Here is a 72,089-nt window from a genome sequence, read left to right on the forward strand (position 1 = left end):
ATTTCTTACACAGGAACAGGAAACAGATAGGTTGGGGCAGAACAGATTATAAAAATCCCTTCTCTTCCCTTCTCTTCTCTTCTCCACCAACATTGAAGCATGTGATCACCTTTGCTGTTCAGGGCTCAGGCCATGTGGTCCTGTCCACCATTAAAACCATCTTTCCAAGCAGCTTCCATGTCTCCAGTGTCTTTTTCCCCACTTGGAGCCGAACCCAGAAGGACATTTCTCCCAACACAAGTAAATGGGGACATTAGGACAGGGACGGTGGCACACTGGTGCGCTTATGCAGACCCCCTTTACCTCGGGAATGGGGTGAGGTCCACGGTAGACAGTTTAAACTGTGGAGGTTTGACAATGTAGCAATGAAGTCAGGAAGAGCATTCCAGGTGTTGATCACTCTGTTGCTGAAGTCATATTTTCTGCAATCGAGTTTGGAGCGGTTTACATTGAGTTTCTCATACATTTCGTAAAATCTATTGACAACACTGTTGAGATCAAGGGAGAGACACAAAACTCCTTAGGTTTCAGTGAACATTTAAAATTAGCCAGGAACTTTTAAAATGTACTGAACGCAAACATGATTTAAGTAAAATGTTCTTTCTATTTCCTTAAACCAGCCCTAGGTGGCAACAACACATCATATCTGATTACCCTAATTCAATTTAAGTGCCTTTGAAAAGTTGGAATCGTAAAGAACATTTCATGTAAACATATGTGATTTGGGGCCCTGGGACAAGCCACAATTCCAGAAGCTTCTATTAGTTTTTGGTAGAGTTGCTTGGTAAGCAGTGAAAAGAGGTTCACATTTCACAACTCTGTACAATTCCTGTACATTTATCATACAACAAGGTCAAGTCAATACAATATAATACAATACAATAGTAGAGTTGGAAGGGACCTTGGAGGTCTTCTAGTCCAACCCCCTGCCTAAGTCACTCCTCTAAGAGTCTACATTTCTCAGAGAGAGGTGGGTACCTGAGAATTATACCTATGCTCAAAAGCTTCAAGGGCTACCTAGTCTACCTAGGGTTCTTGATGGGGTTTTTGAAATTTATTTTACACTTTTTGTATGCCATCCCAATCATCATAAGCAAAGTCAGAAAGCATAACAGAAAGAACATAGCATTTTATTACATTGATTGATTGACTGATAGATTATTTGATTGTTAATTGATTGATTGATTGATTATGTGCCATCAGGATCCAGAGAAATAGATTTTTTTCCATGACAACCTGTTCCCAACTTAGCCTTTCTGGTCTTCCAAACACTGTAAAGGTAGCCCTCGACTTACAATAGTTCATTTGGTGACCTTTCAAAGTTACAACGGCACTGAAAAAAGCGGCACGGCCATTTTTCATGCTTACAACTGTTGCAGCATCCCTGTGGTCACATGATCAGAATTTTGATGCTTGGCAAGTGACTCATATTTTCGCAGTGTCCCAGGGTCATGTGATCACCTCTTGCGACCTTCTGACAAGCAAAGTCAATGGGGAAGCCAGATTCACTTAACAAGCGGGTCACTAACTTAACAACTGCAGTGATTCACTTAACAAATGTTTCAATAAAGTTTGTAAAATGGAACAAAACTCGCTTAACAAATGTTTCACTTAGCAACAGAAAATTTAGGCTCCACTGTGGTTGTAAGTCGAGAACTACCTGTATTCAGTGCTATTGTAACTGACTCTATCCACCTTAATGGTGGTTGACCTCTTCTTCCCTTTTGGTCTGGTTTTGCCATCCTTAAAGCCTCCTCCAGAGAGCTAGGCCTTTGCATAATATGCCTAGAATAATTTGAGTTTGGTAATTTTTACCTTGATTGAAAACTCTGGGTTAATTAGTTCAAAATCTCTTCATTTGTTTTCTTGGCTATTCGTGGTATTCTTAAGTCTTTTTCCAACACTAAATTTCCAAAGCATTAATATACTTTCTATCCTGATTTTTGATTTGATTGCTTATTAGTATCCTATGACTATCACTAAGTGTTGTATCTTATGATTCTTGATGAATGTATTTTATTTTTTCTTCATGTACACTGAGAGCATATGCACCAAAGACAACTTCCTTGTGGGTCCAATCACGCCAAAAAAGAATTCTATTCTATTCTATTTTTCAAAGTAATTTTTGCTTTCATGGAGTATCACAGAGAGTAATACCACTATTTGCATTTTTCTGAATTTTGAAGTACAGACACATCAGGGCATCTGAAAATCTTTTCCAAGGCCTTCTTGGCTATACTACGGTATCAAGCATTATTCTACAGTGTATGTCCTGACTGCTTGTTCATTTACTATGGATAGTTGATCCTAAAAAGCAGAAGTTAGCTACCAAGTGCATATCTTCATTGCCAGTTCTAAGGCAGGTTGTTGTACCATTGCCATTAGTTTGGTCTTCTTTGTATTTAATTTTAGATCCAATTTTTTCACTGTTCTTCTTGGCTTTCATTACTAGGGCTTGCAAATCCTTTTCAGTTGTCAGAGTAATGTCAATCAGTACAGAGCAGTGTTTCATCCTCCAGTTTTAAAAATGCACTCTTCTTCTTCCAGTCTAGTTCCCTTAATATTGTACATGTTAAGTCTATGACCCCTTTTTTGCCAACCCAAAGCAAGTCTGTTTTGTCATTTTCATACCTATACGCCATATAGGTTTTGGGTGAAGACAATGGTTTTCTGCTATTCGCATTTTTCTAAATATATGCCGCAACAACTGAGCATCTTTCTGTAATCCATCATACACATACTGACTTTTTTTCGTTATTCTTTGTCTTTGTCTTTCTCAATTATCCGGCATGCAAATTGCAAAACCTATACACCATTTAGGTTTTGCAAGAAGACAATGAGATTTTCTAGTATTCACTTTTTTTTTCTGAATATATGCCACAGCTTGATGTGATCCACACAATTGAAGGTCTTCCTGTAATCAATATACACACACTGACTTCCCCCTCCCCCATTATTCTTTGTCTTTGCTTTTCTCAATTATTCAGCATGCAACATCAATAACCATCACCTCCCTGGCCTTTAGGTCTGAAGACATCATTCTGGCAGCATGCAGAGGTGGTCTGGCAATAGTGGGGAGCACTTACAATGGTTGTGTTGAGCTGATATAGAATGCCTTGATTTTCTTTTTTGAATTAACACTCTTTAATTTTCGTATATTGGGATTTAACATGTTTTTGTTAGATTGTGTTTCCCTGCTGTGAACTACCTAAAATCACTTAGATGGAATGGGTGTCTGTAAAAATCAAATTAATCATCATCATCATCATCTTGTGGGACTTTTGAATACAGATGGATAATCATTTGGAACACAACCTGCCAGATATCACAGTTGTCGAGGGCCGAAGCGTACAATTTATTGATAATTGCTGTATCAGGAGACACCAGAGTCGGAAGAAAAAGAACTGGGAAAAAATCATGAAATATCGCCACCTGGCCATCGAAACTAAGTGATTACGGATGAAACATGGGGCAGTGACACCCGTTGTCATTGGGGCACTTGGTACCATGTCCAAGAATTTTACAAAATACATCAAGAAATTGCAGCTTCCTATAATAACACCAGCAGAACTGCAAAAAAAAAACCTGCACTACTTGGAACATCGTACATTTTAAGAAAATACTTGGTTGATACCTAGGATGCTGGCAGCAACCCATATCAACCATCAGTGCCAATCAATGATATTTTTAAATGTTCAGTTGACTGAGTTCCATGTTTAATGAATAAAAGTTTATTATAATATTGTTTTGTATTCTGATGTCTTTTCTAATGCCATTTTGAATGTCTGGCATCTCTTTTTCCATACAGAGTTCTAATCTGAATTGGATGAAGCTAAGCATTATTTTTCTGGTATGTGAATTTAAGGATAGTGTAAAATAATTTGCACACTTTTTTAGGTCTCTTTTTTCATATTGGAATGAGGATTGATCTATTCCAGTCTGTTGACCACTGTGTTATTCTCCAAATTAACTGGTTAATTCGCATTAGATGGTTAGATCTGATTCTGATTCTTCTTCTGTTGCTTGTCATGATTCTGTGGGGTTTATATTTCTGCGAATTATAGGTTTCTTTCATTACTACAGAGGATCAAATCCATGACCATTTTTAAAGAATCTTTTTCCCCTGGGGAACTTCTGAGAATTTATCTCCACAGAAAATTCTCTGTCCATAAATCTGGTGGAAATTTGAAGTCATTTATGTTCAACTCAGGCTACAAAAAACAGATACCAGGCAGACAATTCCTTTGTTTGTGAATTCAAAAGATCTATGTACACATTTGAGTGAGCATAAAATTTTGAATTAACTCTAATTGACAAAATTTTAATGCAATTAGGAAATAATTGTATTTAAGTTATGTTTACTCCTCTCCTGTGCATTCTTTCTACATAAGGTACTGAATGAAGTAATCATACATTTACCCAAAGGGCACAATTTAACTAAAGTTAAACACTTGTCTCATTGATTTCACTGGTAGAGAGTTAATAATATATTTAATTTTCTCACAGAAATCAATGGGACTTAAATATGTTAAACACTGCCTGTTTTATGTCAACATTTCCTTACAGTTCAATTTAAATACAATGGATTTTTTAGCAACTGTTTCTGTCATAAATCTACTTGTTGCTTAACCAATTGCATCGCTTTTAAATAAAACATTTGCTGCTTTGGGATTTTAAAACAAGCTTGATAATTTTTTTTTAAATGTCAGAGTGAGAATAGACTTTGTGAAACAGAAGATGTAGCAATAAATGATAGGTTAAAGAGTGTAAATTGTATTTAAGTGATTTCAATGCAAATATGTGAGGAATGTAGTGATTTTACGTTTACAAGGGTTTTTTATTTTAGTCTAAATTAGTTTGGAGGGGCAATGAAAAAAGGGCTAAAAATTCAGATCTAATTCGATGCTTGCAATGAATTCTGGAAGTTGAAGTCCAGACACGTTGCCCAGGTTGAGAAAAATTGCAGTAGAGCAATAAATAAACACAGATGCACAGAAACACATATTGATTTCCTCCCTCCAATTTAGTATGTTTCCCCGTTCTGTTGTTTCACATCTTTTTTTTCTAAACCAGCTTGTTACTTTTGTTTGGAGGGCATATGGAAGATTCCTTCTTATAATGGCTACATGCCCCAAAGGTTGCGTAATTTGCAGTCCACGAGCAGCTTCTGGCAATCGCTCTTCAGTGACTTGAAAAGCTCCTATTTGATAGTCTCCGCCAGTAGCTGAGCATAGTGACAGCAACTAAAATTTATAATGCAGCCTGAGAGTTGTGTTTTAGCTGTTTGTCTGCTTCCCATCCTCATCTGTAGAAGGCTAAGAGATTATTATCAACTTCCTTTCAAGAATAAAGAAGCATGGAAGTAGAAAATAGAGCAGACTAGCTTGTGATATACTGCTGACAGAATTAAATTAAATTAACACAGCAAGGAGAAAAGGGAAGAAGACCTCGAAAACATGTTTCTACTATGTACAAAGAGGGCTGGGGGCAGGGTAAGACAAGATAAGAATAAAAAAAGAATAAATGAACAGATTGTTTACATTTAGTTTTAGCACGTTAAGATGCACCGAGTTATTAAAAGGGCCCAGTGTTCTATAGAATCAGAATGAGGCCTGAATAATTTGATCTAAACCTCATCTATCTATTCTGTGATAGTAATATTCTGCTGTCTCTAGATAGATCTTTTGAAAAATACATGATTCATTGATTATATAATGATAACCACCTACCTGTAGCAACCCTTAGCTGTCCATCAGCAGTCCCTTATCAGCTCCTGGATAGACTGTTAGAATTTACAAGACTTCAGATCATAGATGAGTGTTCAGTCCCCATTCTCTTGGATAGGAATCCCATATAACTTGACTTCATGCCTCCAATATACATGGGTGGGCACACATTAACCTGGTCTATTCCAGTATTTGAGGAGCTGCCACCAAGGAGAGGGGGGTCAACTTATTTTCCGAAGTATCAGAGAGCAGAACAAGAAACAATGAAAACTAATCAAGGAAAGAAGCAGCCTGGAATTAAGGAGAAACTTCATAACAGTGAGAACAATTAATCAGTGGAACAACTTGCTTCCAGAAGTTGTAAATGCGCCAACACTGGAAGTTTTTAAGAAGAGACTGGACAGCCATTTGTCTGAAGTAATGTAGGGTCTCCTGCTTGAGCAGGGTGGAACTAGAAGACCACCAAGGTCTCTTCCAGCTCTATTCTCTATTGTATTTAGGAGAAGATGAGACATGATATGAAAATGGGAGACATTGCCATCAGTCACTTTCATAGATCATTCAAAATGTACATCACGGATCCTTGGACTTCTCTGCATGGGTAACAACTCTTTAACTGGGTCCTTCCCAGGCAATTAATTGAGCCAGAAAGATTCCAGAGAACATTGGGGATTTCTCTGACAATTTGGCAGGTTGTTTTGTATCATGCCTGGCTGATCTTTAAAACTCTATGGAGGCCAGAATTCTGGGTGAGTTTGTTACTGCAAAGCCTTTTCCAAGTTTCCCACCCAAAGCAGCTTTTTCGATTTCCTGGGTAGCTGAGGGACATTAAGCACCTGTAGGCATTTATAGTAATGGGAGGGGGGGTCATCAGAAATAGATGCAACTGCACATTGGTAAGAACCAATGTTTGGTAATTGTGGCAAAGAATCAGCTCTTCTCCCAGTAGACTATGCCTACAGATTTCTGCCTGGTAACCCTATATAAAATGCTCTACACCCTTTTAAAAAAGAATAAATGCAACAAAGTCCCTGCAAGCTTCCCAGATGAATTTGCAATTTTCTTAAAAGATAAAGTTGCTTATATTCACCCTGTTGGATACAACTATGGCAAGCAAGGAATCCAGGTATCAAAAATGATAGGAAATGATTATAGTTCTCTGCAGTGTGAATTTTGTCACCTGCAGATTAGACAATGCACCACCTAGTTCCTTCAGACTATGGCTAGATCCAGGAGATACTCAGTGCTTTCTTGAGAGGAAACCTAATGCTACTAGGTTGTCTCTTGAAAATGTCTTACTTGAATCATCAGTCTTCAACAACTTCTGCTTGTTCTCCAACCTTCCTTTTTCAAGATTATTCAGAAGGTGATAAAAAGTCAGCCACAAGGAATATCTGAGTTGCGTATGGAGGTAGTCAGGGACTAGATGTGGCAAAATCTCATTCCATTTGATGGGATTTAATCTAGCTGAGATTAAATCCCATTAAATAGAATTGTTGTTGCTTATGAGACTTAAGTCATCCCTGAGAGGTTCAAAAACTCTTATTTGAAGGCAGCCCATGCTTTGATCACAGTTTATTTGTACCACTATATTAATATGTTGTACATGTGTTTGCCTTTAGAAATAACTTCAAAGCTCCAGGTGCTACAGAACATAGTACTTAGGCTGTTGGCAGGTCAACCTTGCCACTGTAGGATATTGCCAACATTAATGTCACTGCATTAGGTTTTGGCTTTGGTTCAAATCAAGAACGCTGGTGAATACCTGTAAAGCCCCATACGGCATATCACCAGAATACATCAGGTATCTTCTTACCAGAATTAATTGGCACATCTGATTGGATATTTAGAAAGGGACTACAGAGAGTCCCTTCTGCATTAGATAAACATGGGGTGCGGATCTGATGGCAGGAATTCAGGAATAGTACATGGACATTCTAGAAAATGCCCCTCCTAGACATATGCTTAGCCCTTTCACTTCTGCATTTCTCAACACGGTACAGCCTGTTTTACTCCATTGTACTTTAAGCCTTAATTGGCTGTGGGCACCCATCTTCAGTTGTATTTGTCTCCTTTTTTAAAAAAAAGCTGGTTGTTTTTATATCTGCCTTGCTGTTCACTGCCCTAAGTCTCAAGGAATGGTAGCATTCTACAAATATTGCAAAAAAAATAATTATGTTGCTAGGCCACCTCTCCTTCCTTCTATCTTTGGATAAAAATATATTGTGTATTACTTGCTCTCAATAACTTCATTTCATCTTTTCTCTATTCCATTTTTCAAATTGTTTAAACAGAAGTGGGCATTAGTATTGACTTTTGTCCAGTGACGTGCGGTGAGGTTTATGACTGGTGAGGCACTGACACAGTGCTGAGTTTCAAATATTTTTAGACTTGTGGACTTCAACTCCCAGAATTCCACAGCCAGGCATGCTCAGTTCCAATTCAAAGCGACAGCATTTGTTTTTCTCCTTTGCTCCTTCTTTCTTTTTCTTTTTCTTCTCCTTCCCCTCCTTCCTCCCTCTCTCCCTTTCTCCCCCTCTCTCAAACACACACACACACATACACACACACACACACACAGAGAGAGAGAGAGAGAGAGAGAGAGAGAGAAGTTGGATTGGACTATCTCTCCTACCCCTTCCCTCTCTCACTCACTCTCAAACAAACCCCCCCATACACAAAAGTTGGATTGGATATCTTTTCCAGTGGCTTGAAAGCAGCTCCTCTGCCATCCCCCCCCCATTCCCCTGTTGCCTTTCCCAAACACCTCCACCATTGCAAATGCAGCCTGCTGTCTGGGTGGGAAATGCCTGGAACACAATAAAGCCCACCCACCACCTCCTGCTGGCAGGCTGGAGTGAGAGGAGAGGCAGAGAAGCCGGAGGGGAGCCGATCCGAGCCTTCCAAAAGAAAGAGGCTGGGGGGAAGTGTGTGTACTACAGCATGGCTCTTTGCCTGGCTTCCTGCCTCCTCCTGTGGTCTCCTCAGTGCTCACTTGTGCTCTCCCTCCCCAAGTGTAGTTTGATTGCAGGTGGAGCCACTTGCCTTTTCAAACTTGTAATCAGTGAAGCTGGGCTAGATTTTTATATAGTTTTATCCAGCTGTGTGTGTGAGAGAGAGAAATGAATGGGGGCCTGGGGAGGAAGTCACTACACTTGGGGAGGGAGAGCACCAGTGAGGTTAAGCAGAGTCATCCACGGTGAGGCAGCAACTAGCTCAGCTTTTTCCTTTTACTTTTTTTTTCATGATGAGAGTGGTGAGGCTATGCCTCACTTGCCTCACTTGACTGCACGTCACTGCTTTTGTCTGACAGGGCTGAATCCAGTTAATTGACACATAAGAGTCCATAAACTTCTGGTAAGTAACTTCTGGTAAGAAACTTACTGTAGAAAAGCTAGGAATCTATTAAATAGGAACTCACTCTGGAAACTGCACAGCAATACACCAAGAGTGAGCCCTATTTATTGTGAAATGAAAATTCATAATTTGGTGTGTTTTTTTCTCCTACCAAGCTATTGTATGCAGTCAGTTAAACAGCCTTCCATGTTCAGTAGGAGCCCAATTTCTCTCTGTTTCTTACTTGAACAACAGATAGCTTTGTTCCTCTAACTGGATAAGAACTAACTATTAGATAAATATAAGCAGTGCAGAAGATATGGAGAGACCTGGCCCATAGAATCAGCAAGAGCCGGATATGATTGAATGGGTAACATCATCATCATTAGATAAATACACACCTATGAACAGGCTATGGTTGATTTTTAATAGTTTAGAAATGGTTTCTGATTCCAATTTTTTTATAATAATAGCAACAGAATTATTCTTCTCTAGCCTAAATTGTAGTGGCAAAAGTGTTTAGAATATACAGATAGAAGCATAGACTTTCTTGAATACATCTCAAACTTCAATCTTGATAGTACTTTTATAGATAAGTTCAAGGATCACTTCCATTTTGCTTTCAGTGATGGATTTCATGATTTTTTTTTAAAGGTGGAAATCTGGTCACATTAATTCTGGTAAGATGAGATCTGATATATTAGAATTCCTCTCAAAGGAAATTCCAATTGTAATTATTGTAATTATTGTTGTAATTATTGTCAAAGATTACTGAAAAATTCTGTAGAAATACTTCAACAAGTATAATGGAATTCTTTATTGGCCAAGTGTGATTGAACACACAAGGAATTTGTCTTCAGTGCATAAGCTCTCAGTGTACATAAAAGCTATAAGTGATAAATCATGATCATAGTCATCATAAAACGACATTCATCATAAATCATAAGATATGATCGACTCTGAATTTGTTGTAAATAGATATATATTGCATTTTTATATGGCTTTGAATGAACACTTTGATTCCACAAACAATAATCGATTTACATGAGTATTAAGTAAGTCTGTATTAAAAACAAAAACAAACAAGGCTGTGGGGATACTGTTTATCTCCTTCGGTAAACAACAATCTCTGCTTATCTAAAACTGTATCTAGAAATTATGTTATTGGGAACAGTATGAGATTAACACCTAAATTTGGGAGAACTCAATTTTTATTAAAGGTACGATTTATTGCAAATACTGACTCATACAACAGTGGAGATTCTATGTAAGGATATGCTGGATTATCTCAGAGGTCAGAGTAGCCTCAAAAGATTTTCCTGGTGTTGCTCATCTTAGCAGTTCTTGGGATTTATCCAGCTGCACTATGCAGCATAATTGTTTTGTAACTTTTAGCACAATCTTTAAATACAAACAAGACATTCTTCACTTATCTACATAGCCGCCTGGAGTTTTCCCATCAGGATTTTTTTTTCCAATTTTCCAGTTGACCCCATTTCTGCATTCCTTTGCTTGCAACTTAATGACCTCAATCTTGCCAAATCTTTGGTAAATGTTCTCATTCCTTCTTCATTCATGCTTCAGCGGGCTTAATAAATTTAGAATTGATGGTAATAAGGATCAATAAATTCCTGTAGAATAAACCAGACAGCAAGCCAAACACTATTCACCATTGGACAGGTGAATCACAAGGCCAGAGAACATCCCCAGAGATGTAGAATAATTTTTCCTTAAATCAATGACTCTACTCTTTATTTAATAAATAAATGAAGAGAAACGTTAGGCTGCAAGTGGGTGGTGTGAAGTAAATATTTTAACGGCTGGTTGAATTTTTCAATGTTGATGATGATTGTAAAGTGTAAAATCTTCCAGGCTTTTGCTCTTCAATGTGGCTTATAAATACTTCAGTAAAATAGATTGAATTCACACCATCTGGCTTCTGACGTGAGAATTTGTATTGATGTAAAAAACGGGGGAACAGAAGAGGAACAACCAAAGGGTTCTTTCATCTAGACTCGAATCAAAGAAATGGGTAGCTGGTTTTCATGACGTCCCTTGGCACTCTTCTAAAAGGTTCCCCCCACCCACCCATTTTTTTTCCACAGAGGCTGCTTATTCCCGTAGAAGTCAAGATCGAAACAGATCATCCCTCCGTGCGTCTGGCCATCTCCTGGCTGGATCCCTTAAAATAACAACGCTGTGTGTGAGGAGGCTGCAACGAGAGGGGCAAGCAGCCTTTGCACCCTCCCATCTGCCTGACAGGCTCGCCTCAGGTGAGGTGGGGGGGGGGGGAAGCAGAAGCCCGAATACTCCTCCATGAACGGCTGAAAGCGCTACCCCCCCCCCCAACCTCCGCCCCGACGTCGCTGGCGGCGGGAACAGCCAGTTTCTATAGCGACGACACTGATCCGGGCTCCTCTCCTCCCGGTAGTAACAAAACCAGGGAGCCCCGCCGCTCTGCCCGACATTCCCCGTGGCTGCTGCGGCAGAGCTGGGTTGAGCGAGCCAGAAGGAAACGCGCCGTCTCCGGCACAAACCCCCGCCAAGCAAACAAGCAAGGTAGGGCGCGCGGCGCACAGGGCTGCGCCTTCGCCCGCGTCCCGCTCGCCGGGTTGCAGGGAGAGAAACGGCGCTCGAGGAGGTAGAGGAGGCTCTCGCTCTCCTCCAGGGCACAGCGGGCTCCAGCAGCCTCCGACTCCGAGCCTCCCTCTCCTCGAGCCGCTGAGGGTGGTTATGGAGAGGAGGGAGGGAAGGCGGGCGCCACAGGCGAAGTGGCGTGAAGTGAGGCGAAAACAGATAAAGAAAGCCACAGCCTCAGAAGTGAGGAAAGTTTGGCTGCTCCGGTTGCGGCTCAGCAGCAGCCAAAAGTGCGCAGGTCTGCAGGGCTTCGGGAGGTGGGGGAGGGTTTGATGGACCCTCTCAGGAGGCTCCCCTTGCTTTGCATCGATGGAAGCGGGTCGAAATCCTAGCGGTCGTTTTGATCGATTGTTCTGGTCTGAAATCCGATTCATTAATAAAGGGGAATGTTTGTAGCTCAGGGTTGAAATGAGTGGGGGTGCTCTCTGAGCTTGCTTGTTTTCTTGCAGACGTTTCATTACCCAACTAGGTAACAGCATCACTGCTACTGAGGAGTGCTGTTTGCTGTAAGCACTCCTTATTAGCACTGATGATATTACCTAATTTGGGTCATCTCTCACCCATTGCAATGAAACTGCTGTTTGTGGAGATGATCCAAACGAGGTAACATCATCAAAGCCTGCAGGAAATGTTGAAAAAGATGGAAATTACTGCTCTTCCACAGTGCACTTGTAATATACTTCACTGAAAATGAGGGTCATTTTCTAGCTTGATCAGAGAACAGGCTCATTCACTTAGCAATGAGTATAAAGATAACTTCACAAGGAACTGATGCTTGTATCCGTTCCATTTACTCTTCCCCATTACATGTAAGAGGCACAACATTTCTTGGTTCTCTTGAATACATGTTTAATGTCTGCATTTTAAAATGTGTGCGGTAAATGGTAATGTAAAGGAATAGTGTAGATCCTTTTTAGAATATCTGCCTAATGTTTTGATCATATGTATGGTATATTGTGTTTAATAATGGATTATGATTGGAAAACGATTTAAACAATATTGGATATTATTTTTCTGATGGGTCCTCAAATTAACTTTGAATTTTTAATGTGAAACCTTCTATTTACATTTAGTTATTATTCTAAGAGCACACGTTTCTTTAATATTGTTTAATATGCTGGCAAACTAAGATGGAAGCACTTTGCTACTTCAAAGTAAAATAGTTTAATTCCGTGACAAAGAGAATAACAAAAGAGTAATTTATGAGCTTGTACATGCTTGCAATACCAATACTTTGAATTGTATTTAACAAAACTGTTAATGTTAACTGTTAGCTTTGCTACTGTTTATTCCTATGAACAAGTAGCATTTGGTGGAAACCCAGAATAATTGTTCTGATCAGGTATTTTTAATTTACGAGGTACTTCATTGTTTGCAATCTTTACAAAAGGAAAAGAATGTTCTGACTCCAAATAATTGCATGAAAATTTTCAAGCATAGCCTTTATTGTCATTGTACAAAATAAATACAACAAAATTGGATAATGGTAAAAAAGAAGAGGGTAATAATCAAAAGGATTACAAATTACAAAGATCAATCATTTTTAAAATGAGCAGTTTAATCAGATTTAAGTGTGCTAACAATTTCCTGGCAGAATTTATATCTAACAATGGTTATAGATAATTTTTTTAAGTATTTAACTATTTCTAGTATAGTACAAAAGTGTTGTTACAGATAAACATTTAATTTACCACGTTTCTGTTTATTACAACTCCTGAACCCATTATTCTTTAGCAAAGTAGCATAGGCATGAAAAAATAGATGATAGGCAGACAGGCAACCAAACAAATAGATGATATAGGGGAGAGAGACAAGGAGATCAGAGGTAAGGGGCTGCTGTGTTCAGTAGAATTGCTTCATATGTGGACTTGGATAGCAACCCAAGATATTATGGGCACTTTTAGATGTAGTATTTGCATCACTCCAAGATCAATGGTACCCTCGTGATCACATGCCACAGTCTCTGTTAGGTGGAAGAACCGATTAATTTTCAGCTTTGCTTGATACAAAAGGAATACAAGTAGTCCTCAACCTACTGAGTTTACTTAGTGACCATTCAAAGTTACAATGGCACTGAAAAAAGTAACTTATCACCATTTTTCACACTTACGACCATTGCAGCATCCCCATGGTCATGTGGTTTATATTTGGATACTTGACAACTGACTCACATTGATGACGATTGCAGTGTCCCAGGGTCATGTGATCACCTTTTTTCTGACAAGCAAAGTCAACCAGACTCACTTAACAATCGTGTTACTAATTTAACAACTGCAACGATTCACATAACAAATATGGCAAGAAAAATTGTAAAATGGAGGAGAAACTCACCTAACAAATTTCTCCCTTAGCCACATAAATTGTGGGCTCAATTGTGGTCGCAGATTGAGGACTAACTGTATGTACCAATGCAGAATCACAAATAAAGTGCCAAAACTTTGAAGCAGGCAATTTCCCGCCATGCTATATGTCAAGTACCGACTCCTGTCTTTCCTTTTCTCTGTGGCTAAGCCATCTAATGTCACGGGCTAATTTTGCACAAGATTTAAAAAATGCAAGTGGGAAATGTCATGGCATCTTACTTTCATGTCAATCTTTTTTTATTATAATTGCTGAGGAAGAAAGCATAAAGTGAATGAGTGAAGGTGCAGTGATAGGTTTCCTCCCCCCCAGTTTTTTAATTACCTTGTCAGATAACACTGGTTGGAGCATCCAGAATTCTCTGTATTTCTAAGATGACAGTGGTGATTATGACATTAATGCATTCATAAATTGATTTTAAGAGTTTGAAAATAATGGTTCTGTGGGAACGGCCTTTTGCTTCAATGACTGTTTAGTTCAAGGAGGTGTATGCTACTCTAGACTATTTTTATTGTAAAGAATTTATATCAGAGATACAAAAATAAATTTAATATTGCAGTATCTTTCCATGAAATGTATAGTAAAAATGAATGCTAAAATATTGAGAACAGTGAATTCCCAAATGTTTAGACTAAATGTTGAAATAGTGGGGGGGAAAGCAGAATAAAGCACTCTTGACAGTACTAGATTTACGCATTGGCATATACACCACGTCAAACAATATTTTTCATTCACTGCTTCTTTTTGTATTTACTTCTACTGTATTTCCTTTTGCTGGTGTATATTCTTATATTATAATGTGATACCTTTTTATCTGTGAAACTGACAGAAACCTAAGTTAGTAGCCTAGTACAAAAAAAAATTTCCCCTACTGAAAATTTCAAATATATTATCTGGCAGCAAGAGGTGATATTTCTGTGTAAAGAAGCCATGGATCTCACAGTGTGTATGGCCCACATAAGGAAAGCATGAAAAGTTAAAACATATTTAACTTTAAAATCCAAAAATAAAATCCACACCTTTCCTAAAACATTAATAATCAAGCTTTATTAAAACACAGAAGTTTGTATTGATAAATTATGTTATTCTCTCCCTTTTAATGTAATGTCACACATGTAAAACTATGTAATAAAAGTGAACAATCTATGAGTATATACATACTCACATAAGGTAAAGATAAAGGTTCCCCTCGCACATATGTGCTAGTCGTTCCCAACTCTAGGGAGCAGTGCTCATCTCCATTTCTAAACTGAAGAGCCAGCACTGTCCGAAGACGTCTCCGTGGTTATGTGGCCGGCATGACTAAAGGCCAAAGGCGCACGGAGCACTGTTACCTTCCTACCAAAGTGGTCCCTATTTTTCTACTTGCATTTTTACATATTTTCAAACTGCTAGGTTGGCAGAAACTGGGACAAGTAACGGGAGCTCACTCCGTTACACGGCACTAGGGATTCAAACCACCGAACTGCCGACCTTTCTGATCGACAATCTCAGCGTCCTAGTCACTGAGCCACCATACCCACATACCCGTGCATAATTGCTATCCTTGCCATATGAAACTTTTGTTGCTTAAAATGTGCTTTTCTTTCGGGTGGGGTGGGGGATAAAATGCACATTGTAATCTCTTTGAAGACAGAAGCAAAAGAGTCAGTATATTTAGCATCCTTTGAAAGGCCATTCTATGTCCTCTTGATCGAACTATACCAACCATTAGGATGAAGTGAAGGAAGCCTAGAAGCCAGGAAGGAAAATACAGTATTTTACGTGCATACTCTTGAAGATTTGGGTCCCTGCCAAAAAGCAACTTCAAACACATGTAGGCACTTGCCAATGGCCCCTAGAGCCTGTGGTTTTACTGTTGCTATGGAACTCTGTTGGGACCTGGTTGTAAGCTTTTCAGGGAAATCTCCTGTGGCCCTCGCAGACATTCTGAAGTGTATCTACTTCTGCCTATTTATCTAGTTAATCACGCAGCGTTAACAAGCTATTGACATACACCTGCATCTTAAGGTGTGCTTTCCCCAATTAGTCCTCAAGTGTTGCTATCTTAAAACATTCAGCTGTTTGGATTTCATCGCTAATCACTTGTTCCTTGCTAAAACACCAGTGGCATGTCCTATTTTGATGATGGGCTCATATTTCAGAACATCACAGAAAGGTGGGGTTTTTGCACAGAATGATACCTTCTTGTTGTTTAAATAATGTCATCAAAGTGTTCTATTTATGGGCAATACATATGAACATGGAGTAAAGTGAACTCCTCTAGGTGCATTCCCTTGTGCAAAGTGATCGGTGTGTTTTATTCCTACTCCGGCGGTGAGGGTTACAAGAGGGACAAGTGCTGGTAGTCTTCTGCTTACAACAGTTCATTTAGTGACAGTTCAAAATTACAACAGCACTGAAAAAAGTGAGTTACAACCGTTTTTCACAGTTACGACCTTTGAAGCATCCCCAAGGTCACTTGAGGCTTGGTTCATATTTATTACCATTGCTGCGTCCCAAGGTCATGTGATCCCCTTTTGCAACCTCCTAACAAAGTCAATGGGGAAGCCAGGTTCACTTAACAACCAGGTTACTAACATCAACTGCAGTGATTCATCTAACTGTGACCAGAAAAGTCTTAAAATGGGACAAAGCTCACTTAAGAAATGTCTCAATGAACAACAGAAATTTTGGGATCAATTGTGGTCATAAGTCAAGGACTATTTGTATAATGCCAGAATTGGGATTGAGCAAGAAAGAGAGTGGGGAAAAAAGAAAATTGAGCAAGGAAGGGAGAAAGGAATAGGAAGAGAGAATATGCAAGAGGGGATAACAAGAAAAAGAGATAATTGGTGGATCACCTCTAGAGTAAGTGAGGGCTTCCCAGTAACATAGATGTCTCAATTGCCATATGATTCAGTTCTGAAAGGTGAGTGAGGGTCTTCTTGGAAAGGCAGAAAAGGTGAAAAATTCTCCCATCCACTTTGTAGTGATATTGACTAAGCCTGTGTGTCTAGTACTATCAAATCTCATCTTTTCCATCCTCATTCCGAACCAATGGTTAGAAAGAACATCTCTGCTTGATCTTTTATTTATAACCAGCAGAAAATTTACCCATTGTTTTTCTTAACTTGTCTCACATGAATATTATAAGGGCAGCCCCACTTGTTGGTCTTTTTCTAAGGGAGATTAGAGCATGGCTGTCAGGATAGAACAAATTATGAAAGCAGACTAGCAGGTGTTTTGAACACTAAGACTATGTATTTAATTTCTGTCCTGCAAGTATTATACAAAGAGTGATGAAGATTTTTCCATACATGGTATTTAACAGAGAAAACATTAGTACTACACTGCTGTTTTATAGAGCTTTTGCAGATCAAGGCAGCAAAAATCCAGATGCCTGGACGATGAAAGAGAGATACAAAAAAACTCTTCCCTGTTTCGTTCCATCCAGCAATAACTAGGATTTCTCGAGACCAAATAAGGTATCTTTACTGTTTATCCATAATGTCCTCCTACTTGAGCAGCCAAACCAATTTTCTTTTGATTTGGCTTTCATGAAATTCAATACACAACTTCTATTTTGCAATTTGGGTACAAATGGCCCACTAGCTTAAAAAGAGGTAAGAAACGAGAGCAGGCAGGGGGGCTCAATGGAAACACCATTCCGGTATGGTTGCAGCTGCTCCCAGCTGCCACCGCGACACCCTTACCAGGGCGTACCACCCGGAAACCACCACTAGTTCTGGAGCTAAACATCATCCTTACAGTTTTAGATGGGCTTTAAATCTAGAGGAATGACATCTTGACAGGTAGACATTAACCCTCCTCAAGCCATCACTTGTTTGTAGAATGGCCAGAGAAAATCCACATAGCATGTAGTGAACATTTTGCCTCCTTTCTCTATGTAGACAGGATGACAGGATTTTTCTCACTGTAGGAACTTTCATAGCTTATGGCAGTGATGGCTAACATTTTTGGTGCCGAGTGCTGAAAGCCTGTGTGCAAATGTGTGTTAGCATGTGTGCTAATGTGTGCGTGCGTACACCCACCCATAATGCAATATGTGCATGCCCCCATGCATGCTCATGCAACCCCCTTGCGCCCCGTGCATGCTTATGTGACCACCACACACGCCCTCCTCCCATATGTGTGTGCAAGCCCTGCGCATGCGCCCCACTCCTGTGCATGCACACACGTCTCCCACATGTGCACCAACTCCTGCGCATGCACGGCAGAGACCCCAGAACCAGCTGGCCGCCAGGAGGCGCATATGCATGCGTGACGGAACTGAGCTGAGGCAACAGCTTACATGCCTGCAGAGAGGGCTCTGCATGCCACCTGTGGCATAGGTTCGCCAACACGGGCTTATGGGGTAAGACATCAACTGGATTGTTGCATTTCCCTATTGGTTGTCTGAAGAAAGAACTGTTTCTTGCCAAATCTCAACAACTTAACAGGAATGAAGATAATCATGCAGCCAGCTTCATATACAACCAGCTTCATTCCCCAGGGAGTGGGGAATGGAAACAGCACCATATAAATGCCCAGAGAATGCAGTTTAGATCCTGTGAAGATGGATAAAAGCTCTGTGGGAAAATCCATTTCAAGTTGCAAAGATTTCTTTGAATGGGATGACTAACGCACTACTGTATGTGAAATGTCCTTGCAATGCATGGGATTTGCAGCAATATCTGCAAAAGGGATACATTTATGAAATGCGTTCCATATTGGAGCTACAAAACTAACCAAAAAAGGTTAGATAACAAAAAGTTACGGAAACACTAGCTCTTTGCTACCACCTTGTGGTTGTGATGATTTTTGCTACCTTTTGTCATTTCAAACCCCTGCCATAAGGTAGTCTTTGACTTACCATGTCCTGTTATGGGGATAAGTCAGTTGTAAAGTAGGCTATCAAATAACCCACCCAATTTTAAAGCCTTTTTTCCCCCCAGCGCCTGTTAAGAGAAGCACCATGGTCATTAAGTGAACCCATTGTTTGCTACTCATCTTTGCCAGAAACCAGAAGTAAATGCTGCTTTTCAGCAATAACAGTGTAATCACAATCACATGTTTGTGGAACTCTGCAAACAGCCATTAATGTGGGCCAGTTGCCAAGTGCCTGGAATGATGACGGGAGGGGTAAAGCCATAGAAACTTTGGAACTGGTTCATAAATACTTTTTTTTTCCGAGGTGGGGGTGTTCCATTGTAACTTTGAATGGTTGCTGAGTGAATGATTGTAAGTCAGGGATGGCCTGTAGTCTGTCCTTTTGCTTCAGGCCTCAAGTATGGGACAGATATTTGTGTATGCATAGGTAATTAGTTGTTCATTGAGAAAGCTGATATTTGTCACAAAACTGCTGGATAGCCCAATCTTTTATTGTATCATTCAAAGCAACAGATTGGCAAGTAGAAGTCCAAGTAGCACATTATACTTTGTGCAAGCAAAAAGCCATTTTGCAAGCTTCTGCGGGAAACATTTTACAGTCCAATAATCCAACTGATCGTGTCTGCAGCTGTCTATGTTTACATGAACTATGCAGGGTTTTTCTTTTGTAGGCATATCTCTGAAGAGGTGATATAGGTTAATACCATTTCCCCCCAAAATAAGACCTGTCCTGAAAATAAGCCCTAGCATGTTTTATGTGTGCGCCTAATATAAAACCCTACCCCTCCCAAAATAAATCCTATTTAAGAGCCTGCGCAGCTGCCCTTTCTGTCTGATTGTTCACCATGCCACAAGGCAAGGCAGGAGGGTGGAGCTGCCCCACGCACATCACACCGGTTTACCTCAGGGCCCCTGCATCCAGGCCATTCATGCCCCGATTGTGGCAGCGGCACTAACAGCCATGTGCAGGAGGCCACTTCTTCTTATCGGTTGCTTGCAGCCACAATGGAGTAGGAGGTCAAGTGGTGTGCTGATGTTGCTGCTGTGACCGCAAGGCGAGGCAAGTGTCGGGGCGTGGATGGCTTGGCTGGGGGGGGGGCTCTGAAGTAAGCTGGTTCAGGATGCATGGGGCAGCTCCAACCCTCCACCTTACCTTGTGGCCGCGGCACCAACACATCACTCGGACTCCTGCTCCGTTACGGCCACAAGCAAGCAGAAGAAGTGGGATGGTGGCCACACGGGTTCCTGCTGGAGGGGGCTGCCAGAGTTGCTGCTGTGAGGCGAGGCAGGCGTGGGTAGCCTGGCTGCGGGGGGCCCTGAGATAAGCCGGTACAGGCAAGCAGAAGAAGTCAGCCTCCCATATATAGGGAAAACATTGACACACCCCTGAAAATAAGCCCTCGTGCTTATTTTGGGGCCCAAAAGAAAATAAGACCCAGTCTTATTTTCAGGGAAACACTGAAAATCTGCCTTTGAGAGTACCACCATCATTTCTCAATACCTATTTAATAATAGTATAAAGAAAATGTAAATGTAATTGGCAAATTACTTTTCCCAGCATTGTAATTTCATATCAAGAAAATCTAAGTTTAAAAAAGTGTCTAACACAGGACCCTTGCCAAAATTAAAGATTTATAAGGTATTCTTGAGGACTTATTGTAATATGCTATGTTTTGTCAGAATCTGCATGATTGTTTTGTAAAGCAAGCCTAAATTTAGAGGCAAATTGCCTATATATAGTCTAAACACAATTTGCGTATACTTCATAAGTATACGCAAATAGTACTTAGGCTATATATAGGCAATTTGTCTGTAAATTTAGGCTTGCTTTACAAAACAACCACGTACTTAAAAAGTTATTGTGCCTGAATGAATGTGAATCACTAAAATACTATTATTAAAAAGCTACTAGAAAAGGACTAGATTTCCTACGGATTTTCATCTAGTGTTTAATGTTATTCATGCATTTTTTCAGAAAATAAACTATTACGGGTTCTGATGTAGACTTTTATATATGCATCATTATAAAAAGTATTTATGGAGAAGAAATGGTATAAAAGGAAGAAGGGTGTAGAATTTCACAGATAAATCAGTTTAATACAAACTATATCAATTTGGGAGAAATGCAGTTTCAGACTAAAATTTGCACAGGTATCTGTCTGTGTATTTAATATTATTCAGTTAGTTTTACTTTTATGATATTTCAATGTGGACATACAATTTCACACAATGTGATATGCTGATATATCATAGTATATGTGCATAAATATACATATAGTCGGAAGAAAATACATATATGATCATAAAATAAAGATCTAAAGTAGAAAAACTGTTTAATAGTATTTTCACCACTTTGTTTTCCTCCCTACATTATTCATCTCAGTGCTGGATTAATTAGCAAGAAGACAATTAATATTTGAATGTATATTCATGGGAGAGAAAGGGATTACAAGAGAGTAAGAGGTACATATGGGAGAGTACCCATCAAAAGAAATATGCCAATACTGTCCGTTTATGCCATGATGGCAAACGCATGGCATGCGTGCCACAGGTGGCATGCGGAGCGCACTCTGCGGGCACACAAGCCACTGCCCAGTGTAGCTGCACCACGCATGTGTGCGTGCCTCCCACCATCCAGCTGATTTTTTGGGTCTGCTGTGCATGTGGAAGACACATGCACATGCATTGGGGGGTGGGGGATGCAGCTGGGACCCCCACGCTCCATTTTTGGCACTGGGAGGCTTCAGGGAGGGCTTCGGGAGCCTGGGGGAGGCCATTTTTGCCTCCCAGAGGCTTGAGGAATCCCTTCGGAGCCCAGGTAGGGCGAAAAATGGAACTTCCAGAAGTTCCATAAGTGTTTTCGGCCTCCAGAGGGCCTCATTTTTCGACCTCCCTAGGCTCCGGAGGCTTTCCTCGAGCCTCTGGGAGGATGAAAATGGCCTCCCCCAGGGGCCCTCCCTGAAGCCTCCTGGTGCCAAAAACAGAGCGTGTTTCCGGAGTTCAGAAATGGGCATGTTTTCGACCTCTGGAGGGGCTCCAGAGCCCAGGGGAGGCCATTTTCACCCTCCCGGAGGCTTGAGGAAAACCTCCAGAGCTTGGAGAGGGTGAAAACTCCACACACGGGGTGGGGTGGGGGGTCACACACACATGCACAAGGGGAGGTCGCATGCATGCACGTGTGCGGGAGTCGCACACGCATGAGCAAGTGGGCGGGGCATGTTGCATTATGGATGTGGGGTATGCGCTCACGCTATTGCGCACGCGCACATAATTTCAGCATGCGGTTACAAAAAGGTTCGCCATGATTGGCCTAGAGCACTCATGACTGTGAGCCAGAAGCCATTTAGAAAGCAATACAAAGCCTTTCGTGTGAAACTGATTAAGGTCTTCTGAACTTTAGATATGCAGGGCAGTACAGGGTGCTAATCAACTAAGGAGATAGGCCTGAGCTTGTGAACTTGTGATTGATACTTTTTAGGGACTTGCTATCCTTCAGAGAAAAACAGCTCAGGAAGAGATAGCTGGTTTGGGCAATCTCTCCATTCTGTGAGTGCAAAAAGAAGAGTTGGGAATATGGGTCAGACACGGGACAAAACGTACTAATTGACTGTAATGGAAAACACATGACTGAGAGAGAAATATTGAGACGGTTTTAAATGCAGGAATTCGTTACAAAGTTATTTTTTCTACACTGTTGTAATTAAACTATTACCGTCTGAGGCAGTCACTAAACAAGGACTACCTATACATCCAAACCTCTTGAAGGAATGTGAAATTGCCATCCTATTTGACAATTGGTGGTCAGGGTTAGTGATAGAGGAAGGAAAGAGGGCAAATTTATTCTTTTCTTCAAAAACAGGGAAAAAGGAGACCAAGTGAACTATGGTGTAGTTAGTTTTCATTCAGACTGTCTATAGCAGGAAGAACTTTACAATATATTGTTAAGTGGTCAGCTTGGGAATAACTAGAGAAAAAACTGTTTTGCTTGGCAAAAGCTAGCATGGATTTATCAAGAATAAATCGCGATAAACTAACCTGATGAACAGGAATGGAGTGGATGTACTGTACCCTGATTTTCAGAAAAGCATTTGACAAACTCTCCCCCATTTTCTCCCTAGTAGAGAAAATGAAATGGATACAGAACTGGCAGAACAATTATACTCGACAAGAATCCATCAGTGCCTCCCCTGAAGTCAAGTGGCATCTTCCATGACTCCGTTCTAAGGCTTGTATTGTTCAACATGTTAAAAAAATATGATTACAAGAATTAAGGTAAAGGTAAAGGTTCCCCTCGCACGTATGTGCTAGTCGTTCTCAAGTCTAGGGGGCTGTGCTTATCTCCGTTTCAAAGCCGAAGAGCCAGCGCTATCCGAAGACGTCTCCGTGGTCATGTGGCCGGCATGACTAAATGCCAAAGGCGCATGGAACGCTGTTACCTTCCCACCAAAGGTGGTTCCTATTTTTCTACTTGCATTTTTACATGCTTTCGAACTGCTGGGTTGGCAGAAGCTGGGGCAAGTAATGGGAGTATAAAATAGAACAGGGAGCTTGCTCTATTACACGGCGCTAGGGCTTTGAACCACCGAACTGCCAACCTTTCTGATCAACAAGCTCAGCATCTTAACCACTGAGCCACTGTGTCCCTATACACACTGCATGTACTGTACTGTACTATAAATACCTGTAATTACAAGAATCACAAATGAAATAAATGGGAGGGGAATGTGGATCATTATTTTTGAAGATAGGTCAAGATTCAGGAGAACCTACGGATATTGGATGGAAGCCATCAAGATGAATTTCAAAAGGGACAAATGCAAAGTCTTAGATTTGTATAGGAAAATTCAATGGCATGAATACAGAACAAAGAATCATACCGAGCAGCAGTACATGTAAAAAAGGAACCGAATGTTTTGAGGAGCATGAATCAATGCTTTACTGCAGCTGCGGAGAAAGCAATGAAATTGCATTGACAAGAACAGGGTCTTCTCTATTCTGTATTGGTCAGATTGCACCAGTGGTGGGTTTCAAATTTTTTTAGAACCTATTCCGTAGATGTGGCCTATTTTGTGGGCGTGGCTTAGCGGTCATGTGACCAGGTGGGAGTGACCAACTTGTAAATGTGGTGAAACTCAATTAACAATGCTCTTGCTTAGGAACCAAAATTTTGGTCTCAATTGTGATCATAAGTTCTCTTCCTTTTTCTTTCTTTCTTTTTCTTTCTTCCTTCCTTCTTCCTTTCTTTCTTGTGTCTCTCTCTCCCTCTTTCTTTCCTTCCTTCCTTTCTTTCCTTCCTTCCTTTCTTTCTTTCCTTCCTTCCTTCCTTTCTTGTGTCTCTCTCTCCCTCTTCCTTTCTTCCTTCCTTCTTCTTTCTTTCTTGTGTCTCTCTCCCCCACTTTCTTTCTTTCTTCATTCCTTCTTGTGCCTCTCTTTCCCTCTTTCTTTCTTTCCTTCCTTTCTCTTCCTCTGTCTTCTTTCTTTCTTTCTTTCTTTCGTCTCTCTCCCCCACTTATTTCCTCCCTCCTCCCTTCCTTCCCTCCATCCTTCTTGTGTCTCTCTCTCCAACGTTCTTTCTTTCTCTTTCCTTCTTTTTCTTTCTCTCTTTCTCTTTCTATCTTTGTCTCTCTCTCTCTTTCTCTCTCTCTCCCTTCCTTCCCTTCTCTCTTACTCTTTCTTTCTCACTCTCCCCCCCCCCCACACACACACACATACCTTCCAGTTGGTGAAAATTTCTGTTTTGCCAGCTGGGAGGCTGGCAAAGAAGCCTCGTTTTGCCTGCCGCCCGTGTCACTTCACTTGCTGCAACTCGGACAATGGGGAGGTGGGAGTAGCACTGTCCGGGTTTGAGGAACGGATGTTCCTTCTGCTCAGCTTACGCACATGAAAGACCCCCGCAGTTCCACATCCACAGCTGATCCCTTCTTGGCCAAAAGGGCGCCTTTTCGGTCCCAGCTGGGCGTCTGGAAGAGAGTGGCCGAAGTGGCTTCTCTCTCCTCCTCCTGCAGCCGAAGGAAAAGCCCCGGGGAGACGGGCTCCGCGCGCTGCAGCCCGGCAGAGCAGCGTGTGGAGCCCGTCTCCCTGGGGCTTTTCCTTCGGCTGGTAGGAGGAGGAGAGAGACAGACTCCGCGCGCTGCTCTGCAAGGCTGTCGCAGCCGATCTTCCGCTGACCCCTAAAGAAGAGGATCCAAGCAGGGGTGGTGGTAGCTCCGAGCCTTCTCGCCTTCAGTCAGAGCTGATTCTGCACCTTCTACGTTGTCCTGGGCATGCGCCCACCAGCTTGCCTGTCTTGTCTTACACAAGTTGGCCAGCTGAAGCCTCCCGCCTTTCCTGAGCAGCTGGCAGCTGCAAGAGGCGCGAAGGGGAGGCAGGTGGGGTTTGCAACCCGAAGGCTGGCATTTTGTCTCTGCAGCATGAACCAGCTTGGGTGCGACCGGAGAAGCTTCCTCAGTGGAGCTCCTGAAAGGGACGCAGGCTGCCACCGCTCCACTGAAGACATTTCTGAGAAGAGAAACTTCTCCGGTCGCGCCCGAGCTGGTGGAGCGCAGGCAAGCGCCGTCCCGTGAAAGGGGCGGGGCAGGAAACTTACTTCCGGGTTCATTGGCCAACCGGATCGCGCGATCCGGTGCGATCCGGCTGAAACCCACCACTGGATTGCACCTAGAATATTGCATCTATGTGGGAAGAGCATTGTCAGATTGTGGCATGTCCACAAGAAAGTAATGAAGATAACATGATGACTGGAGGGGGGGGGGAGCTGTGACAGACAATTGGAGGCATTGATTGTGTTTAGCATTCAGAAAAGTAGACTACAGGAAGACCTAATACCTGTTTTCAAGTACATAAAAAGCTGTCAGATCCAAATAGCAATAGCACTTAGATTTATATACCACTTCACACAGCTTTATAGCCCTCTCTAAGCAGTTTTACAGAGCCACATATCCCCCCCCCCAACAATCTGGGTCGTCATTTTACCCACCTCGGAAGGATGGAAGGCTGAGTCAACCTGGAGCGTGGTGAGATTCGAACTGCCGAACTGTAGGCAACTGGCAAATGACAGAATTGCACAGAATTGTTCCAAAAGACAGGATTAAAAAGATTTTTGTTTGACATCAGGGGGGAAAAATGCTGCACCAATGAACAGTGGAATAGACTGTCCCAGAAACCAGTAGATTTGCCTTTCACCTGTGGAGAATGTATTCCAGCTTTGAGCGAGTGGTTGGATTAGATGGTTTTACAAGATGTTTTCCAATTCTTATATTCTAATTACATCATTGTTTTTTGACTTTGAGTCAGAATGGTATGTTCTGTTCTACACTCTGGAATAGAACAGAACAGATCTATTAGCATGCATGAGATTGCTGCTTTAAAAAGCATAGTATGTATTAATTAAATCAGTCAGTACACTTTTTTAGTCGCAAGATCTTTCCTTAACCTTTGGCAAAGACCTCCATGGGGAATGTGATGATACAGACTGGGAACATGAAATGCTCATAGACGGGGTCTTGTGGTTGTGATTTGTTTTTTTCTCTAAGCTTTTTGCATGTGAAAATAAATACGAATTGTGATGTAGAGCCAAATTGGTCATGTGTTTTGATTATGACATATTTTAAAGTTGAATTCTTGGTTCATTATTTGAGGTTTTTAATATTTTATCCCTGTTTATTATTAATGTAGTTAATGTAATTATTAATTATCTATATAGTATTATCTATATATTATAATAAAACAAAAACTTTATACTTTTAGCATTTTAGCATTTTAGCAATTACATAATAATGTAATTATTAATTATCTATATAGTATTATCTATATATTATAATAAAACAAAAACTTCATACTTTTAGCATTTTAGCATTTTAATAGTTTAGAAACCCAATATTTTAGAATCTTTTTTTTTCTTTTTGAGCCTTCAGGTCATTGTTGACTGTCTTGTAGCAACTGCCTAGATTAGTCCCTGCAATTTTTTTGGGCAAAGATTTTGGAAGTGGTTTATCATTGCTTTCCTAGGACTCAGAGGGAATGACTGGCCAAAGATTACCCAGCTGGCTTTGTTCTTAAGGCGTGACTAAAATTCATGGTTTCCAGCTTCTAGTCTTATGGCTAACCACTATACGAAATTGGCTCTCATTCAACATAGTTAGCAGTGTAAAAATAGGTAAGTTAGCCTTTAAGTATTTCAGACTCTCTTCAATTTTTTACCACCTTTAAGTATATTCTACAGTATATAATCTTTTCTTTATATTTATACATTATGTATAATTTGTGTAGAAACTTCATCTTTTTAGAAACTGTGAATGTTCACAGAACTATGCAATTTAATACAATTCTCTGAAAACATAGATACTAACTCCCCCCCCCCCCCCCCCAAATGCTGTTGTGGCACCTTCAACATTTTTAAAAAATTAGATTTATATCTCAACCTTTCTTTGAGACATCAAGACAAGATTATATTGGAATCTTCTTTAGGCTATTCCTGCAATAACAAGGAGAAAGTAATCAGCCGATTACATGTATCCATTTAAATATTGATTTTCTTTATCAGAGTGAGTGCCCTCAGGAACTCAGGACGAAATATGTAGCACTATTGTATCTCATCTACTTTTTTTCAGAGCAATAATCTATGAAATAGGTCGCTCTTTGGTTCCAGTCCAAAAATATAACCACTTATATCATGCTGGCTCAATTTGTATAATTTTATTAGCTAAAGTTATGACTGTGTGCAATGACAATTGAGCACAGAAAGATAGAAGGATTACATTACTTTTTCAGGAAATCTGCAAACTGGAAAAACGATTCTTACACAACATTATCTTAGATTATTGAAATAAAAATTGAAAGGACATTAAAGAAAGACAGCCAGGACATTTCATTCAGTTCTGCCAAGAAACGTTGTGCATTTTATTTAGAAATGCTTTTATTTACAAAATATTTTAATCTACATTTTAATGTATTTATTTCTTAATCATTTGGATATTCTGGTGTCTCCTAAGGAAGGACTGTTACTGAAAATGCCATCCAATTCTGTCATTGGCTAGATTAAATTGCTCTTTTATCATTCTACACAGTTTAAAGTTGCATCAGCAAGTGTGTCAGCCAATAAATAAGTAAAATAAGCTACATTTACTTGCTAATTTCTCATTCTTGCCAATACATAGATTAGGATATGAATCAAGACTCAATTCATATGGTTAGCGTCTCCAAATCAGCTGTTTTCTACCAACCCTTCAAATCAACATTTGAATCAAACCTTGTGTTTTGTGTACAGATGTATACTGAGGCATTTATTAGTCGTGTACCCTTAGCTTTGTTATGTTATGGGGCTGTGTAAAACATTCAACAGGAACATTTTTGCAAAGTGTATTAACATAAGCACAATCATTCTTTTTTGAAGCATTAAAACAACTACATCATTTCAAGTGCCACTTTGTAAAGTGTCCTTTCAATCGGTTTGTTCATCTGTAATATTTTAGGTTTTTTAAAAAATTAAATTATAAACACTTGGCCAAGAATATAAGCTTTTATTATACAAACCAAAAGAGTGTTTTTTTCGTGATACAGCTGTTTCATATCACAGTACTGTAGTTTTATAAAATAAGATAATAATATTGTCTTGTTCACCATACCAGTTGCTTCTGTTTCACTGGGAAATTAAAAACTTCACAAGAACAGTGAAGCCTGTGCATGTACTATGGCAGTGATGGCAAACCTTTTTGGTTCGTGTGCCAAAAGGGGGGGAGCGCAGGGGGGTCGCTCGCAGGCATGCACACATGACCATTTACATGCTTCCCCCCCCCATTTTTTGCATGCTTTTTTTGCCCTCCCCAGGCTCCAGAGGCTTTATAGGAGCCTGGGGAGGGAGAAAACAGCCCTCCCCTTCCCCCCCGGAGGCCCTCTGGAGGCTTCAGGAGCTTCCCTGAAGCCTCCGGAGCACACAAAACCGGCCTTATGGGTAAACCGGAAGTTCGGGAACGGACTTCTGGTTTGTCTGAAGGGGCGTTTTTAGTCCTCCGGAGTCTTCAGGGACCTCCAGGAACCTTCCCTGAAGGCTCTGGAGGACGAAAAATGATCCTATGAGCAAACCAGAAGTCTGTTCCTGAACTTCCGGTTTGCCCATAGGGGCGTTTTTTTGTGCTCCGGAGGCTTCAGGGAAGTTCCTGAAGCCTCCAGATGGCCTCCGGGGGAGAGGCTGTTTTCGCCCTCCCCAGGCTCCTATAGAGCCTCTGGAGTCTGGGGAGGGCGAAAAATGGCCTAAAAAAAGGCTGAAGTCAGCTGGCCAGCGTGCACATTGCGCGCTGGCCAGCTGACAGGGCAACGTCTTGCGTGCCCTGACAAATAGTTCCATGTGCCGCCTGTGGTACTACGGTATGAAAATTCTGCATATTTTATATTGGTTTCATATTTGTACATGAATAGTCTATTTGTTCTGTGCAACAGTTTCAGTTCTGATTTAGGAAATGTGCAGCCGTTTTAAGATGTTGCAGACATGTTTGTACCTCCAATCCAAAATGCTTTTGTAACTCTCTACTGTTTCATTAAAATCTGTGGTTTGAGACACTATCCTTAATTCACATAAATTATTTTTTTACACAGATAGTAGTTTTGTTATCTAGACTGGATAGCGGTTTGTTTTTGTGCAAGGGAAGGTATCTCTATTTTAACAATAAGCATCTTAATCATGATGCAACATATATAAGGTAAAAGTAGAGGTTCCGCTCGCACATATGTGCTAGTCATTCCCAACTCTAGGGGACGGTGCTCATCTCCGTTTCAAACCCCAAAAGCCAGCACTGTCCGTAGACATCTCTGTGGTCATGTGGCCGGCATGACTAAACGCTGAAGGTGCACAGAACGCTGTTACCTTCCCACTAAAGGTGGTTCCTATTTTTCTACTTGCATTTTTATGTGTTTTCGAATTGCTAGGTTGGCAGAAGCTGGGACAAGTAACAGGAGCTTACTCACTCCGTTATACAGCACTAGGGATTCGAACCGCCGAACTACCGACCTTTCTGATCGACAATATTTGAGTCAGGAATTATTTGTACTGGGAGCTAGGAGACCTTGTCCCTAAAAGGGACAAATATTGATTATATCTATGTCCCATCTTACCTTCAGGAATTCAAGTTGATGTGTATAGTATCCTTCTATTTTTCCCCACAACAATAAACCAGTGAGATTAGATGGGCTGAGAAAGAATGTTTGGGTTAAGATCATCCAGGATGGACTTGAATTATCAATAGCACTTAGACTTACCGCTTCACAGTGTTTTACAGCCCTCCCTAAGCGGTTTATAGAGTCAGCCTATTGCCCCCAACAATCTGGGTTCTCATTTACCCACCTCGGAAGGATGGAATGCCGAATCAACCTTAAGCCAGTGAGGATTGAACCCTTGGCAGCAGTGGTGGGATTCAAAAATGTTTACTACTGTTTCTGTGGGTGTGGTTTTGTGGGCATGGCAGGGGAAGGTTACTGCAAAATCCCCATTCCCTCCCCACTCTCAAAATTGCTGCTACCAGTTCTCTAGAACCTGTTATAACTGGCTGGATATCACCTCTGCTCAGCAGTCAGCAGAATTAGCCTGCAATGCTGCATATTAATTAGAATAACAGAGTTGGAAGAGACCTTGAGGTCATCTAAGCCAACTCTCTGCATGAGCAGGAGAATCTATACCGTGATGGCGAACCTATGGCACACGTGCCACAAGTGGCACGCGGAGCCGTATTTGGTGGCACGCCAGCCGTCAGCTCCGGCGTACTGATTTTTCACCCTCCTTAGGCTTCAGGAAGCCTCTGGAGGCTGTGGAAGGTGAAAAACAGCCCCAATGGTCCAACTGGAAGTTCATTCCCAAACTTCCGGTTTGGCCGTTGGGGTCATTTTTCACCCTCCCCAGACTTCAGGAAAGCCTCCGGAGCCTGGGGAGGGGTCACATGTGTATGCACAGGTGGGTGGGGAGATTGAGTGGGCAGGTGCAATTTTGGCACGGCAAGAAAAAGGTTTGCCATCACTGATCCACACCATTTCAGACAAGCGGTTGTCCAGTGTCTTCCTGAAAACCTCCAGTGATGGGCCACCCATCACTTCCCTCCCTCCCTGGTGCCAGTCCAACAGCTTGGATTCCCTGGTGCCAGTCCGACACCTTTAGCCCAACACTACCTAGGCATTCATACAGTTAACAATAGGATAAAAATAATAACACGGAAATTCAGTAGTCGTCCATCAGTGTTCGGTTGACGTCAGATGGCAGATTAAATGAACCCAAAATGAAATAAGGAAGGAAAAGCCCTTATCTTCAGGCTGAGGAGGAATTTTTGCCATGGGCATCTTGTTCGAGTATGCTGGGGGAAATGCCTGCTTTGGAAGTCTTCCCTCATCCAGTGTGCCATGGCCAACCAGTTTTATGTTGAAAGGAGGCTTCTTTATTGCTCATTCAGTGCAGCATCTTAGTGCTCCTAAGTAGGCTTCCCCCACCCTGTGAACACTGAGCCTTTTGTGCTGTTTATCCACAGCTGCAGCATGCCATTCATTTCTTCATCAGCACTGCAGCAGTTTGAGAATCCAGTGCTTCCCCACCTATTCACTTCCTTTCTCTTCACTCATCGTACAACGAGGGTGGTTAAGGGAACAGATCGCCTGCACGATCCCTCCCTGATACAATCATCTATATATATGAAACTGTTGGGACAACGGTGGAAAGCAAGTGTCATTCATACATTGATGACATGCTTCTCTGTGTTATCTAAGTCAGGAGAAAGAGAGGTAATGAAATAGGTTGGCGATATATTTCTGGGTATTTTCTAAATCAGGCGAAGTCAATAAGGTGAATCTGAATACCAGATTCAGATTTAGTCACATTGCATGGGGGTGGGGGTGGTGTTAACTGGGAATTAGAAGGACTAACCACTATTGCTGGATTTGCATACTCCCTCAAGTAGCATGCTCTTGCAGCCATCACTTGGAAGCAAAATGGCTTCTATTACAAGGGGTGCATGAATTCAACTCCACTTGACACACTACCTACAACTGTTCCTGGATAACCTGACTAAATTGCTCTGGTAACTTATTGCAGTGTCTTCTGTGTGGGATTTTCCTTGAGAAACCTGCATTTCTTTGCTTGAGAAGTTGCAGTATTGCCAAATGCACGCTGTCTCGAATTATGATGGCAATTGTGTTGCTAAGCGAGACAGTTGTAAAGTGAGTTTTGCTCCATTTTAAGATCTTTCTTGCCACTATTGTTAAGTGAATCGTCGCTGTTGTTAAGTTAGTAACATGGTTGTTTAAGTGAACCTGGCTTCCTCGTTGTTTGTCAGAAGGTTGCAAAAGGAGATCACATGAACCAACACCCCCCCCCCCGGGATACCGCCATATCACAAATATGAACCAACTGCCCAAGCATCTGAATTCTGATTATGTGACTGTGGGGACGCTTCAACGGTTAAATGATCATAAGTCAGTGCTGTTATAACTTCAAACAGTCACTAAATGAATGGGTTGTAAGCTGGGGACTATACCACAAATAGGTAAATGAATGGAACAACCCCAATTCATATTATATTATATCATATATCATATTACATTCATATTATATTCATATTATACCTATTGCATTATAATATGAATTATGTTGGCTGTCAGCTAGTTATGGAGATAAATTCAAAATAAGTATAATAATTTATCATATGCATTGTTGCTTAGAAATAGGGGTCCCCGGGACCGGTCTGCAGCATTCCAGAAACTGGGCCGCACAAACAAAGGAAGCCCCATTCGCGGGATTTAGACAGCACGCAAAATAATGCTCCCTCCGGTCCACGGAAAAACATCTCACCGTGAAACTGGTCCCTGGTACCCAAAAGATTGAAGGCCGCTGGCTTGGAAAATCTCCTTTCTAAAGAACTTCACCAATTGGATGCCAAAGTATGCTCAATGCAAAGCAATGCTAAGATTCCAGAGGCTTGTATGAAATCAACACTGTTCTTCTTCTTTTCAACCCGCTGCATTTACCTTTCAACCCTTTCATGGTTGATTGGAGGAGTAATAATGCCTGGAGGGCAGGAGGCTTTTATACAAACTGCTGACCAACTGACCTGAAGCTCAATCAGCAGAGAGAATCACAATGCAATGGAAGGAGGGAAGGGCAAGGGCAGCGTTTGTGATCTCAATCTGATTACCCTGGGAGAGAGAATGCCATAAGCAATTTGCAGGCTGCTGGTGTTTTGCAAACTGCAGCAATTTAACAGCAGATTAAGAGAAACATCTTTTCTTTTTTTTTTTTTTTTTCTGGACTCTGGTGAATGAGAGCGACTGCCTTTGAAGTAGAATCCAGATTTCTATAATTATGCAAAAAGTAGTGTGGCCATCCTTCCCATTGGAAATATAGTTATTTCCAATGATGTCATTTTATTTCATAAAGACATTTACTTATTAAAAATTCCATTTTCCTGTGCGCTGCTTGGAGAGTCCAAGCATGGTTAAATTCTGTCCTTCTGCCCAATGGACTGGATTGAATTTTCTGGCCACGCCTCCTTGTCTCCTCCAATATTCAGTTTTCAATTCAGTCCAGCCCATTCGGACACACTTTTAAATTGTCTCCAAAACTTTTTCGTTTCTAGCTTAGCTATAGTTTTAAATTTGAGATTCTCACCTGGAGTTTAGTTGTAGCATGCCCCCTTTTTCTCCTGCAGGTTTCATTGGAGCTCGAGAGGGGGGGGGTTGGCTCTCCAGACATCCTGGGCTCGGCTCGGGCTCTGGGAGCTCTCTACCGCCGGGGTTGTCCTTTCGGTGACCCGCGTGGCGAGACACTTAGAAGCTCCATCGGGAGCGGAGCAGCGAGCGGTTTCAGCGACGACGAGTGGAGCGGCAAGAGGCTCCAGCAACGACAAGCGGAGCCGCAAGGCAGCGGCGAGCGGCTTCCTTCATGAAGCCGGGCAGCGTCGCTACCTCTCGGGGCGCTGCCATCTTGTGTTAGCCATCTTGGTTGGCCATTTTGGGGCATCATTTTCCCATCTTTCGCGCTGTTTGCCACTCTTTCCAGCAATGACTCGGAGGTGAGTGGAGTGAGCGATCGGAGCGGGTTTCCACCTGTGGCAGTTTTGGAGGCAGTTTTTGGAGGTCTTGGCTACAGTCACCCTCTACCTTGTGCCTCTCTGCCACTTGATCCATTCCGGACTCAGCCTTCCCTTTTTCTGGCAGTGTTGAGTCCTCTTCTGGTGCGCCCTTGCCCTGCTTCTCAAGGGCCTCTAAGGATTGTCTCCACCTCTGGAGCCCATTGTTCCCTTCGGCTGTTGGATCCGGGCAGTAGCTTCACCATGGCTGATGAGATCTCTGAGGCTCCTTTATCTGCAGGCCAGTCTTCTAGCCAGGTGGGGCCCTATCTCAGAAGGGTGGGCAGGGCTGCCAGGGAGGCCATTAGGGGAGCCAGGGCCAACAGGCCTTATTCCAGGGCCACTAAGGCACAGGAAAAGGATGGCAACAGACGCCAACAGACGCCGAGTCCCTTTCGGGAGAAGGGGCGGTCTATAAATACGAATAATAAATAAATAAAATAAACAAAAGGCTCTAGAGAAAGAGTTTGTGAAGGCTCAGAGGCAGACAGTGGTTCAGGTTCACCAGTCAGACCAACCAGGGAGCCCTACTGGACAGGAATTAGCTGGGCCTCCCCCATCTATCTCGGAGAGCGAGGGTTTTTCCCAGGATGTTTCCCTCTCTGGAGAGTCCAGATCTCCTTCCCCTTCCCTTGGAGGAGGTGCAGCCTTATTCGACTGTGAGGTGGTCTCTGAGAGGGAGGGCTCTCTCTCCCCTGTTCCCTTGGCTTGGGATTGCACACTCAGGGACACTGTGGTGGGGACCCCCCCCCAGTGGAGGACCAGGGACCTGCTCTCTCGGTGGAGATGTGTGAAGTAATTGCAAGGCGTACTGAGGTGTGAGGTGCAAACTCCAGTATCCCAGACCCCTGAGCAGGGCCCCAGTCTCTACGACTCCCCAGGTCCCTCAGGCTCTGCAGAGCACTCAAGCTCACAGACCTTCTTCTCCACCTCCATCGGTGACCAGTGCTGAGTCAGTGTGGGATGATGGGGATGTGGGGGATCAGGAATTGTCGGACGACAAGAATATGATCCCTGATAAACCTGCCTTTGCCGGGTTATTCAAACCTACCTTATTCAAGTCTATATTTTTCAAGGCCAAGGTGTCGACCCACATGGAAGTGGAGGTCCCCTCCCCCAGACCAAGCTACTACAGATCCTGAGGATCCTAGTAAGGGGTTCTTTGATGAGCGCAGGAGATTGTTCCTTCACCCAAAGTTTTTAAGGATGTAGTCCAACGCCAGTGGGTGCAACCAGGAACCCTGGCTACCCCTGGGGGTAATGACAAACATCTTTACTCTGTTGATCCCACCATGGAGGAGATCCTTAAACTCTCCTCTGTTGATCCTCCGGTGGCAGCTCTTACTTCATCCTCAGTGCTCCCACTAGACCTGCTGTAGGGGCTTAAGGTGGAGGACAAGAGGGCTGAACGGGGTTGCCATGAGACCCATCAAGCTGCAGGGTGGGCCATTAAGGCAGCCACCTCCACCTCATTGTTTAATAGAGCCACGATTGCCTGGCTTCACCAGTTGCTCACTAGATTGCCTTCAGAGGATTCCAGGCTGTGCCACAATGTAAATAAGATTGTGGCCGCAGTGGAATATTCGGCGGATGCTACCCTTAATGCGGCGATGTCACTTCTTGTTGGCTCCTATGGCTCCGCCATTGGAATGCGGACATGAGATCAAACTGGAAGCTTGGGGATGCTCTAGACTCAGTGTTAATTGAGAATAAGGACAAGCGGAAGGTGATGCCTTCTGTTTCCCAAAAGTCGGACCGTAGGTCCTCTTCATACTTCTGCAGCCTCCCTGCCAGTCCAACCCTCAGCCTACCCCTTCCTCCTTTCAACATTCTTATGCTCAGGGGATAGATCGCACCCAGGACAGGCAGCCATGTCGGGACAGGGCCCGTCACCAGTCCTTTTCCCGTCGGCCCTTTCATGGAGGGTCTGGAAACAGGTCTTTCCATCAAAACAAGTGACCACCATCCCAACCCTCCCATAGAGGGGCGACTACAACTCTTTGCCGCCCGATGGGAGGAGATCATCTCAGATGCGTGGGTGCTCCAAACAATCCTTTTGGGTCTCACCTTGGAATTCCTCTCCCCTCTCGTGCCATTTTATTCGTTGCCTGTTGCCATCAAACCAGTTCCCTCCAGGCAAGAGCGCAAAGGGTTCTACTCCATTCTATTTCTGGTTCCCAAGAGCTCGGGGTGGGTGGAGAGCAGTACTAAAAGTTAAATGAACATCTGGCTTACAAGAAGTTCAAAATGCAGTCCCTACAATCCATCCTGGGCTGCATTCGAGAAGGGGACTTCCTAACATCGATTGACCTGAAGGAAGTGTATCTTCATGTCCCCATCAGACCTGTGCACAGACGCTATCTGAGGTTCTTCTTCGCCGAGTCCCATTTTCAGTACAGGGCCCTCCCGTTCGGCCTGTCATCGGCCCAAAGGACATTTACAAAGATTCTGTCAGCAGTCGCAGCGCATCTGAGGGCACACCCAATCCACCTACAATGCTACCTCGATGACATATTGATCCAGTTGTCGTTGCCAGCTCAGTCGGTGCCCGACCTTCGCATCACCATGTGGACACTGCAAAGTTACGGATTTACCATCAACCTCGAGAAAAGCCACCTGACACTGGTCACCAGGCTCTTACACCTGGGGACCATGATAGACACTTCATCTTGCCAAGTCTTCCTGTCACCAGACCGCATCGCAAGCCTCCGAGAGCTGGTCCAGCGGGTTTGGCTTTCCCCCAGCACTCGCATCATCACCTTGTCGCAGTTGCTGGGGAAGATGATCTCGTGTCTCTCCATAGTACCTTGGGCGAGACTTCACACGAGAGACCTGCAGTGGTTTCTACTCCCAATTCAGAGGGCCAAGACCAGCAATTCGCCAGTCAAGGTACGACTTCCTCCCAAGGTCTTTCGATACCTCCGGTGGTGGCGGTCCCCATCTCTGACACAGGGGACCTGCTTCAAGGAACCCTCCAGGCTGACCATCACAACGGACACCAGTTTGTTTGGGTGGGGTGCCCAACTTCACAACCAGGTGGCTCAGGGACAGTGGTCAGCTAGCGACCTCTTGCACAACATCAATTGGTTGGAGCTGAGGGCGGTCAGGCTTGTGCTTTGGAAGTTCCAGCAGGACATCCAGGGTCACCACATGCTCATCCTTACCAACAACATAGCGACAAAGGCGCACATAAACCGACAAGGAGGCACCAGATCAAGATCCCTCATGGTGGAGGCGGAGGCGATTGGATGATGGGCGGAACAACACCTGCAGTTCATACAAGTGGAGCACATCTTCGGGGTGAACAATGTCCAGGCGGATTCGCTGAGCCGGACCACCCTGGACCATTCAGAGTGGTGTCTACACCCATGACTTTTCCAACAACTATCACAAAGGTTCGGTCGTCCCCAGTTCGACCTATTTGCCACTCCGGAGAATTCCCAGCTCCCTCATTTCTTCACCAGGTACCAGTGCCCCGGGGTAGAGGGAGTCGATGCTCTCCGCTGTCCCAGGCCCCCGGCCCTGCTTTATGCATTCCCTCCATAGGCGCTCATTCCCAGGGTGATCAGGGAGATACTGGAGGATTGGGTGAAGGTCCTTGTGGTAGCACCATATTGGCCCAGACGGACATGGTTTGCCGATATGACCTGCCTCTCCATCGCATGCCCCTGGAGGATCCCTCAGGAGTCAGTCTCTCTCAGCCAGGAGGTAGTTGCCCATCCAGAGCCCCAGTGGCTCAAGCTAGCTGTCTGGCACTTGAGAGGGACCTGCTGAGGAGGGCAAGTACTCCAACAAGGTCATCAACACCATTCAGGCCTCCAGACGACCCTCTACCACAAAGATCTATGATGCCACCTGGGCCACCTTTGCTCGCTGGTGCATGGAATGTCATATCCAGCCTACCACCGCTTTACTCCCTCAAACCTTAGAATTCCTTCAAGAGGACCTTGATAGGATCTGGCGCCTAACACCTTATGGCAGTGGTGGGCAACCTTTTTTTTCAACTGAGCCAAATCTCGCCAAAACCACGATTGAAATTTATTTTGAGAGCCACATTTTTAAAACCGAAAATACATAGGATGGTACACTGTTTTTAGTTTCAATAAGTTTTTATTGAGAATATTCTGCATGCAAGTATCCACATAGGTCGGGAGGATACAAATAACACAACTAATAAAACAAAAACTTTAGAACGATATTATTTATCGATAACGTTAAATTCTGTAAAATTTGCCTTACAATGTAGAGAAAATTACATCCTGACAATGACTGACAAAGTCACAACCACTAATGTGAACATTGGCCTTGCATTTCCTTGGATAGTTTGAGTAAGTCAGGTTTGTATGTTGTTGTTTTTAATTTCATCTCTCTCTCCCACTTTTTTTTCTTTTTCTTTCTCTCTCTCTCTCTGGCTCTTTGTCTCTCTCTCCCTCCCTCCCTCCCTCTCTGTCTCCCTCTGTCATTTTCTCTGGGTGTCTGTCTGTCTCTCTCTCTGTATCTCTGTCTCTCTCTCCTCCTTCCCCCATCTCTGTCACTCTGTGTGTGTGTGTGTCTGTCTGTCTCTCACTCACTCTGTGTGTGTGTCTGTCTGTCTCTGTCTCTCCCTCTGTCTCTCTCCCCTCCCTTCCTCTCTCTCTGTCACTCTGTGTATGTGGGTGTGTCTGTCTCTCACTCATTCACTTAATCACTCACTCTGTGTGTGTGTCTCTCTCTGTCTGTCTATCTTTCTCTCCCTCCCTCCCCCTCTCTGTCTCTCTCTGTCTGTGTGTGTGTGTGTGTGTGTGTGTCTGTCAGTCTCTCTCTAATTCCCTCCCTCACTCCCTCTCTCTGTTCCTCTCTCTGTCTGTCTGTCTGTCTCACTCACACACACACTGTGGTCACCTTGTTGAGTGTTCCAATCACATTTGAAACACTCAACAACTGGCCTGCATTTATGGTATTTTGCAGCATTCTGCAGTCATAGGACCAACTGCAGAATGCTGCAAAATACCATAAATGCAGGCCAGTTGTTGAGTGTTTCAAATGTGATTGGAACACTCAACAAGGTGACCACAGTGTGTGTGTGAGTGAGACAGACAGACAGACAGACAGAGGAACAGAGAGAGGGAGTGAGAGAGGGAATCTGAGAGAGACTGACAGAGTCTGACAGAATCAGAGAGGTACTTTTAACTACCTGGCAGCGGCGTTTTGCCTTGGGGGGCTCCTCAGAACATCCCAAGACTTCGGAGGGAAGCTTACAGCAAAGCCCCTTTCCCAACTGGCCCTTCCTCCTTCGGAACGCTTCGGAGGGAAGCTTCTGCAAAAGCCCGGGCGAGTGACAACAAGTTCCCGCCGTTACGAAGTCTCGGAGGCTGTAATTTTCTGAGCTGTGCGCGCGCGCCTGTTTTCCAAGGCGTGGAGCAGCAGCGAGGCTCTGCGCAGCGAGCGATGATTACGGAGGCCGTCAACGGTCCCCCCTCACGTTCCTCGTCTTCCCGGATGGCATCCGGAGTCATTGCCGGCCACGCAGAACCTCGCTGCTGCTCCACGCCGTGGAAAACAGGCGCGCGCTCACAGCTCAGAAAATTACAGCCTCGGAGACTTCATAACAGCGGGGACTTGTTGTCACTCGCCCGGGCTTTTGCAGAAGCTTCCCTCCGAAGCCCGAGAGGAGGGAGGGGAGCGGGCGCCCGGCACACAGAAGAGCCGCATTAAAGGGTGTAAAGAGCCGCATGTGGCTCGCGAGCCGCGGCTTGCCGACCACTGCCTTATGGCATCAAGTAGCTGCTTTATCCACCGTGCTCTCACCCGGCACTGGCCAGCCGCTTAGCAGACACCCGGAGGTAGCTTCCTGCATGGGGCTTCTAATCTCAATCCTCAGATTGTGCATTGATATCCCTCCTGGGATCTTGCCACAGTACTTAGAGCGCTTACCAATGCTCCCTTTGAACCGATTCGCCATTCTTTCTTTTGGCATCTGACTCTTAAAACTGCCTTCCTTGTAGGAATTACGTCAGCTCGCAGAATCTCGGAGATTGTGGCCCTGTCGGTCCGGGACAATTTGTGCACCATACATTCAGACAGGATTGTTCTCCGTCTCAACCTGTCCTTTTTACCAAAGGTCAATTCGTACTTTCACCGATCTCAGGAAGTTGTTCTTCTGGACTTTTTCCCACACCCGAGTCATCCCAGGGAGCGTCGTTGGCACTCCCTCGATGTTCGCAGAGCAATCAAGAGGTACATCAAACATACAGCCTCTTTTCGTAATTCCAAGGCCCTGTTTGTCACATTTCAACCGGCATCCATGGGTTGCAAGGTCACCTCATCTACCATCACACACGAGGGAGGCCACACGCTGGACCTTGTTTTTATCTCTGGTCGAGTGGTGGAAGAGTGATCTGGGAATAGGGGATTTGGTTACTACTCCTCTGTCATGGTCAGATCACTCGCTTCTCCGTCTCAACTTCCCTTCCGCTACCCCCCATTGCGGGGAGGCGGAACCAGAAGATCTTAGATGGTTCTGCCCCAGGCGACTGATGGAACCTGATAGGTTCCAGATGGAGCTTGGGCCACTGCCTGTAACCCTGACCCGCGCCCGGATGGAGAACCTGGTGGTTGCATGGAATAGTGCGGCGGCCGGGGCCTTGGACCGGGTTGCGGCCTCTCCGGTGGCAGCGAACCACCCTGGCCCCTTGGTTTACCGAGGAGCTGAGGGTGATGAAGCGCCACAAGAGACGCCTAGAGAGCAGATGGAGATCCTCTTGCGCCGAATCTGACCGAACACAGGTAAGAGCCCATTTACGGACCTACCTTGTGGCACTAAGGGTGGCTAAACGTCGATACTATGCCACTCTTATTGTGTACGCAGAAAACCGCCCTGCCGCCCTGTTTCGGGTGACCCGCTCCCTCCTTTCACAGAGGCTGCGGGAAGCCCCTTTACAGGGTAGAGCAGAGGAATTTGGGGAATATCTGCAGGATAAAATCACTCAGATCCGGAGCGAATGGGTTTCCTTGAGTGATCTCAGGGAGATACCGGTGGAGAGTCTTGTGGTACCATGCTGGGAGGAGTTTGACTCTGTTGCCGCCGAGGATATGGACAGGTTACGCGGGTGACTGCGGGGCACCACATGTTTATTGGATCCGTGTCCCTCTTGGCTTGTACTGGCAGCCTGGGAGGCTACACGAGACTGGCTCCTGGGACTAGTGAACGCCTCGCTGAGGGAGGGGTTCTTACCAGCCGTCTTGAAAGAGGCGGTGGTGAGGCCCCTACTTAAGAGGCCTTCTCTGGACCCAGTAGAGTTAGCCAATTATCGTCCTGTCTCCAACCTTCCCTTTTTAGCGAAGGTTGTTGAGAGTGTGGTGGCGCAACAGTTCCCTCGACACCTGGAGGAAATTGTTTATCTAGACCCGCGCCAGTCCGGTTTCCGGCCCGGGCACAGCACTGAGACGGCTTTGGTCGCGTTGGTGGATGATCTCTGGAGGGCGAAAGATGGGGGTTGTTCCTCCATCCTAGTCCTATTAGATCTCTCAGCGGCTTTCGATACCATCGACCATGGTATCTTATTGCGTCGCCTGGAGGGGATGGGGGTGGGGGGCACCGTGTTGCGGTGGTTCTCCTCCTTCCTCTCCGGTCGGACGCAATGTGTGTTGACGGGGGAGCAGAGGTCGACCCTGAGGCCGCTCACGTGTGGGGTGCCGCAGGGGTCGGTCCTCTCACCTCTCCTGTTCAACACATACATGAAACCGCTGGGTGAGATCATCCGAGGATTCGGGGTTGAGTGCCATCTGTATGCAGACGACACTCAGTTATACATCTCTACCCCGAACCACCCCAATGAAGCCGTCGAGGTGATGTCCCGGTGTCTGGAAGCCGTCCGGGTCTGGATGGGGGACAACAGACTTAAGCTCAACCCTTCCAAGACGGAGTGGCTGTGGCTACCGGCGCCCCGCTTTAGCCAGTTTGCTCCATCTCTGGCCATCGGGGGGGAACAATTACCCCCGGTGGATAGGGCACGCAATTTGGGCGTCCTCCTAGACTCCCGGCTGTCGCTGGATGATCATGTGACGGCCGTGGCTGGGAGGGCGTTCCACCAGGTGCACCTGGTGCACCAATTGCGCCCCCTACTAGAGCGGGACGCCCTTCGCACAGTCACTCAGGCCCTGGTGACTTCCCGCCTTGATTACTGCAATGCTCTCTACATGGGGCTCCCCTTGAGATGCACCCGAAGGCTCCAGTTGGTTCAAAATGCAGCCGCGCGGACAGTTATGGGGAGTACCAGGTACTCCCATGTAACACCACTTCTGCGCGAGCTGCACTGGCTGCCTGTGGCTTTTCGAGTGCGTTTCAAGGTGTTGATTGTCATCTTCAAAGCGCTCCATGGCTCGGGACCTAGCTATTTGCGAGATCGCATTCTACCCCATACATCCCTACGACCAATCCGCTCACACAGGGAGGGTCTCCTCCGGGTACCTTCCGCTAGACAATGCGGGCGGGCGGTGCCCAGGAGTAGGGCCTTCTCTGTGATGGGCCCAACCCTCTGGAACGAACTCCCCCCTGATATTAGAACTACTGTTGATCTCCGCTCCTTCCATAAGAAACTCAAGACCCACCTGTTCCGACTAGCCGGCCTGGCCTAATTGTAATCACAAGTACAATCTATTACTGACCTTCCTGGATGGCTTTTTAAAAATTGTAAATTTTGGGGTTTTAATTTGGTTTTAGACTGTTTTTAACTAGTAATGAGTTCGGGCATTATACAGACCGTATGTTTATGTTGGTTGTCTAATGTTTGTTGTCCTGCTCTGTTGTTTTTATATGTACTGTCTGTACACCGCCCCGAGTCCCTGCGGGGAGAGGGGGGCGGTATATAAATTTAATAAAACTCAAACTCAAATCGGGAGATGGATCAAAGTGTGCATCTCCCTCGCCTACAAACAGGGCAGACCTACTCTTTCTCATGTGATGGCACACTAAACACGTAGTGCGGCCACCCAAGTGTCAGTTGAGGAGCCACCCTGGGCCACCCAAGTGTCAGTTGAGGAGATCTATAGGGCGGTGACTTGGGTGTCCCCATCATTATTTGTCAGACACTACAAATTGGACAAATTTGCATCCACAGATGCTGCTTTTGGCAGAAGAGTGTTGCAGACCATTGTTTCTAGACCTCAATAGGGTTGGGTTGTTTATTTTTCCCACCCTTGGACATATTTTGCTTGGGTATGTCCCAAGCTTGGACTCTCCAAGTGTCCTGTATGTCTGTTGTAGGATCATCTGGTTTTTCTAGGAGTGCTTTATTTTTTTCCATAAAGGCCTGCGCCTCTATGGGTGTATTAATTCTAACTCTTGTCTCCTCCCAGAATATTAGCATACCTTCAGGCATCAGCCATCTGAACCACACCCCCTTCTGGTATAATTTCTTCGCTAGTTGCGAATAGCTTTTTCTTTTTCCCCTCACTTTCTTGGGGATCTGTTTCAGAATGGTTATTTCCCTATCTTGGTATGTCAAAGCTTGCCCCCTTTGTGCACTCAGAATTTCATCTCTTGTGCTTTTTCTGAGAAATTTAATGTGTACCTCCCTGGGTACGTAGTGTGTTCTAGCATAAGCTGAGTTCACTCTATAAACCAGATCTATTTCCCACCCCATCTGTTGTTTCTCTTTCTGAATGTATTCAGCCAAAATACTTGTCATAATGTCCCTTATATCTTCATCATCTGTCTCCACCACATTTTGAAATCTAAGGTAAAAGGACATTCTCTCAAACTCTATTTTCATCTGTTGGGTGTCAAGTTCTTTGTTCCCCTTCTGCACCCCTTCCATCCCCTCCCTCATCTCAGCCGTCCCACCCTCCAAAAGATCCAGTCTCTGTGAGTTTTTATTAATTTGGGCCTGGTTCTCTTTAATTTCTTCTTTCATCTCTTTTAGTTGTCTTTTTATTTCCTCTTGTCCCTGTAGAAGTTGCTGAAACATTTGTTGAAACTCAGTCTCTGTAGTTTTAGGTTGCATCAAAGCTGTTATCGTTGATTGTGTACTAGAACTGGATGTTGCAGATGTCGGGGCAGAGGCAGCAAAGCCAGGCTTTCCAGGAGGTGGTTTTTTAGGAGACATTGTTCGTAGAATAAAGAGTTCAGTCAATACAGAGAGTGATCAGTCAGAGAGGTAGAACAGCCAGGAGAGTCCAGGAGACAGAAGGTCCAGGCAGAAGAGGATTTTTCTAGTCACCCTGGCAATAGAGTAAAATTTTTCACTCCAGGGAGTCCAAAAGGTAGCAATCAACAAGAGATTTGTCTGAGTAGCACGGAGACAAAGACCGGAAGCCTGAAGTTTTAAAGGTGGAGTCAAATTTCACAGTTCATAAAGACAACGGAAGTGTGCCATCTTGCCCTGCCAGCTTCGGGTTTAGAGGCATAACAAAGTTTTCAAAGTTTCCAGATCATCATTGCATTATGGAGTTAAATCCAAGAATTCACTTTTAATAAGGGCGTGACATCATTAGTTGGCTCTCCCCCTCCTCCTTCCCCTGGGGCTGAGAGCAAAATTGTTTCAAGCCGCCTGTCTGAGGGGGGGGGAAATCCCCCTCCCTCCAGCCGCGCCTCTCCAAGTCAAGCCGAAAAAGAAGGTTTAAACTGCTGGCAATTTCTCCAGCTTAGTAAGGGGAATGGAAGGGAGTTTTCGCCTCACCGCACCGCAGCCGCGTCCTTCTGCTTGTTTATTCTTCCGTCGGCCTCGCAGCGAAGACGCCGGTGCATCTCCCCATCATGCTCCCCAGTGCCTACAGCGAGGCGGGCCGCCCCCCGGCCGCCGCCGATCCAGAGGATTCCCCGCGGTGGGGAGCCCACCGGGAAAGTGCGGGGCGAGCAAAGCTTGCCCGTCGCCGTCAGCCGCCGGAACTGGAAGTGAAGGTCACGTATTATGTCGGGGTGAATGGGCGGAGCCTCCAGCAGCCGCCACTACCAGTTCGCCCGAACCGGTAAGAACTGGCAGAATACCACAACTGATATGTACATTAACTCACTTTAGGGAATCATTGCATAACATATATCATCGCAAGAATTGTGAACTCTTGGATATCTGACAAAACAACTTCTCCCTTAGATGTTTGCCTGTAACCAGCATTCTTTTGGCCATGGCCTTATTAAGATTCCTCATTTGCCAAGAAACAGCTGCAGTAGTGACTTAAGACAGGGCATTTGCAATGCAAATGCACCAATTCAAGAATTTCTTCCTGTCAGCAGTTCCTAATCTTTTCAGCTTTCTGCAACAGCTTCCTTCTTTCCAGACTGAAGAACAAATGCAACTGCTTTAAGAAGTTCCTTGTGAATTGAACTCTTAAAGAAGTAGTATTGGTTTTTTCCAGACTCATGTATAAAATCAGGCAACTGTAATTGAATAGCAAAGAATTGTGGCACTTGTGCAAGGACCAAGTGAGGAAGCTTTTGTAATTACTTCACAATTCTGGAGTTGCTGCCTTTTCTGCAATCAATTGTTGTTTGTTGTTGTTCTCTAAATAAGGTTTTATTGTCATTCCTCCTGTTTTAGTTTATTTATCACTATTTAGATTTCTACACATTTTAATCTTGTATTTTATGCTTTAAATTTTATATGATAGAGCAGGAGTGACAAAGTAGCTGCCCGGGGCGTCACATGCAGCCCACCCCAACTCCAGGAAGAGGAAAAAAATGTTATAAAATGTCACAGACAGACACAAACAGAAAGTTTGACACCTGTGTCATGTAGTATGCCTTATTTTAATTGTGATGCTTCACAAATAAACAAATGAACTACTGTCTAGATCTGAGAAAGCTCTGGAAACAGAAAGCTTTCACTTGAACTGTTAAGACTGTTGTGTCTAATAATAAAGGGTTTTGATTGGGTCAAAAGAAAATCCTTTCAAAACATTTCTCTACTAAAGAAAATGCAAAGGTTAAGCATTCAATACAAATCTTTCGGAAACACCATCTCTCAACGTTAATTGGATCATAGCTAGAATCCTAGGTTTTGTGATGCAACACTTTTCTTGTTTCTTATTTTCATTAGCCTTTGTGATAATTTATAATGGGTTTCTTCAGGCAAAACACTCCAAAAATAATCATATAACATAGTCATCTGATGCAGTTTTTAAAAGATTGATAGTTTTGTAAGATCTGCTGGATACAATACAATATTTGAGATAAGGATATAGGTAAAAGCTGCACAAGCAAATATCAGTTTCCCATTGGTTTCTCTTTTTTGTTTCAAACGGAGTATTATGACTTTATCATATTTCCACAGATGTTTATAATCCTCTTATGGCTTATTACAAAGAGCTTAGTTGTCATTCCGTATCCAGATCATGTCACAAACATAAGTAAGATATATTTCTACTGTTTTCTGAATAGTGTAACAAAATCAATGGGAGCCTTGTTATCGGCTTCCAAAGAATGAAAGCTGTAGCATGTGAGTTTGATCTTTGCTCTGATTTCTGATAAAGACCCACTTTAAAAATGTAATTCCTGAACAGATAAATGATACATCTGTAGAAAACAACAAATGATCTGGTATTAATTGAACTCTAAATTAATCCAGATCTGCATATAAAGTCACTGGGCAGCGTAATTTGGATTGCAGTTGTAAACCTGACACATTTCTAAGAATATAAAATCTAAGAAGGTATGCCCTTGTATTAGCAAAGGAAGTTTTTAGTTTTGATTTTATGCATACAAAGCATTTCAGGCAGCTATTTCATTACTGCATGATTTTTCACTTTCCTCAACTTTCATGCATCTCTTCGTTTCTGATAAACCATAACAAAATGCTGGCAAGGCTATAAAACAACAGCTTGATTTGTATTGCCTCTGGCCATGCATATTAAAGTTAACCATCTCTGGATGGACATGTGTGCAGGCCACATGTTCACTCAATATGCACAATGCTATTTCTGTATTCCGACTTCCTCCTTAAAATTAAGGAGTTAATTTTGCTGGCTGGCAGGCTCCTATAGCATTCTAACTTTCTTCTGCCTCCACAGAAGCCATCTAACATTGGGAAGATCTGTCGGTCATTGCCTCTTCTTCTTTCTTTAATGGTTTTTGGAACTTTATCCAAAATACAAATGTTTTTCCTAGATTTTGGAACCAATAAGATGTGAACAGCCAACATTACCTAAAATCTGTTTAGGTTTGGCATTTCACTCCCCACTGCCATCACCATCCTTCCAAAAGTTTGTCTTTAAATTTCCAGCTGTCTCCTCCCCGTTGCCAGTAACAGTTTTCCTATGGGAAGATGACTAAATGTGAAAATATAGCTTATCTCTCCTCTCAGCTTCTATCCACTAAAAGATAAATGCATGTATCTATAGGTGACTATGTGATATCGATGTTGTGACAAAGTGGCAGAATAGAAAAGGAATATTGGGATTACAGTGGATATTTCAATTACAAATATCTAACAGGCAACTATTAAGAAAAAAGTAAATTTCTATTTTGGGGTCTATTAGGAAATAAATTGAAAGTATCACTGCCGATATTATAATAATTTAATGTGAAGATCCATAATGCACAAGAGATTCACATTGGTTGGGCATAGAGTACCAACACCATTATCAGATAATCTAGTGAAGCAGATGGTAGACCAAGGGACAATTTGCTGGGGGAGGCCCTCAATCCTGCCTGTTTGCTTCCTTTGATAAATGTGAAGTCCTTCACGTTTCAATAAATGTGAAATCATGTAAAAGCTGTTCCGGTGCCAAGCCTGGTATTCTCACGTGCCTTTCAAAAGAACATATTTCTGTAAATACGATCTCTGTGGTTTCCTTTTCATGAGAACTGATGACTCTCTCTACATCTTGCAGAAAATGTCTGAAGTGTTTTAAATAGTCTAGAAATAAAATAAATAAAATAAATAGATCAGGAGTGAAATTCCCCAGGAGTGGGGAGGGAATGGAGATTTTGCAGTATCCTTCCCCTGCCATGCCCACCAAGCCACGTCCACAGAACCAGTAGTTAAAAAAAAAAGGAATTTCACCACTGAAATAGATGACATGTTGCTAAAATGTAAGCATACAGGTCTTCGGAATAGAATCAAGTAGTCTATAAATGTAATAAATAAAATAAATGTTCCGTGGCATAGATAATCATGTTGAATAAACAGGATAGAAGATTTTTATCTCCCCCCTAACGTTTTAGGGGGGAAATGTTGTTTCTTTGGATTGGAGCAAAAGAAAAGAAAATCACAGCTCCTGATTCTGCTGGGACATGAGCTGGATCCGATCCCTTTTCTCTCTGAAATGGTTCCCTTTTAGCTGTTTATTATAACTTTATAATATTAAGAAGTTATATCTGTAGCCCATATGCAAGATAAGCCATAGTACATTCCTTTGTATTATGTTTTTTCAGAATAAGATTTATTTTATCTGATTTTCCCAACTCTCCTTATTTTATGGGTTGAGACTGTAACTCTCTAAACAATCAATGCTGAATTATAAGATTGCAAAATAAAGTATTTCAGTGACATTTTGCAAGATTTCCAATAAAGATGTAAGGATTTCACATTAATTATGCCTCTTTTTTTATCTCTGCAGAAATTTCATCTTACATTTAGAACATGAACATTTTAAAAAGGCACTGAAGAATAAAGCAGATAAAAATGAACGAATACCATCGCTGCTTCTTTTTACCTGGGAGGATATAAGTGATGTGATAATCATATTCTTTCGGATATTTATACTTTTTTCCAAGAAGATAAGGGCTTGTCTGGCATCTTTCTCCAGACGTCTAGAGCATATTAAAAAGAAATGACAAGCCTATTGGCAGAAGATAACGTGGAGTCCCAGGGCTCAGATGAGCTTGAATGCAAAATCTGTTACAACCGCTATAACCTGAGACAGAGAAAACCTAAAGTCCTGGAGTGTTGCCACAGAGTATGTGCCAAATGTCTTTGCAAGATCATAGACTTTGGGGAATCTCCTCAGGGAGTCATTGTTTGTCCATTCTGTAGGTTTGAAACATGCCTGCCTGATGACGAGGTGAGTAGCCTTCCAGACGATAACAACATCTTGGTCAATTTGGCTTATGGAGGAAAGGTAAAGAAGTGCCTACCAGACAATCCTACAGAACTTTTGTTGACTCCCAAAAGGTTGGCCTCCCTTGTCAGTCCTTCCCACACCTCCTCCAACTGTCTGGTTATTACCATCATGGAAGTACAAAGAGAGAATCCCCCGACACTGAACTCCACCCCAGTGGTGGAATTCTACAGGCCTACAAGTTTTGATTCTGTGGCATCGGTACCCCACCATTGGACAGTGTGGAACTGTACCTCCTTACTCTTCCAGACTTCCATTCGAGTCCTAGTTTGGTTGCTAGGCTTGCTGTATTTTAGTTCTTTGCCTTTAGGGATCTACTTACTGGTATCAAAGAAAGTCACTCTGGGGGTAGTATTTGTCAGCCTTGTTCCCTCGAGTCTTGTTATTCTCATGGTTTATGGCTTTTGCCAATGTATATGTCACGAGTTTTTGGAATGTATGGCTGCTTCTTAATTACAATCTCAATGAAATAAGCAATGAAACATATGAAATGGCCATCGATGTAGCGTAGGTCACTTACTGTATCCTTCTCTTCCATATTCTTGTTACGTTTATCCATTGAATAAGAATACTGACCAGTTTTGTGGTCCTTTTATTACTTTTAAGGGTAAATGAATTGTTTTATTCATGCTCTATCCTGTTTATCAATGAATAATAACTTTCAATAGACTAAGCAATAGAAAGAAGATGAGTCCAGAGTAACTTTTTAACTAGGTGCCTGATGCTACATTACAATAGTGCTTTCATTTAAAATAATTTCTTCATTTAGGAATACAACTGGCCTTTCTGGAGCCATTTCAGATGAAAATTCTATTGCATTAAACTGTGTGTTGTTTCTACTGGTGTTTGAGTAATGTTCTTTGGGATGTTCTGCAGGAACTAGGTATGTCTAGCTTAAGAGAAAGAAGGACTAGGGGAGACATGATAGCAGTGTTCCAATATCTCAGGGGTTGCCACAAAGAAGAGGGAGTCAAGCTATTCTCCAAGGCACCTAAGGACAGAACAAGAAGCAATGGGTGGAAACTAACCAAGGAAAGAAGCAACTTAGAACTGAGGAGAAACTTCCTGACAGTTAGAACAATTAATCAGTGGAACAGCTTGCCTCCAGAAGTTGTGAATGCCCCAACACTGGAAGTCTTTAAGAAGATGTTGGATAGCCATTTGTCTGGAACGGTATAGGGTTTCCTGCCTAGGCAGGGGGGTTGGACTAGAAGACCTTCAAGGTCCCTTCCAACTCTACTATTGTATCGTATTGTATGTTATGAACTGGAGCCCTCTGCTGAATTAGTCCTTTGAAATCATAAAAGAGGTTTATTAGAGCACTTGGACATTTCATTAGAATTCATAGATGTCTATGGAGATTCTCGGTCATTCAGGCCATGGTTGTCCCAAAGGTGCTCTTTCAAGAGGCAATTGGACGTTCTGGTTTTTTCTTTGAAGATGTTTTGCTTCCCATCCAAGAAGCTTTTTCAGCTCTGACTGGATGGTGGGGAATGGAAGGATTCAAATAATTTATTTATTTAAATAAATCCTTCCATTCCACACCATCCAGTCAGAGCTGAAGAAGCTTCTTGGATGGGAAGCAAACGTCTTCAAAGAAAAACCAGAAAGTCCAGTTGCCTCTTGAAAAAGTACCTTTGGGATAGAATCCCATAGGTTTCCCTGTGGAAGAATAGGTTTCCGAGCATATGGTGTTCAGTTTCTACAGTCCACAAAGAGAACTGGTGATATCTCTATGCCAGATGACTTCAGAGAAGTCAGGGGGAAAAAAACATAAGAGAAAGATGGATGCTTCAATATGTAAGCAACTCATACAAGCAGGAGGCTGCAAAAACCCACCATCTTCAGGCACACACCATCGGTAATCCTCTGATTATATTTCTCCTCAATTATTTTCTGTTTGTAGGAAAACAGGATTGATTTCACAATTGATTTCACAGATGGCAATTTATTGCCTTTCTTCATTATTATATACATAGTTTATGTATTTTTCTTTCTAGTTGTGACCATGTAGATTAAAGCCTTTGGCCTTTCCCTATATGCACTCAACTGTGACACAAGCATGACACATTTTTTTCTACCATGACCACATGACATGAATCAGAGGATCTTTGAAACTCTACCGGTGTAAAAATAGCAATAGTTCCCTAATTCCAATACTTTGCATCGTAGTACTCTGCCTCTTTTTCAAACATTGCAATTGTTTTCCTCCAAGGCAGTGAGGTGAAAAAGCCTAATAGGTTTTATAAAGTTGGAGATTGTCCTTGGACAGTGTTGGAATGACAATAACCCAGCAGACTTGGTGTTAATATAGGTTTTTGCTGACTCAAGGATGGTGGATAGCACTTCAACCCATTAGTGGAGAAAGGCTCTTTGTTGTAACGAAAGGCATAAGGTTGAGGTAGAAGAACGAGAAGAAAGTGCAAATGGAGGCAAAGAAGAAAGAATACATTATTGAAGATTTCAGCTAGAAGAGTTCAACGAAGGGAGCATTTCCATATTGACTATCTACAGCACGGGTATCAAACTTGTGGCGTTACATTGCCGTCACATGATGTTTCGGGACGTCCTCCCCATTTGCGGAGGTGGGGTGGGCGTGGCCTGCGTGTGACACATCCAGCCCCTGGGCCACCACTTTGACACCCCTAGTCTACAGAATGCTTCGTTTGTTCAGCACATATCAAACCAAATAATGCACTAAGTATCATAAGCAAAAAACATGGTTTCAGTTTGCAGGTAGAAATCAAAATTTTAAGATGTATGATGGAGAATGTAATTGGACTGTAATAATGTGAGTTTAACTGCATAATGATAATTTGCTGTTTTGTTCTACTTTAAGTAAACTAAACGTTACTAATGTTTAGATGATTTTAAGGGACTTTAAAATACAAGGGGAGCATTAAGGGTCATATGCAGTAGTATGTCGTAGAATGAGAAAAAGCAAACAATGCAAAGAAGATTTTGGATAATATCGTAACAGGAAAGAAGACCAACTCCGTTTTTCTATCAGAAAACCTTAACTGTAATATAAAACATTGGTAATGTTGAAATAGCGGGGAAATGTCGGATATAACTTGCTCTTACTGTTCTGTTGAAATCACTGATTGTTAAAGTGCTTTTATCTCAACTGATACAAAGCAACACCCCCAAAGCCTAAAGAAATGTTAATTTTGCCAATTGCTAACAGCATTAAAAACAATGTCTTAGAATGATATATTGATACTATTAATGTGTTTGTAGTAATGCATGTGTAGTCAGATGAAACGCCCCGGCCAGCACCAGTAAACCATAAAGTATCATCCATGACTCCCATATGAAACAAAGAAAACCATTCAAGAGAAAACATTTTATACTGTCTGTGACATTTGTATAACTTGTTTATCTGTATACACGTCATGAGGATTTATATATTTGTAGGGAATTCATACTTGGATTGTTCAAGCTGTACTATTTCATAAATTGATTCTTCATGCAAGATGAAATTAAAGATAAACGTGCACCATTTCTGTGAATGTTTATGTGGCTAGCAGTGATACTAATGCTAGGCTTCTGGCCTATTGCCTTAAGAATTTATGTTGACACAGTATCATATTCTTCATGTTTCAAAATAGTGCCTTAAAAGCTAATTCTTTATTTCCTTTTAAAATGAAATAATAATATGCTAAATTAATACAGGTAGTCCTTAACTTACAACAGTTGGTTTAGTGACCATTGGAAGTTACAAACAGCATTGAAAACACTTATGACCATTGCAGCATCCCCATGGCCAAATCATTTACATTTGGATGCTTGACAACTGGTTCATATTTATGACGGTTTCTGTGTCCCGGGGTCATACGATCATCATTTGCAGCCTTCTGACAAGCAAAGCCAATGGGGAAACCAGATTTACTTAACAACTGCTTTTAATTTAACAATTTCAGTGATTCACTTAACAAATGTGCAAGAAAAGTCGTAAAATGGGGCAAAACTTATTTAACAAATTTCTCACTTAACAACACAAATTGTGGTCATAGGTTGTAGACTACCTGTAATGAAGTAATTATATTTTACTTCATTTCAATGCATCAAAGTACTTTACAAAATGTTACTCTTTAAGCCTAATATTACTGAACAGCATCATAAGTTCTTCTCTTATCCACTGAATAGTTCCTAAAATGTTTGTTTTCTTTATAGTCTACTAGCATTATTTTCTATAAGATTTAAATATATTATTTGAAACCTTAAAATCTTTATGATGTGCATATTGTCTCTTCACTTCTGAACTCATATCAGGGAGCAAATAGCTGTAAAATTGAAGTTGAATTTAGAGGTTTAAATCAGGATATAGAGAAGCAGCTGGCGTCTCTCTGCTGTCAGAAATTATATGACTAATAATATGAGCATTTTATCTGGCATTGTAATGTACAGAAAGTCCTCAACGTACAACCACAATTGAGCCCAAACTTTATGTTGCAAATTGAGACTTTTCTTAGGTGAATTTTGCCCCATTTTACAACCTTTCTTGCCACAAATGTTCAGTGAATCATTGAAGTTGTTAAGTGAGGAACACAGTTGTCAACTGAACCTGGCTTCCCCATTGACTTTGCTGGTGAGAAGATCCCAAAAGGTGGTCACATGATCTCAGGATATTGCAAACCGTCATAAAAATGAGTCAGTTGCCAAGCGTCTGAATTTTGATCACATGACCATGGGGATGCTGCAACGATTGTAAGTCTGGAAAATGGTCAAAAGTCACTTTCCAGTGCTGCTATAACTTCAAACAGTCACTAAATGAACTGTTATAAGTCAAGGACTATCTGTAAAATACTCCTGATGTTTTCCTTAAAATATGTTCCTCTTTTGACTGCTTTTGCATACTCCTTTTTTGCAATAACATCTTTCATATGCTGCTGACTGCAAGAATTCTGCTTGAAGAAGAAGAAAATTACGTAGAAGAAGAAAAAAACTAGAAAAAAATAAAAACCAGACAGTTTTCTTATACTTCTGTGAAACTGATGCAAAAGCCCTATTTTCTAAGTCATTTTCTTTTTTTAGAAAAACCTACATTGTAGTGAGTAAACTCATGCATACAGGGCCTATTAAAAGTAAAAGAAAGAAAAACAAAGGGAAATGTTGTATAAGATAAAGCAACCTCATCACAGAATTGGCTGGCCCCTCCTTTTCTGAAGGCTTCATTTAATTAGCTTCCCCTTTCAACTTTAACAAATGGGGAGCATTAAAGTACAGCATACAGCTGAGAAACAGCTCTATTGGAAATGAACTAAATCACTTTTTTAAAAAAATAGGATTGTAAATTGAGCAAAGGAGAAACAATAGGCTTAGAGACAATGGGAGGGAAGAGATGCTTTTGATCTCTCCAAGCCCCAAAGGCCTGGCGGGTGGTAGGGAACATTTATTCTTAAACTGGGTATATCAAATGCATGGAAACCTGTGCGTGAACCTGTGCATTTTACAGAGAGAAAACTAAACTTTGTTTAAAAGCAAGTATTGTAGCAATTTAAGCATGCAGCAATAATGAATGTATGTTGTGTGTGTTTATCTCTATTGACTTATTTATTGTTGTGTGTTCTCCTTGGTCATCTTCTAAACACAGTAGATAATGTGTTATTCCGTTAGTCATGTGCTTATTAATTAGTTGTATTTTGAAAAATTACCCCACACCTTCAAGTTACACAACTCTGGTGACTATGTGCTCTTGTTTATGTTATTTTCTTGGAAACAATATAATACAATACAATAGCAGAGTTGGAAGGGACCTTGAAGGTCTTCTAGTCCAACCTCCTGTCTAGGCAGAAAACCCTATACCGTTTCAGACAAGTGGCTATCCAACATCTTCTTAAAGACTTCCAGTGTTGGAGCATTCACAATTTCTGGAGGCAAGCTGTTCCACTGATTAATTGTTCTAACTGTTAGGAAATTTCTCCTCAGTTCTAAGTTGCTTCTCTCCTTGATTAGTTTCCACCCATTGCTTCTTGTTCTACCCTCAGGTGCCTTGGAGAATAGTTTGACTCCCTCTTCTTTGTGGCAACCCCTGAGATATTGGAACATTGCTATCATGTCTCCACTACTTCTTTTCATTAAACTAGACATACCCAGTTCTTCATATGTTTTAGCCTCCAGTCCCCTAGTCATCTTTGTTGCTCTTCTCTGCACTCTTTCTAGAGTCCCCACATCTTTTCTACATTGTGGCGACCAAAACTGAACGCAGTATTCCAAGTGTGGCCTTACCAAGGCATTATAAAGTGGTATTAACACTTCACGTGATCTTGATTCTATCCCTCTGAAATGCAGCCTAGAACTGTGTTGGCTTTTTTGGCAGCTGCTGCACACTGCTGGCTCATATTTAAATGGTTGTCCACTAGGACTCCAAGATCCCTCTCATAGTTACTACTATTGAGCAAGGTACCACCTATACTGTACCTGTGCATTCCGTTTTTCTTGCCTAAATGTAGAACCTTACTCTTTTCACCATTGAATTTCATCTTATTAGATAGTGCCCAATGTTCAAGTTTGTCAAGATCCTTCTGTATCTTAAGCCTATCTTCTGGGGTGTTAGCTATTCCTGCCAGCTTGGTGTCATCTGCAAATTTGATGAGTTCCCCATTTATTTCCTCATCCAAATCATTGATGAAGATGTTGAAGAATACTGGGCCTAAAACAGAGCCTTGAGGTACTCCACTGCATACTTCCCTCCATGTAGATGCAGTTCCATTGAGGACTACACGTTGAGTGCGGTTGGTCAGCCAGTTACGAATCCATCTGGTGGTGATGCTGCCTAACCCATATTCTTCTACTTTATCTAGTAGTAGGTTATGGTCTACCTTATCAAAAGCCTTACTGAAGTCCAAGTAAACTATATCAACGGCATTCCTCTGGTCCACTAATTTTGTCACATTATCAAAGAATGCAATAAGATTAGTCTGGCATGATCTGTTTTTGACAAACCCATGTTGGCTTTTGGCTATTACTTTGTTTACTTCTAGGTGTTCGCTAATTCGTTGCTTGATTATCTTTTCCAGAATCTTTCCTGGTATTGAGGTCAGGCTGATAGGTTTGTAGTTTCCTGGATCGATTTTTTCCCCTTTTTTGAAGATGGGAACCACATCAGCTCTTTTCCAGTCCTCTGGCAGTTCCCTGGTGCTCCAGGATCTCTGAAAGATATAGTTCAGTGGTTCTGAGATCTCGTCTGCCAGTTCCTTCAGAACCCTGGGGTGTAATCCATCCGGTCCTGTTGATTTGAACTCATCTAGGGTAGACAGGTGCTCATTTATCATTTTCTTCCCTATTTCAACTTGGGTTCCTAATCTGATTTTTGTGATGCTGCGTACATGAGTGGTTAACCTTTGTCTTCTATTAAACTGTTTTCTCAACTTCCCTGTCAAGCTTGCAGCTCTGGAATTTCCTATGAATTTCATTCAAGTGTTAGCCAGACCTGGGATCTGCTTAAATGTTTTAAGCTCAGCTTAACAACTAGGTGTTGCAGTCATTGTTGCAAAGGCTAGCCAATCAGACATCTTCACTGCTGGCAGAATAAGACAAGAAAAGAAGGCAGATCATTGTACCATACATCACGTGTTCTACACTCTATCTAAACGTATTCTGAAAACAGTAAAAATTGTAATGACTTTTCCCAAGATGGATTTCTTTAGAAAGGGGTACATTTAATTTTTAAAAACTGTTGAATCCACAATCCACAAAGTGATTAAATTAGTATGCCAACAAAATGCTGTGGACATAGTATCTTTAGACTTCATCAAGGTATTTGACAAAGTAGACATAACCTTCTTCTTGGTAAGTTAGAAAAATGTGGGATAGACAGCATTGCCACCAGATGGATTTGTAACTGGCAGATAACCTGTACTCAATGAGTAGTCCTTAAAGGTACTAAAACTAAGTAGAGGGAAGTAACAATGAGATACTACAAGGTTCCATCTTAGGCCCAGCACTCTTCAATATCTTTGTAAATTACTTAGATGAGAGAATAAAAGGGGAACTCGTCAAATTTACAGATGACACTAAGCTGGCAGGAATAGTCAACACCCCAGAAGACAAGTTCAGGATCCAAAAAGATCTTGACACACTTTGTTGGCCCTATCCAACAAAATGGAATTTAATGTGGAGAAAAGCAAGGTTTTACACCTGGGCAGGAAAAACCAAAGAGGGATCTTGCAGTCCTAATGGATGACTTAAACATGAGACAACAGTGTGCTGCGGCAGCCCAAAAAGCTAATACAATCCTTGGTTGTATAAACAGAGGCATAGAATCAAAATCACATGAAGTATTAGCACCACTATATAAAGCCTTGGTAAGACCACACCTGGAGTACTGCATCTAGTCTTTTGGTCACCACATTACGAAAAAAATATGTTGAGACTTTGGAAAAAGTGCAAAGAAGAGCAACTAAGATGATTAAAGGCCTGGAGACTAAAACTTATGAAGAGCAGTTGCAGGATTTGGGTTTGGCCAGTCTAAAGAAAAGAAGGGCTAGGTGGGACATGATAGCAGTATTCCAGTGTTTGAGAGGCTGCCTGCCACAAAGAGGAGGGGGTCAATTTATTTTCCAAAGCACCAGAGGGCAGGACAAGAAACAATGGGTGGTAACTAATCAAGGAGAGAAGCAACCTGGAATTAAGGAGAAACTTCCTAACAGTGAGGACAACTTGGCTTCAGACATTGTGGGTGCTTCATCACTGGAGATTTTGAAGAAGAGACTGAACAGTCATTTGACTGAAATGGTGTAGGATCTCCTGCTTCAGCAGGGAGCTGGACTAGAAGACCTCCAAAGTCCCTTCCAGCACTATTCTGATTGATTGATTGATTGACAATCATGTTTACTGCATTGTGCCTGTATAAACATCAATTGGCTTTTAACAATGTCATATCCCAATTTAGCTTTCCTAGATCTGATACTATCCAGATGTTGCAGATTCCTTAGAACCCACCTGGCAAGAAAAAAAAAGTGAGATCATTGGAAGAAAGCTGCCTTAATTCTTTTACTTTTGGTGTGCCATTCATTCATCTGCCCAGTAGGTTTGGAATCAAAGCCACTGTTATACCCCACACCATTGTGGTAATCAAGAAAGAAGCAAAGAAAGTTACATATAAATTCAAGCTGTGTGATGGTACTGCAGCTAGTAGTCTAATAATCAAGAGAAGGGGAAAAAGCATTATTCAATATGCAATCTGTGACTCTCACCAACTTGGCTAACCAGTCTTTAACCTTTCAGCTGATCGCCCACATTTCTTACCGGTGTGCTTTTCAGATGTTTGATCCTAGAAATGTTGGCAAAAAGAGAAGAGAAAAGAAAAGAAAAAAGATGAATAACTACAGATAATCCACGACGTACGACCACAGTTGAAGCCAAAATCTCTGTTGCTAAGTGAGACATTTGTTAAGTGAATTTTGCCCCATTTTACGACTTTTCTTGCCACAGTTGTTAAATAAGTCCAACTGTTGTTAAGTGAATCTGGCTTTCCCATCGACTTTGCTTGTCAGAAGTTCACAGAAGATGATCACATGACCCTGGGACACTGCAACCGTCATAAATACGAGACAGTTGCCAAGCCTTTGAATTTTGATCATGTGTCCATCAGGATGCGGCAACAGCCGTAAGTCTGGAAAACGGTCAAAAGTCACTTTTTTCAGTGCCGTTGCAACTTTGCACGGTTGCTAAATGAACTGTTGTTAAGTCAAGGGCTACCTGTCACTTACTTGTTTTAAAATGTTGATTTTAAATGTGAGCGCAGCAGAGCAGTTCTCCCTTATCAAGTCCATTCCTTTCACGTGTACTACCTCATTGCCAGTCTTGAAATGTTCAATCTCTAGTCCAAGTACCTTATGAAATAATCTTATTGTCATAATCCCTGAGTTAAATGCAACACCATCATATACCTTCTGAATATTTAGATTACTGAGGTGCCCAGAAGGCCTAATTTCTTTCCCTCCCAGATGATGAATACATTCTGAAACTTCAGAACTTGATAGCTAGAGGAGCCTGAAGGCTTATAAAAAACCCAGGTGCTATCTCAAAATAAGGACTCCAAGTTCTGGAAAATCAGCAGTCACACTTCCTGAATTCTACTATGAAGCACAGTTGGTCCTCAACATACGACCGCAATTGAACCCCAAATTTCTGGTGCTAAGCGAGAACAGCTGCTGAGTGAGTTTCGCCCCGTTTTACAACCATTCTTGCCGCAGTTCAGAGGTGGGTTCCTACCGGTTCGGACTGGTTTGGCCTAGTAACTCGGTCTGCCAAGCCGCCGAACTGGTTCTATCGTTAGCGGCGCCATCTTGATTTTCAGTTCTGTGCATGCGCAAAACAATCTTCTTTGAAAAAGTTACTTTTTTTCCTTTTCTAACATTGTGCGCATGCGCAGATCTTTTTAGGTGCAAATGCGCACACACGCGGAGCAACAATTTTTGTGTGCTGAACTGGCAGTAATGCCGGCAGGAACCCACCCCTGCCGCAGTTGTTAGGTGAATCACTGCAGAGGCTGGTGAGCACAGCACAAAACATCGGGGGCTGTCCTCTGATACCACTAGACGAAATTGCTAGGACTTGCTGCATTAGAAGAGTGAGAAAAATCCTCAGGGATGACTCACACCAGAGGTGGGTTCCTGCCAGTTCTAACTTCTTCTATAGAAGAGGTTCCACAAATCTACAGTGCCGTTTAGAACCGGTTCCAGCTCCCTCCCCCCGCCCGTCCGCACCACGCTTGCCCCGCCCACTGCTTACTGATTGGCTGGCTCACCAATCGCCCCGCCTGCCTCTAAGAGTCCTATCTAAACCTTAAAGTCTTAAAGCTGACATGTTTGAACACCCCTGGGGTGTTTTTTTTCTAAAGGGTTAGGGGTGCAAGGGTCTTGTAACTTGACAGCTTTAAGACTTGCACACTTCAATTGCCAGAGTTTCTGAGCCAACATTTTGGTTGCTAAACAAGAGCGTTGTTAAGTGAGTTTCACCACATTTTACAAGTTGGCCATGCCCACCCAGTCACACGACTGCCAAGCCACTCCCACTCAGTCATATGGCCAGCAAGCCACTCCCACAAAGCAGGCCACACCTACAGAAGAGGTTCTAAAAAATTTTGAAACCTACCACTGGTCATAAGTCACTTTTTTTAGTGCCAGTTTTAACTTGGAACGGTCACTAAATGAACTGTTGTAAGTCAAGGACAACATGTACAGTCGGTATGAAGACTATTTCTATAGCTGTGTGGCATCTCATTATAATGGCACACCTTTTCAGCAAATAAAATATGGTCTAAAGAGTTACTTGGTTTCATTTATTCACTCTGTTGCACTATAGAGATATCACTGGTGCAGGTAAGTGAAGGATAATGGATAATGCCCTATTTCTCATGTAGATGGGCAGAATTACCCTGAACTTCTCAACATAACAGTGGCTTTTATAGTCATAAAAAAGCCATTTGTTTTATTCCGTGTCTCTTGATGAAAGCAAGGGTAGTGTTTTTGATGCTTTACATTTTTATATTGCACTGTTCTATTATGTATTTCAACCTCAGATTTGATCTTAAGACCATTTTGAATTACTGCAAATTTAAATAACTACCTCATTAAACGAAATAGCTCCTGGTATGCATGATATCATTTATTTATATAATATAATTTATATTGAACTGAATGACTGTGAGAGAAATAAAAGTGGATAAGTCCCTATATCCAACTGGATATACTATTGCCTCATATTGTTCTTTAAATAACATAATTGTTGCTTTAGACTTTCCCTGATCAGGATTTCATACTTTATTTGCTGATATGCTACATGTGGCAATTACCTTCCAAATTACTCTTTTTTTTTAAATGAAAAAGAAATTGATTCTATGTTGTGGCTTTGTACGGATATAGAGTCCTCGACTTACAATAGTGCAAAGTTACAGCGGCACTGAAAAATGTGACTTATGACCCTTTTCACAGTTACGACCTTTGCAGCATTCCCCATGATCATGTGATCAAAATTCAGATGCTTGGCAACTGGTTCATAGTTATGACCGTTGTTGTGTCCCAAGGTCATATGATCCCCTTTTGCAATCTTCTGACAAGCAAAGTCAATGGGCAAGCCAGTTTCACTTAACAACCAGATTACTAACTTATCTACCTACTGCCATGATTCACTTAACAACTGTGGCAAGAAAAACCCTTAACAACAGAAATTTTGGGCTCAATTATGGTTGTAAGTTGAGGATTGCCTGTATTTTACCGTGAAACATACATTTGTATTTATAAACAGATTTGGTCTGAAGCTTAACTGTTATATGTGCTGCTATGAGAACACTGCTGTCGGTGATTTGCGGTAGAGAAATTTGCTGGGTACAAGCCCCTTGATGGCTTTGTGTATTTTAACAGAGAGTAGGATGGGATCCACTTTGCACAATTTTGTATGCATTACAGGTAGTTCCCGACTTACAGCAGTTCGTTCAGTGACTGTTCAAAGTTACAATGGCACTGAAAAAAGTTACCATTTTTCACACTGCAATACAACCACTGCAGCATCCCCGTGGTCACATGATCAAAAATGCAGACACTTGGCGACCAACCCATATTTATGACATAGGCAGTGTCCTGGGGGGGGGGACGGGGGGGACATCACAAGATCACCTCCTGTGCCCTTCTGACAAGCAAAGTCAATGGGGAAGCCTTATTCCAGGGGTGTCCAAACTTGGGAAGCTTAAGACTTGTGGAGTTCAACTCCCAGGATTCCCCAGCCAGCATGGCTGGCTGGGGAATTCTGGGAGTTGAAGTCCACAAGTCTTAAGCTTCCCAAGTTTGGACACCCCTGCCTTATTCATTTAACAACTGTGTTACTAATTTAACAACTGCAGCGATTCACTTAACAAGCCATACCAAGCACTAGGAGACCGCATCCCTTCACTAGTTGAGAATCTATATGAGATTTATTTTGAAAATCCAGACGGTGTTTCACTTTGCAGCATTCTAATTTCCTCCGTGTAGAAAAATCAGAAAAAAAAATAAAGAACATGATGGGGTCTAAGGGAGAAATCAGTAGACGCCACTTTGGGAAACCAAACAGGGCATTTGAACAAGTTACCGGTATTCCTTGAGTTACGACCATTCGTTCCGTAACCATTCAAAGTCATGACAGCGCTGAACAAATGGTTCTTCTGGATCCATCACAGTTCTGACCATCAAAGCATTCCCACGATCACAGAATGTGCGTTCTGGTGCTCCATACCAACTTCCTGCAAACAAAGTCGGAAGCTAGTCGGAAGTTACGCTTGTGTGAAATACTTGCTTAATGACCCATGTTATCCTTGCTCAAAGATGGCAGCTGAGACTGCGGGAATTGTCTTCATTAAGCAATGTCATATGATGCCATCAGGGGTGGGTTTCAAAAAAAATTACTACTTATTATGTGGGTGTGGCCTATTTTGTGGGTGTGGCTTGGCAGTCATGTGACTGGGTGGAAGTGGCTTGACAGTCCTGTGACTGGGTGGGCGTGACTAGGTGGGTGTGGTCATGTGATTGGGTGGGCTTGGCGGGGCACCTCCTCTGGCTTCTCCTTGCCCCTCTCCTCTCAGCCAGTTCTCACCTTGTCTTGCATGTTATGGTGGGAGAGGAAGCATTTTCAAAATCATCTTCACCATATCACCATTCTCTTGGTAAGACTGAGTGGAGAGATTTATAAAGAATAACAGAGCTGGAAGGGACCTTGGAGGTTTTCTAGACCAACCCCTGCGGAAGCATGAGATGAGACCCTATACTATTATGGACAAACCTCTTCTTAAAAACCTCCAGTGATGGCATACCCACAATTTCTGAAGTCATCCCATTTCTCTAATTGTTCTGTCAAGAAATTTCCTAAAATCCATAAACCTACACTCAAGTCAATTATGCACAGGATTACACTACCCTGTGCTGTATAGAGATCCAATGCAATAGATTGGAAAATACAGATATCTAGACAAATAAAAGGAGTCTGATTCAACCAGAGCGTTATCTTGTGATCAGCAAAACTCAGAACACAGGTAAGCCATTACCTGAAGATTCTCCAACTGGAGCTTAAAACACCATTGAGTCCTTCTGAAGTTCAGAATTACAGGGGGAATTACACCCAACAAATAAGCAAATTAAGACTCCAGATGTGTGCTTCTTTCATTAGAAAAGCATAACTCACCCCCCATAGGAAGTATTTTGTCACCCCTTTCCATTATTGTTTCCATATTCTCAGGTTAGATAGGGTGACTTAACAGCCAATTCTACCTGAGTTCTCCCTCAACAACCCAAGGGAGCCCAGGCAGGTGGCCGGACAATCACCTCCCCTCCCCAATAGGCAGCATGATCGCTCTCCTCTTCCACCCACTTCCACTTCCAAGTCCCCCAGCCTGAGCCATCCCCATCTCTGGGCAACGAAACCAACCCCCCCCCCAGCACCGTACCATCTTCGCTTCACAGGTGCCAAAGGGAGGCCTCATCCCAAGCCCCCCCTCCAACTTGCGCCCTCGACGTGTCATGGAAGCTGGACTTTTGGAGCTTCCCACCCACCCGCTTCCCTCGCCTTGGCCACCCAAGGTTGGTAGAACCGAGTGGGTGCAGACCTCCTCGCCACAGAGAAAGTGGCAAGGGAAAACGCCTGAGGGCGCTTCACCTCACCATGATCCGAGTGACGTTCTTCTTCCCTTGGTAGGACATCTTCCCCTCAAGGCCGCGCCTGCAGTGCGGGAAGGAGGGCCACAGAGGCAAAGCAGCCTTTCTGAAGTGAGAGGAGAAGTGGTGTGCCACTTCTTCAGCCTGGGCTCAACTGAAGAAGTCCCCCCCCCCGCTTCCTTCTCGTTGAGAAGTGGTTTGCAAAGTCCCCGTTTTGAAAGCCGCTTCTCAAAGAGAAGGAAGCGGTGGAGGAGGGCTTCTTCAGATGAGCCCAGGCCAGAGCAGCGTTGAAGCCCATTCCAGCCTCCAATGCGCCCGGACCATATCAGTACGGGGGCATGTCCAGGCCGCCAGTGCTCCCGGTACGCAAACGTATGGCCGATGTCCGCTAATGGTACAGCCATACCGGTGCGTGCTGAGAGCAACCCACCTCTGGATGTCACATTTTATGACAACATCACATGGCAAAAGAAATTTGAGTCCCAATTGCTGTTATGACCCAAGAATTATCTATAGTCATAATGCAGTATTGCATCAATTACAGATAGAGTCAGTTAAATAAATAATTTTGTACTATATTCCAGCCACTTCTTTACATATTAGTCTTAGTTTCCTATATGATCTTTCAAATGGCTATGGAGGAGTAATGAGTAACCCACTAAGAGTTGAAATGGTTACGCCTCCGTTCATTTAAGCATCTTTTTCCATAATAAAAAAGTCAAAGTCAGCCATTTAAGTTTTAAGACTTTCATGCTAATATTATGCTAATATGATAAAGTTCGGACGTGTGATGTGTTGATTTTGAATTTTGGAGTAAGGCAAATGGTAGAGGGTCATCTGATTTTCCTAAATGGAAAAACAAATAGTTCAAACCTAATATTGTATTGCATAAGCTTTTCATAAATGTTAGCTACTGTTGACATCAGTTCCAACAAATATATTTAGCTCAATACACTGATGTGTTGGCTTGGTAAACTGCTTAATGAGTCTTAAGGGAGTTTTCTTTGATTTGTTTTAAATGGCAGTCATAACAAAGAGAACAATTAGCTTGCAGAGATATGATTCTTAAAATGCCTCCTAAAGTCTGTTCATTGCCACTTTCACCACAACCTAACAGTTTAAATAATATCTACCGTAAAGCCAGCTCCATACCCTACATTTTCTTGCATGCAGGCAAATATACTTTTCTCTAGCAATGTATGAGACAAAAGCTACCATGTCTCCATCTTTATCCTCCAGGGGAATAAAACATTGATGTGGATTGAGATATAAATTACTGGTGCTAGAACTGGAAAGCATCTTTGAAGTCTTCTTGTCCTCTCATCTGTTCAGTGTCTTTATTATCAATGGCCTTTTGTGCCTTTCAGCGTTGTTTATACAAGCATGCTTATCGTACAGTGGCAACTGAAAGAAATCTCTTTTTCAGGCGCGATGAGTCCTCGCCGATGTAATGCCACCATCAGCATCTGCATACCATTCAATATTGTTTTAAAAGGAGTCACTTATCCAATCTAGTTGAAAGTCATCTAAGCTCTGTTTCAGCAACAAATCTGGAGGTACCGATATAGAGAACACTGTGAGGGGATCGATATGCTCCCACTAGACTAGAGGTTAGGTTGAAAATAGTGTTATTCCAGAAATCTGATAGTGCTAGATGACTTCTTGATCGAGTGATTTATGACTATGGTTTTATTATGATGGTTATGTAATCCATTTTTCATTTTCCATGGCATGAATAAAACATACACACACAGCAGTTTTATCTTTTGGTCTGACAGCAGGATCCTTATGCTCTTATACATGCAACATCCCAGGTCAGTTCCAAACAGTGGTGAGCAAATCATTATTTATGGACTGGGATGAAATATTATTTGCTGGGCAGTCAGTTTTCTTGATGCAAAAATGAACAAGGAAGAGCTGTCATCAACCTCTCCACAATATTTTCTGATGAGGTGGATGTATAACAACATAGCAGCAGCATTATTAATCCTTTGAATGCACAGGAAATATTTAATTTGCTAGTAGTATGTATAGTACCTTTATTTCCTTCCAGCATTTTCCACAGCTGTCAATTCTGTTTGCAGTTGTACAGTGATGTCCAACTGCTAGAAGATCAATGATGCCCTGGGTTCTTCTTCTAGGTGTCCATCCAGCTTTCCTGACGAGTTATGGGGACAACACAAGAGATGCAAAATGTAAGAAAACAAGACCAACTCTACTCTGTAGAGAAGTCTACTCAAATGATATTAAATGTAGCATAATATAAGCTACAATTCTTGAGAAGTATATGTTCCTTTCTTCTCATTCCCCTTTTCAAAAAGGCAAATTCCGCTGAACAACAAATAAATACAAAACAAAGGTAGCATATGAAAAAAATGTTTTCAGACACCAGATCAGCCACTTTTATTCCTCACTGAATATGAGGCCGTCTCCACCTAGTGGTTAAATGTTTCTATTGTTTCACCAATAAACAATAAAATGGGTTTAAGCAGCTAACTGTGTTATCAATTTTAAAAGATTTATTCTGTCTTATTGACTTATGGCATTTGTATATTCCTGTTAGGGCCCTCAAAAGATTTCAAAGCATAAAATAAGTGCAATTTAATAATATAACCTGCTCTGCTCCTTCTAGCTTTTTGTAGTGATAAAATCATAGCTAGAAATCAGGATAAATTTCCTGACAGTTAAAATTAATCAGTGATACTGCTTGCCTCCAGATGTTGTGGGTGCTCCATCAACGGAGGTTGACTGGACAGCCATTTGACCAGAATGGTGTAGGATCTCCTGCTTGAGAAGGGGTTGGACTAGAAAATGGAACATGAGGTAGAACGAAATCTGGAGGATCACAACACATCAATTTGGCATCCTCTAAATATGTTGAACCTACAGTTGCTCAGATTCTTAAACTTCTGATAGGGAATTTTGGAAATTGCCATTTTAAAACAACAAAAAGCTGCAAGATTGGAGAAAGTCTCTGAAAAAATATTCACTTAGTTGTTGCATCTGAAATAGACTGGATTGTGCACCCTTCCTGAAATTATATATATGTTTCTCAGAAATCATATCCAAAATAATTATAGACAGATACCTTCTTTTTCTTCCTGTTCTGAAAAGAACTGCTGGTTGGTGATTACATTAAATATGCAAAGATATACTGGGCCTGCAGTGCACAGCATTTCTTTAGCATAATCGTATCCCATCAAATGTTCATTTTTCTATGTATAGAAGGAGCCTTGACCAGTCAATTTTTGTCTTCCAGGAGCAGCAAATCTTCCAAAGATATTTATAGATATGCATTTATACATACATCTAACATCATTCAAAATGTTTTAGAAACATTTTTGCTTTTGCCGGGTTTGCCCTCACCTGTGCCATCCAGAAATATCGCACTGCAATTTTCACAATTTTGCTTAACAAAGAGGCTGGGGGTTAAAAGATTAGGCTCCTTCCAAACAAATCCTGTGCAGAATTACTCCCAATCCAGATTGGTCCATTATGACAGTACAAATATCCTGGAATTCGCACACCTACATCTTACCTAGTGCATAATACAGTATTCAATTATCAACCAGATGTAAGAAAAAGAAGCTCTTTTCAGGCACAGGCATCTATCTAAATGTACAGCAGTAACAGTGCTTACATTTAATTACTGCTTGCATGTTACAAAGCGTCCTTTGACACCAGAACCATTTCAACTCAATCCCTCAAAATAGCCTGAAGATAATAAATAACTGTTACCGTATGTGAGAATGACCTTGGGAGTGTGGGGGCGTGGGAGGGGGATATACTTTCCAAGTAATGATCAGATAACAGCAGGAGAGCCCACAGCTGTATAAAAGCAGAGAAAGAAACTCAGAAATTTTTATCAGGCTGTAAAAGAGACAGTAGGATATTTGTACTTTCAGACTTCCCAGAGTCTGTTAATGTAGCCAATAAAGTAGAACTAATTCATCTGGTCTGTTTCAGTGGTGGGATTCAATTTTTTTTACTACTGGTTCTATGGGCGTGGCTTGGTGGGCGTGGCATAGCATGGCTTGGTGGGTGTGACAGGGGAAGGATACTATAAAATCTCCATTCCCTCCCTACTCTAGGGGAAGGTTAGTGCAAAATCCCCATTCCCTCCCGATCAACTGGGACTTGGGAGGCAGAGAATAAATGGGATTGGGGCCAGTCAGAGGTGGTATTTACTGGTTCTACTAAAAATTTCTACTACTGGTTCTCCAGAACTGGTCAGAACCTGCTGAATACCACCTCTGGTGTGTTTCCTATCTGATCTACCTGAGAAGGCTAACAATAACCAACTAACCAACCAATCTAGATGATCATAAAAGTCCAGCACTGATTCCAAATTGAGACAGAGACTTTTCTGCCGGTATGCCTTGGGATGAAAAATAGTAGATAGTTCAGTTAATAAAACACAATCAGAAAGTGACTGACTGAGCATTTTTTATAAAGAAGGCAATCAAAAATTTAACAGTATTTGGGGAAGTTAGGAGAAGAAAGAGATAGTACCTGAATTAAACAGAGGAAAAGGGGGGAAATGATATATAGTAAGTAGCATATATATAAGAGAAAATAAATGAAAACTGATATCACTTATGGCCAAATTTAATTTGATCAGGCTCAGAACACTTCAAATCAATATTCAGCCAAAGCCTGGATTTCTAAACATTTATACATGTTCCACTTTGTATGCTAACAAGTTTACCCGACAACTATCAAAGAACAATTAGAAAATCTGACATGCAGAGAAACCACAATCACAGATATTTGTATGGCCAGATTGCTGCCCAGTTCCAGACTAAAGATAGAGGTAGATTTCCACACTCCAGGGCTGGATATATCTATGCCGAAATGTGAGTTAATCAGCCTTTGTTTAAACTGTTGATTCCAAAGTAACTGACATATCAAGATCAGTAGGCTGTCAAGACATCGGTGTTTACAGATCATGAGAAAATAATAAGATTCTTGCCAGATGACTAATTCTCTGTGGGATTTGCTTATCCCATCCTTGCAAAAAATGTCTCTTTACATAACTGAATTGTTTTCTGAGATTTGGACTCATGCACAAATAAAAGAAATTTAGAAAACTGAGAAAGGTTGGGGGCACATTTTACTAAATGAGAAAACAGCTTGCTCTTTTATAAAAACAAGCGTCAGGCCATGCATCTGCCTGTCATAATACAATAAGATATTTCAACACTATTCAATATAAGGCAAGAGAAAAGAATCTGCTGACTAGGGAGAAAGATGTAAGACAAAATACAACATTTATCAGATCTGGGCAGCCAAAACCTGAATGAACACTGTGTAGTAGCATAGTTTTTTTGTATCTCTTTGCTGATATTTAGTGGTCATTTATATTTTTGCTATATTTTTGGAGATTTTTTTCAAGATCCTAAAATAATGAGATCTTTTTTATATATAATAACATCCCCCCCATGAAATATTGAAGGTTTTATAGTATACCAAGGAACCAATTTTTTTTTAGTGAAGGGATATTAGTGCAACCTATATTTTCTTGTGGTTTTTTATCCATAAACTTCCCAGAGGAAAAACAAACTATTGGCTAGGAATTCGTAGAGCAGATTCATATATATGGAAATTCAAAAGGCAATACTAATTAAGGAAGCTTCAAATTTGTTTGTTTATTTAATCAACCGTCAAGCAATTCAAATGTTATAGCTGAGCAAGAACCTTTGAGTAGTGATTATCATTATATCATTTTGGTGGTTGTTAATATTGGAGATAGTCCAGTATTCTGAATATATTTTTTCTAGTGCAATTAGAAACAAGCCAGACATTTTACACATTTGTTTTGCAAATTATTTTAGGTAGACTTACCCAATCAAGAGCATGCTTGTTTCTCAATTCAATATAGCTTGTGTTCTCATTTAAGCTTTTTAAAATCCATGATTAACTTGGTTAGAATGAATTACTGTTTCTGATCAAGTTCTGGTAATAATAATGTTAGATATTAGCATATATCGAGATAAGTCTTCCCTCTGGTCCGCTACTACAGCGGGAAACAGGTATCCCTCTGATTGGTCGAGGGGCGTACCCGATCCCTATAAAAGAGGAACCCTCCGACCTCAGAGCAAGCTGGATCACTACTACTACTAATAAAGAGCTGTTAAGTCACTTCGTGTCCGCAGTCTGTCTCTCGTTGCCCAGATCTAACATTGGCGACGAAGGTGGGATTGAGAGACAGATAGGACGAAGAACGCTACCTCCAGAATCTCCGGATTTGATCCAGCCCAGGAATTCGGCAGTAATTCCGGCAGCAATCTCAGATCACCGCAGCGCGGCAAATTCAAACTGAGAAGATGGCGATGCATGCTCCCCCCGCTCCTTTCGACCCAGCAAACGACGAATGGGAAGCTTTCATGATTCGTTTCGAGTGTTTCCTCGAAGCGAACGAATACACGGGGATCACCGATGCGAGGAAGAAAAACATCTTCCTCGGCTACTGCGGAAAGGAAGTCTTCAATACGGCCAGAGACCTCACCGCGCCTACTCCAATACAGGCAGTATCGTGGACGACGTTGCAACAGACTCTGCAAACTCATTACGCGCCAAAACCTTCCCGCCATGTCTGCCGCAAGGAATTCAACATGAGGACCCAGAAGGCGGGAGAATCCATCAATCAATATGTTGCAGCCCTACGAAAAGCAGCAACTCACTGCGAATACAGAGATCTGGAAGAGCACATCTTAGAGCAGCTCATCTGTGGGTTAAGAGACATTTCTTTGCAAAAGAAGCTGTTGGCAAACCCGAATTTAACCCTACAGACAGCGTTAAACGAAGCAAGAGCGTCAGAGTCAGCGGAGAAATCATCAGTGACCATACAATGAGGGGCCAACGTAAACCAGCCAGCACCAAGACAAACCAGAGTTCACTACGAGGACACAAGCCCCGACTTCGAGAATCCCGAGTTCGAGGACAGTCACCTGATGCAGAGCAGTCACGTGAGGCCTGGGGGGAGACCCGGATCCCGTTTGCCGCCCTGCGCAAGCTGCGGAGGGAATCACCCCAGGTCTACTTGTAGGTTCAGGAACGTTGTTTGTTCGCACTGCAACAAACTTGGGCACATCGCACGAGTGTGCCGGAGCGGAGTCCCTGCCTCACGGCAGCCACCCATGTACCGCCAAAAGAAGCCTAACCCAGGGGCTTGGCGAAATCAAAAAGGGCGCCCAGAGAGAAATCCACAAGTGTTTACCCAGAGAGAATATTTCCAAAGAGCTGAACGAGCGTATCCCCAGAGAGATTACTCACAAGGAGTTGAGCGAGCGTATCCCCAGAGAGAATACACACAAAGAGCTGAAAGAGCGTTCTATCAAGACGCTCAACGAGAGTATTTTCAGGATGTTGACGATGAGATAGAGTTGACCCAGAGAGAGGAGTTGCGAACGTATCTCACCACAATACATCAGGTCCGCCCTAAGCGGCCAAAAAGGCTGAGAGTCACAGTCCTCTTGGAGGGCTCACCCTGCGAGCTAGAAGTTGACACAGGATCGACCCTGACGATCATTTCATGGGCATCCATGAAACAGGCTATCCCTAGCCTCAGAAAGAGCCAACTACGCGCTCCAGACGTCCTGCTACGAGACTACCAGGGGAACCAAGTCCCCATCGTGGGCCAAGGCACATTCCACATCCGTTTCAAGGACATCGAAGCCCAGCTGCCCGTGACCATCGCCAGCGCGCCATTGCAGAACCTTCTGGGGCTTGATTGGTTTGAAGCCCTGGGGTTAGAAGTCACCGGAATCAACGCCGTGAGAAACAGCAGCGCTGAACAGATTTTTAAGGAGTTCGAGGATGTGTTCAGCCCCGGTCTTGGTAAGTATGTGGGTAAACCAATATCATTCAATTTAGACCCCAAAGTGGCGCCAATCCGACTTAAACCGAGACGAGTGCCTTTTGCACTCCGCCCAAAAATAGATAAAGAAATAGATAAGTTAGTGGAGCAAGGAATCCTTGAGCCGGTAGATCACGCGCGCTGGGAAACGCCCATCGTGACCCCAGTCAAACCAGACGGATCAGTCCGCATCTGCGCGGACTATAAATGCACAATTAATGTCGCGCTACAACAGAGCGCATATCCTGTGCCTGTAGTACAGCACTTATTGCACTCGTTGGGGCCAGGAAAGGTATTTGCAAAGTTAGACATGGCACAAGCTTACCAGCAACTGCCAGTGGATAGCGCCACAGCGGAGGCCCAAACTATAGTGACGCATAGAGGAGCATTCAAATGCAATCGGCTACAATTTGGCGTAAGCATTGCCCCAGGATTGTTCCAGAGCGTCATGGAACGACTTTTGCAAGGGATACCAGGAGTCGTCCCCTATTTTGACGACATCTTGGTGTCCGCTGCAAATGAGGAGCAATTAAACAAA

The 72,089-nt window shown here is 42.5% G+C and overlaps 1 protein-coding gene across 6 annotated transcripts; it reads left to right on the forward strand.

Annotated features, from left to right (window-relative positions):
• Window positions 1–11,252: 11,252 nt before the first annotated feature.
• RNF182 (ring finger protein 182) lies at window positions 11,253–49,977 on the forward strand. Of its 6 annotated transcripts, none has more exons than XM_081952105.1 (2): window positions 11,253–11,335; window positions 48,563–49,977. In XM_081952105.1, the coding sequence occupies exon 2, from the start codon at window positions 48,776–48,778 to the stop codon at window positions 49,514–49,516; it is 741 nt and encodes a 246-aa protein (XP_081808231.1). In that variant the 5' UTR covers window positions 11,253–11,335; window positions 48,563–48,775; the 3' UTR covers window positions 49,517–49,977. The 6 variants fall into 6 exon arrangements, with proteins under 6 accessions (XP_081808231.1, XP_081808230.1, XP_081808232.1 ...); XM_081952104.1 differs by lacking the exon at window positions 11,253–11,335 and adding an exon at window positions 11,815–11,937; XM_081952106.1 differs by lacking the exon at window positions 11,253–11,335 and adding an exon at window positions 11,886–11,929.
• The last annotated feature ends 22,112 nt before the right edge of the window (window positions 49,978–72,089 follow it).

This window comes from Natrix helvetica (assembly GCF_964273705.1).
Source record: "Natrix helvetica genome assembly, chromosome: 4".
NCBI classification, from domain to species: Eukaryota; Metazoa; Chordata; class Lepidosauria; order Squamata; family Natricidae; genus Natrix; species Natrix helvetica.

Excerpts from the sequence above, each read along its gene's own strand:
- RNF182 (XM_081952105.1), top strand. The coding sequence starts at position 48,776 with ATGACAAGCCTATTGGCAGAAGATAACGTGGAGTCCCAGGGCTCAGAT.